Genomic DNA, 72089 nt, shown 5'->3' on the forward strand with positions numbered 1-72089 from the left:
TGTGATAATTTCACCTCCAACTGCACAGCAAGAATCTCATTAACTGGATGAGCCACTTGAGAACTGAGTTCTCTCTATTTTGACTAACTATAGATGTGATTTTGCAGAAGCTACTACTGAAAATATTTTTCTATTCTCTGTTGACGTTGAAAATATAAATGTGAAAAGGAGAAAGTGTCAATGCCACAATCCGATTAATAATCTCTCCTCTGCTCTCCTAAAGGCTATGCACTATTGGGCAGCAAATTCCACAGACACCAGTTGCACTTCAACATCATGCTCGAGTGACTATTCTCCAAAATAAAAATAGTATTCGGTGAAAAGGTGAGTATAAGGTGATGCAATAGTCAAGACATCACAACTGAGCTTGAACCAACTCAGCCTCCTCTCTGTGCATGTCTTCCAAACTGGGATCACTGATAGAATGAAAGGCTTCCATTTGTGTAGCATCAAGACATCCAACCTGTTTTCCTATCAATCGAGTATTGCAGTAAACTAAGAAATGCAGAGGCCAATTTGTGTAAACCAAGCTCCCTTAAACACCAATATAATAACATCCTGGTAATCTCATTGAGTAATGTCATTATTGAGAGATAGCTATTGCTGAGTCTCCAGGATATCAACCTTGGGGGAGGAAGTAAGGATCTATTATCTTAACATGCATGATGCCCAAAATGAAAACTTTTGGCTTTGCATGTATATTCACCTTGCCCCCGTAATCTCCCACAATGGTGGGGTGAAGATTGCAGTGGGTGAGGGAGGATTAATTAGTGGGGCAGAGATTGGTGGAGGGAGGAGATTTGGGGGAAATGGTCAGAGAACTGGAATGGGCTGGGATAAAGATTGCAGAGCAAGGAGAAGATTGACTGGGGTCCGGTTGTGCAAGGTGATTTGGAGACAAGATAGAGGGGCTCGGTAGATCAAGGGATCTGAGAGAAAATCAAGGGGGCTGGGAGTAAGATTGTGGGAAGGGGATGGAGGGATGATTGATGGTGTGGAAGCAGGTAATAGATTGGGGATAGACCAGGAAGAGGCCAAGGAGGACACAAAATGGAGTGAAGCTCAATTATGGGGTTCAGTACTCACTAAAAGTGTTGAACAAGCAGAAACATTTTGGATAAACAGTCCCCATCCTAAAAGAATTTCCCCAACAGAGGCCCAGATAGGGACTGCCATTGAAGTTATGGTGCAGCAAATCTTATTTCTCTGGTTAAGACTTACATTTGCATGGAAGGATTCTGCAGTTCAAAATTCACATTTGCATACTTAGAAAATTGCACGTGACGTCTGTAATGCTTTATGCTGAATGAAGTTGGTGCATGTGCCTAACAACTTCTGTGCATATGTGTGTCCTGTTTATGGAGGGCAACATTACAACTTATGGAAATCTGTTATGCAGGCACAGGTTATCCAAAGCTGTTTAGTATTTCCAATAAAATTCTATTGAGTTGTGTGTAAAATCACTGTTCTCCACAATATCTGGACAGTAAAGACACCCACGTTAGACTATTGTTTATTGACTACAGCTCTGCCTTCAATACTATAATTCCAAGCAAAATCATCACTAAACTCCGAGACCTGGGACTCAACACCTCCCTCTGTAACTGGATCCTTGACTTTCTGACCAATGTACAGCAATCAGTGAGGATAGGTAGCAATACCTCCAGCATGATTATTCTCAACACTGATGCCCCACAAGGCTGCATCATCAGCCCTCTACTCTATTCCCTGTATACTCATGACTGTATGGCCAGATTCTGCTCTAACTCCATCTACAAGTTTGCAGATGATACCATCGTAGTGGACTGTATCTCAAATAACAATGAGTCAGAGTACAGGAATGAGCTAGGGAGCTTAGTGACATGGTGTCATGGCAACAATCTTTCCCTCAATGTCAGCAAAACAAAAGAGCTGGTCATTGACTTCAGGAAAGGGGACAGTGTACATGCACCTGTCTACATCAATGGTGCTGAGGTTGAGAGGGTTGAGAGCTTCAAGTTCCTAGGAGTGAACATCACCAATGGCCTGTCCTGGTCCAACCACATAGATGCTATGGCCAAGAAAGCTCAGTGCCTTTACTTCCTCAGGAGGTTAAAAAAATTTGGCATGTCACCTTTGACACTCACTAATCTTTATTGATGCACCATAGAAAGCATCCTATTTGGATGCATCATGGCTTGGTATGGCAACTGATGTGTCCAGGACCACAAGGAACTGCAGAGAGTTGTTGACACAGCCCAGCGCATCATAGAAAACAGCCTACCCTCCATGGACTCTGTCTATACATCTTGCTGCCTTGGTGAAGCAGCCAGCATAATCAAAGACACCACCCACCTGGGTTATTCTCTCTTCTCTCCTCTCCCATCAGGCGGAAGATTCAGGATCCTGAGGGTACATACCACCAGGCTCAAGGGCAGCTTCTATCCCACGGTGATAAGACTGTTGAACTGTTCCCTTATACGATGAGATGGACTCTTGATCTCACAATCTACCTTGTTTGACCTTGCAACTTATTGTCTACCTGCAATGCACTTCCCTGTAGCTGTGACACTTTACTCTGTATTCTGTTATTGTTTTTACCCTGTACTACCTCAATACACTCTATACCACCTCAATGCACTGTGTAGTGAATTGATCTGTACGAACGGTACGCAAGACAAGTTTTTCACTGTACCTCGGTACAAGTGACAATAATAAACCAATACCAATAGAACTTCTAAGTGGGCAGATTTGCTCTAAGTTTTGAATGAAAGACATTGATTAAGATGATGCTCTTCACATTCCTTCTGGGACATCCTCACATACTTCACAGCCTTGAGGTGTACATATTAATTTGGAAATGTGTCATTGGAAAATGGCACTTCTGACAGCAAGGCAATCCATCAGGACTGTAGTCGATGGCTTGTGGATGGTGTTCCAAAGTGCCTCCTAACTGATGGACTCAAAAGCTTTAGTGAGATCAAAGAAGGCTGTGGAAAGTGACTGGTGTTGGTCCCTGTATTTTTCTTTGAGTTCTATTTGACAGCTTTTGAACTCAGCCTCACACCAGGCCATGCTCCCTGGCTCCAACCACACACGTAACTAAGTTCCCAATCCCTGGCTGCAGCCACCTACCTAAGCACATTATTAGACCACAGCTCTGACTGCACATTTAACCACATTCCCACTCCCTTGACTCTGGTTACACATGTAACCGTGCTGGTCCCTGACTCACCCCATACATCAAACCACGCTGGTTTCTGACTCTGGCCACACACCTAATTACACTGGTCTCCGGGTCTGACCACAACCCACCAATACGTCTACCACAGAACCATTTTCAATGAAGATTCATATCAAACAAGGCTGCATCATTGCCCCAACACTTTTCTCAATCTTTCTTGCTGCAATGTTACAACTCACCTTTGACAGATTTCTCATGGGAGTGGAGCTAATCTTCAACACTAGTGGGAAACTGTTCAAACAAATTCCATTTTATTCCAGAACCAAGGTTGCCTAGACCTCAGTAGACAAACTGCAGTATGCAGATAATGCTTGCGAAGGTTACAAAGACTGGAAACCAAGATTGATTTGCCTCTTCTGTATCCCAGAGAAGCTCAGGCCACTGTGCCAATCCAAGGATCCTTCTGGATGAGACCTCTGTGTGATGTCTAAGCTTTGGAGCTTTCTGTCTGCATAATTCAGTGTTTTTGATTGATCAACACTCATCTTGAGGGTCTGGCATAGGCTAAATGCTTTAAACAACATATGACTGATGCCTATATTGTGCCCATAATAGTTCAAACTTCAGTTGCTGCCAAAATCTATGGTTGTGGGTAAAACACAACTGGAGATATAAGCTTATAGTGAACATGAAAGAAAAAGCTCATTCTTTCCATTCTCGGAAAAGATCTTTCTTCTAAGTTTAGAAGATAATGTTTGGAATGTATTGTTATCCTTCGAAACATTTTACCACATTGGCATTAAAAGGAAGAGGAAAATCAGTCTGGACCAATCCACTCGTATCCATGCTCACAGCATGCAGTCAACAATAACTCTTGCAACACTGCAGCACTGAACTTAGGTATTGTGCATACTAAATTAATGCAATCAAATTGTACTAATGGAATAGGGCAACACCAGATCTTCCTTTGTTGCTGGCATATTTCCTGGCCAGAATGAGGTAGTGGTTGAACAATAATTGATGGAAATCCAGATATTGCAGGAAGCTTGCCTGATGGAATCTTTGTGTGGATGCTAAAGTAAGCATCCCGTGCTCCTGCTGGAATTGGTGGGAATATCAGATCAATATGGAAATAGGGAAGCTCTGCTCCAACAGGGTCCCCCAACCAAATTTCAGAAGTATGCTTATTGCTGACTAGACACAGCCACTGTCCATGGATGTCACAAGCCTGGAAAGCATCATTCCATTTGTAATTTAAATAAATAATTGGAAAGATCTCTTTGCTGCTGGGATGGAGTAGGGGTTAATGTTTTCCTTTTAAGTGCAATCAGTAACCTGGATGCATACTGCATTCAAAATCATGCAAGTAAAATTGAAATTAAATTATAGGTCAGGATTTTGTTCATACTTATCTGCATAAGTATAATATTAAAACCATCCTTGAATCAGTGCAATTAGGCAGCATAATATTTCTTATCATGCACTAAAATTATTCCTTCATATCTAATACTGTTTATTTAATGCAGCTGAAAATGCTGTCCCAGAAATAGTAAACTATTTTAATGAGTGTTTAATTCATTATCTGTTACTAATAACTAAAAATCACAAAATATTATGCAGTGACATTTTCTGGATTCATTGTTGGTAAATTAAGATATTTTAATGATCAAAACCATTCATAAGGTGCTTACTAAAGTCATTATGCTCAAAAGAATGTAATATTAAGAAGATCCTCAAAGACCTGTAATGGGTACAATTAATCAAGACTCATATGATTATTTCGATTTGGGAGCTCTGGCAATTTTGTGGGTGTGGCCTGCTTCCAGTGAATTTTTTTAAATTGTGGAAACCTGATTTTCTCTAACTTGCATGTAAAGTTACGGGATCCTTTGGGTTGGTTGGCTGATTTTAGGCAAGTTACACTGCAGTACAACCCACAGGAAGTAGTGCCCTTGAGGCATGTGGATTACTGTGCCTGTTGCCATTGATGGAATAGCCTCTGCAGTTTAGTGCGCAGAGCTTGTGCACCTCACACCAACAGCTTTCAGAGCAGCAAAACATAAGGAGTTTTTCTCCACAGTTTTATTACTTCCTGTAGCAGAAGCCCATGCCACAGTACCTGCGGCAGAAAACTTGAAACTGCTCTCATGTTATTTTATGTGACATCATGCACACTAACTAGTCTGTGGCCAATATCTGCAGCACACACATTACCAAAGCACTGTTTTCAAAGCATTATGACTTCATCAAATTCCCTGTGGATATCTGTAAATAATAGTGAGCCCGTAAACGTTTTGCTAATGGGGGGGGGCAAAGTCAGCAGCATTGATAAAAAAATTTCCTCCAGATGTGTCTGATACTTTCAAAGAATAACCCAATGTCTATGGTTGAAAGAAGATATGATAAGGCCTATTCTTCCATTAGGCCCTCACTGAGTGAAAGGAGTGGGCTGCAGGTTCAAGGATCTGGCAGATCCAAACGGCTAATGTGGTACACTGCAGTATAATTCACAGAAGGTGTTCATACAACAATGCTGCAATGTCACACAAATGAAAAAATGCATCAACTTCCCAACCTTCCCCTCTCTGCACATGATCCATATCCTTCCATTCCCTGCATATTCATGTGCCTATCTGAAACCCTCTTGAAGGCCACTATCATATCTGTTTCCATCACTACCCCTGGAAGCGTGTTACAGGTACTTACCGCACTCTATGTAAACAACTTTACTACACATCTCCTTTAAACTTCCTCCTCCTCACCTTGGAGCTATGTGCATGAGTGTTGTAAGAAAGGTTCTTTAAGGTCTAAAAGGACAAGGACTCTGGACACAGTCTTTGTAATTTAAAAATGGTTTATTAACAAAGACAAACACGGGGAAAGAATGAATGGGAACAGATGCACACTTACACACTCTCAAGCAGGAGATTGCGAATGTGGAGGGAAATTGCAACGGGGGTGAGGTACACACACACACACACACACACACACACACACACACACACACACACACACACACACACACAATAACTGGGTACAAATGATCGAGGAATAAACAATACAATGTTTGGACACCCTGATTCTGGACAAACATTGGCTTTTTGGTCTTGGGAGTCCTTAACTAACTGCCCTGAAGTAGTGCACAGCTTACCTCAACATCCTCGGAGACTGAGAGAGAGAAAAACCAAACATGGAGCACTTTTATATTGCTGGGGGGGCTGGGTGGTCCAGCAAGGACAAAGGTGTTTTAAACAGGCCAATGGTAGGTGTGTCCAGGACAAAGGTGCTGGCACAGACCAATCCGAGTGGTCCAGCAAGGACAAAGGTGTTTACCTAGTGGGGTGGAGCCAAACCTTGATTGACAGTGGTGTCGCTTTCGGCCATGTGCTCAATGGTGTCATCCCAGCCAGAGGGGTCAGTGTTGTCACGGTCACACGACAGCCATGACCTTTTACACTACAGATGTATCCGTAACTAGGGTGCATAGTCCTAGTGTAAGGAGATACTCACTTATCTTGGACATCAGACCATGAGACCACACAGAGTAGGAAGAGGAGTAGCCCTTTCGGCTCCTCGAGCCTGCTCCCTCATTCAATAGGATCATGCTGATCTGAAGTTCCTCACATTCAAGCTCCTGCTCTTTTACCACAAGTCTTGATTCCCTTATGGTTAGAAATCTACCTCTCTCAGTTTTACATATACCTAAGGGCTCTGCTACCACACCTCTCTGTGGCTAGTAGTTCCAAAGACTTACATTTTCTCAGACAAGAAATTCTGCCAGATCCTATACTTAAATAGGTACTCCCTTTATTGTTCTCCCAAGTATGAGTCTTTGAAATTCTGTATACTACAGAGCTGTGGAGGCAGAGTAAATAAACATATACACGGCAGAGATTCACAGATATTTGTATACATGGGAGTCAAGGGATGTTGTGGAGAGTATGGGAAAGTGATATTGAGACCAAGATTGGATCAGCTATGATCTTATTGAATGGCAGAACAGGTTCAAGGCACTAACTGGCCTACTCCTGCTCCTGTTTCTTATGGTCTTGAGTAATACAAACACAAATTTCTTAAGTCCTTATGTTTTCAAAAGCGAGCTAATAATCATCCTGGTGAAATCCTCTGTGGCTATGTTCTATGCTTTCAACTGTTCCAGTGGTGCTTTGAAGTGTTTCTCCAAGGGCAGAAACCTTTTAAATGGAAGACTGCTGGGGATTAAAAGGGGTTTATGGAATGGCCATTATAACCTACAGGTTATCGCTATCTTGGTAGCTGCTGTAGCAATCAGTCCTAGATCACTTCCAGTACTAAACTGGCTATGCATTGACAGGCTAGCCAATGCCTACTACATCCACACACACTCTGTGCCATGAATCTAGCACCATTACCTCTCATAAGCCAGCAGCACATCACCTCCATTGCAGACTGCAGGAAGTCTATGGGATTTCTGAAAGCTTCTCCAAATATTATTTTAAGGCTGATCAATGTTGTTTGGTGTGGGTGTCTGTCTAACAGAGTTTGCTGAATCTTTGTGATAGTTAAGACTGGAGCTGTGAATGTCCACAACATTGCTGACGTGTCTTGCACATGATATTGATGAATTCCCCCCAAAAAAGGCCTTCTCATTCCACTTCTGCTGTGCATTTTTCCTGGACACTGATGGCCATGGAAAGGCCACCCCTTCCACAGAAACTTGCCAGATCAGCACTTCCCCACCATCATACACAAACCTTGGGTCCCTGCCCACAGTCATCTAACAAAGGAGATACTGTTTCAAAGCTGAGCTATAAAAAATCTGTTCCTCTCATTTGAAATGGTGTAGGCAACCTTTAAATCACAGGAACCCCACAAGATTTCCCATCTTCCAGCAGAGAAGCTGCCAATAAATGGTACTGACAGCTTGCCTTTGACATTAAAATGAGGCTGGCCCCAGAAAAATTATTCAGTCTTTTCCCCTGTTATCAGTAAGGTATTGCTGCTACTCCAACTGTTGCCCGCTCTTTATACGTGAAAAATTAGCACCTGATGTTTTAAAGATCTATTTTAATGCAAGGAAATCCTTTAGTATTATATTATGGAAATGTAGGAATTGTTTAGTAAAAAATATTTAAGAAAATAAACACAAAAATACATGCCTAGACATTCTTTGTTCACGCTTTCAATAGAGGCCTTAACTCATTTGAAACAAAAAGGTTAATGCCTGCATTAAAATGGAGGATAAATGAACGGAATACAGATGAGTTGAGTGCTTCTGCAATTGCAGCATTTGGTCTCAGTAGCTTGTAATTCAAGATTTAAACTTCTCAACCCCAAATATTTTAGTCTTTTTGATATCTAGGAAGTTATCAAGATGTGTCCTAAATAGTCCTTTCTGAAAGACTTTAAATTAATGAATCATACTGAACTACTTTTAATCAAAACTGACAGCTTTGATGCATTTATTTGCTGGCAGAAATGTGTGAAGACTATGAGGCTGTCCTCGCATCCCCACATTTTGATTGTAAAGATTGAAAGATCACCATATTTCATCTTCAGTTTTGACAATTCAATTCACGCTGCTCTCATTACTAAATGCTCATCCTCTCAAGATTCCAACCAGGGAGCAGAATGTCTGTGCAAGTTATTTACTTTCATCAAACATACAGCTGATATATAAAAAAATACAAAGATGTTAATCTTCCGCATCTGCTCAACAAATCCAGCCTGGGAACCTACCTATTTTGATATTGTCACTTGTAACGTTTGTTTTTTTCCTTTAGTATGTTACCTTCAGCTATGTTTTCAGTCTCCAGTCCCTACCATCACTTCAAATTGTAGCATCACATCAGTCCTTTGCTCAGAGCAGTGGAATAATTCAGCTTCAACCTTTTTAGCAATTATTAGTGCCTCTCCTTGGTTATGGGTTCCACTGTATGCAAAATTGTTTCTCACCCAACAGCTCAAAACTGATTCTGTGAGGATCAAAGGCAGAGAGAGATTCAAATCTGTGACATTCAAGAGGCAAAGGAAACCTCTTCCTGCTTCAGTGTGTGAGCTTCAATTTAATATATTGAAAGAGCAATCTAGATAATTGAACTTGATCTAAGTATTGGAGGGCAGTAAGATACAAAGTGAGTGAGAATTTAACTTAGCAATTGTATACCAGTTGACTTATATTTATGTGATGGGAAGAATGCTTAGTTATTTTATGTCATTCCATAGCAACTCAGAAGCAATGTTGACTGCTGAGGGCACATTTAGAAGTCTCACATTGTGCCTCACAGATCTACTGCTGTTTGCAAGGTGACCAATGGGTGAAGACCATCCTGTGGATGTAGTTTACCAGACTTTGTAAAGACATTTAACGTGATCAGAGGTGTAAGACCATAAAGCTGCATTAAATCTATAGACTTGTTAGCCGGTTCGATCAACAGATTTTTATTGGAAATACAAATCAGAAATGATAACAATAAAACTGTGTTGTCTGGGAGCACTGACAATTAATGTAAAGGAAGAAATATCAAACATTTGTTAAAGATATCTGGATGTTTCCAATATTTTGTTAACCATTTTATACTTGGTGTTGGTCTGTATCAACTTAGAATTGCTTTATATTAAGTAAGTTAAGTATTATTCCTATTGTGACCTTATAGGGCAGATATTTAATCAACAAGTTAAGAATTATTCACTCTTTTAGCTGTATTGGTCTGCTGTTATTTAAACAGATTATGAATTACTCTTAAGGTAAATGCTTAGAACTTGCACTTATTAAGGAAATAAATAATTTATTTTGTCATCTGTTCATTGTCCATTTCAAGAGAAGTGCTGTAGGTAATCAAATCAGTTCCCACAAAAATAGGACAAAATTTGCCAAATCTCTATTTTAGTTGATGACTGAAATAAATTTCCATGAGGTGGGAAGGGGCAGGGGGTGAAATTTGGCAAACTGATCCCTACTACATTCAATTTTAGGCTGGGAGGCCAGAGGTCTCTGTGTCTAAGATGCTGGGTTAGAACAGTTAGGGTAAAACTCCAATAATCCAGCATGCTCAGGACTTTGATTGTGTCAGATTGGCAGATTTTCTGAACAATTGGAAATTATTTTTATTAATACCTTCACACATATTTAATTCACATCTTTTAGATGGTACTATAATAAATTTTCCAGTGAACCCAGCACATGAGACCAGAGAGTTTAATGGGAGCATGGGAAACAGGGCCACAGCATGTTTAAAGGGAGTGCTGGAAACATCACCTGGTGAGCCAGATGCTGAACCATTGGAATTTCTGAATAACTAGATTATGAATTATTAGAATTTCTCTGTGGTACATCACTGAGATATGCTAATAGAGATCTACTATCTGTTTTGGAATTCCAAATTTATCAAAAAATGGATGCAACATGTGCCAAGTATACTCACAGCTTTTTTCTCTGGATAACATATCAATCTGCTGTATAAAAAGTAGCCATAAATTCTGTTTTTAACTTACCTTAATGGAGAGCAAAACGATCAGTATACCGCTGTCTACCTGCTTTCAGCCCCTTTCCATTTATGCCCATATCATTCTGCTCCTCTGGTATTACTTATATGATGGGTCTACATCAGAACTGGATAAACTGACAAGGGCCTTCACTGCAAACAGTATTGAGCTACCCAATAAGTATTCAAACTTTCTCAGAACTATACAGCATTTTTAAAATTCATTCTAATGGTTTGTGTCATTGCAAGGCCAGCATTTATTGCCCTTGTGCAATTATCTTTACAATGGTGATGGTGAACTTCCTCCTTGAACAGCGGCAATGAAGGGTCAGTGTTACATTTCTAAGTCAGTATAACTTGTGACTTGGAGGGGAACCTACAGGTGGAGGACCCATAGTAGATGAAGCCTCAAGCCAGTTTTCAGTAATCCTCAGGACTTCATTTTTAGGCCCATTTGCAGACATACTGTCCACCTTTTGCCAGATTTTGGAGAATAATTCCCAAGTGTTAGGATTACTTAGTTGATAGTATGCAAGCAAGTTTCAGCTGGAACTCCTGTCAGAATCAAATTTATTTTTTGTTGATGTTTTCATCATCTGGAAGTATTAAAAACAGTAGTACAGAAATGAGTTTAACTTCAAACCCTTTTTGATTGTTGCACACTGGATTCATGTCAATCTTACAGGAAACAATATGCCTAAAGATTACTCCAGTGGGTTCTAGAAATCAGCCAGCTCCTCAGTCCATGGAGAGAACTTCATGGAGTGGAATGAGAAAAAAAAACTTTTTTTAATGTGCTATCACACATTATTGTTGATCTCTTCTTCCTACACATGCTTATTGCAATCTGCTGTTTTAAAACTTTCCTAATATTGTTCAAAGAACCTTAGGGGAAAAAAGGAGAAGGTATGCTGTGGTACCAAAACAGTAACCATTAATGCAGAATTCCATAAGCTCAAGGGCTCTTGGACTGGTGATGTTTCTTTGTCTTTTTGTTGGCACAATGCTGTTATTTCCCTCTTCCATTTTGATGAGCACAGGATTCCTATTTTCTGTTGGATCATTGGACAAACGTGTGAATAAGCCAGTTGATGGAAAAACTGGTGTCAGTGCAGGACTAATAGATAGATCAACATATAGATAGGGTTGTGGATGAGCTAACTTTTCATTTGGAAGGAATGAAGATTAATATATGAGCACTAGTGCCCAACAGATAAGTGAGCCTTACAAGAGCAGTTTATATAATGAAGAGATAGATGGATTAAAGTATGAAAACACAAGTGAAAACATAGATGGGTCTCTGGATGATTGGACTATTCAGTGGATGAGCATTTGGATAGTTAGAGGAAAAGATCGGTAGATGCCTAAATATGAAGTAATTGGCTGAACAGATAGGTAGTTAAGATGACAGATTACTGCATGGGTGATAAATAAACACATAGAATAGAGGATGTGTAATGGATGGTTTTATGGGTCAACAAAATGATGATTCAGTAATTTGATACCCTGATTAACTGAACTAGAGAATGAATTAATTAGTGGAGCATTGGACTTGTGGATGTTTGGATGAACGGCAGGATGGATGAATGGAAGGTTCCATTGGTGGAATGGTAGAATGCTAGATTAATGGGCAATTGCTCTTTTATCCTGTGGATGGATACATGAAGGGGAAAAGCTATATTTTCACTTACTTTCCATACTTCTAATCATCTTATAGCACTGCTTTGGTTAATAGATTCTCATTTCTGTGGATGATTACAATAGTATCCACTATTTTATCAGCCACTGCTCCCATTGAAAGAGAAATCCTTCTTCTATTATGTCTAGCTGGTGAAGCATATTCTCAAACGCCCCGTGTGAATTACTAATCTGTCTGCTGATAACTGTTTAGCTTTCATACTGTGGTAGAGAGTGTTCCCAGAGGCACTGTGAGCTGGAGCTTCGTAATATTAAATTCTGATGAAGGTGCTTTTACTCAGAAACAATTAATATTAATCAGCAACTTCAAATTATTAAGTGTTGTCTGAATATAAATATAAAAACAAGTTAATTTTCTACTCTTGATTTACTGTCTCTCTGCAGCATGTGAATGCTCTGGAAAGATTTTTTTTACTGAGCATACATGTAAATTTGAAAAATATTGTTAGCTGTTCAGATGCCAAATACTTCAGTTCCCACCTGATATAAGCAGAAGGCCATATGACTGTATTATGCTTGAAAATGACTATCCTCACCATTGTTCACTGTGTCAGAGTGTAGTGTGAGCAGTCCCAGCCTTTGCCATAAACTGAATTGTCTGATGTTAGATAGCTTTAAGATCTCCCAGCAGTCAGTTGCAAAATGGTGCAAATTTAAACCGATGAGAACTTTTTGACTATTTAAAATTGCTGACACTTAGCTTTGTATTTGCATTGGATCATGGTAGAGGAGTACTATACTCTTTATCATGTGCCCATGTTGTAACCAAGTTGTGGTATGGCACCATTATCCCTGAGTTTAATGCTCATGTTTGCCCATAGCATAGGGACATAATCACTGTGCCTGATGTCCTACTTAGTTGCTGTGCCTGTTAGATCATTTGATCACTGCATGACTGTTGTCCTCTGATGGTGAAATCTGGGTGAACCATTGTATCACCTTAGGCAAGAACTTTTCAAAGCAACACATTTTCAGACCTACTTCAAATGCAGAAAGTTATCAATAACACATATTGCTCTTAGCAAGAATTTTTGCCTTGAGAACTGCAACAAATGCCTTACCATTAAATGAAGGTATTCCATGTTGGCTTAAAAATAATTCAAATAAAGTCTTGCTCCAATTCTACAGAGCTTTGGAGAGACCACATGTTCCGTACTATGAGTAGTCTGGTCACTGTATCTGAGAAAGCCTATTCTTGCCTTGGTGTCAGTGCAGTGTAGATTCACCCAGTTACATGCCGTTTCAACTCCCCTTCCCATTCCCACACTAACCTGTCCAACCTTGGCCATCTCCACTGTCAGGGTGAGACCAATGCAAACTAGAAGAACAACACCTCGTATTCTGCCTGCGTAGTCTACAAGTCAATGGCATGAGCATTGAATTTTCCAATTTCAGGTAACCTCCTGTGTTTTCCTCTCTCTCTTCTTACTATTCACCTCTGGTCCTCCCATTTTTGATTCCTTTCCCATAGTCCATCCCCTCCAGCCCCATCACTCATTTCTGTGTCCCCCTCACTGCCTCCCACCCCAGTTCCATCCACCTACAACCCACACACTTCATCCACTAGATCCCCTCGCTCATCCAATTCCATCTGCTTTTCATCTCTCCCTCAATGGTTCCCATTATCACCTTCCATACTTATCAGATTCCAGCACCTGTAGCCTTTGTTTCCCCACTTATCACCCCCCAGCCTCTGTCTCCACTTCATCCTCTCTTCCCATCTGGCTCCATCTGCCTTTCTTTTTCCTTGTCTGCTTCCATCTATCATCCATCTGCCCCTGTCTCCCAACTCCACTTTTCCCTTTTCCCAACCTGGCTCCTTCTGCTCACCATCACTCACCCCTCCTCGGTCCACCTATCACCTACCAGCCCCTTTCTCACCCCTCCCCCTCTCATCTTTATATCAGCTACCTGCCCTCTCTACTCTGTCTTGGCACTGTCTTGACCCAAAATGTAGACAATTCCTATCCCCCCACAGATGCTGCTTGACCCACTGCGTTTCTCCAGCAGATTGTTTTTTTGCTCCAGATTCCAGTATCTGCAGTGTCTTGTGTCTCTACTCCATTATCAGGAAGTTTCTTTGCATCTTTCCTAACTTCTGTCATAACTGGGAAGAGAAAATTTCAGATATGGGCAGGGAATCTTTCCATAACCATTCAGATTTTCAGACATCAATTCTAAGACATTTAAATAGATACTAAGAGAGAAATATCACATTTTACATTTCCCACTATTCAATATGGATACTGAAAATGCAAGAACAAAACATGAATTCAGAGGAATCCAGGGGTATAATGATGGCAAATATTTCAAGGGCACGGAGGCTTGGCAATTGATGAAGAGAAAGTAAAAACCGTGAGTTCCATGTCTTTTATGTTCAGTCTATTGGAATTTCTAATAATTTTCTTTCAGGTATCAACTTCCTGGAGTGTTTATTTACTCCTGTGGTAAGCTCTCAAGCAAATATCATTTGAAGTTCTCTAAAAATTAAATAAGTACTTTCAGAATCTGCTCATTAGCAGCAAAGGCAGGGAACTTGGGGCCAGCAGGTGGAAATCCTGTCCAACCATATCTCTGCAGATGATTGTGGCAGAAAGGAAAGTCTAAGCTTATCTCTCTTGGTTAGGAAGGAGAGATCAAAAATACTTTATCTTCTGAACACTGTCTGTCGAACAGCTGAAAGAGAGGTATGTGCTGATGTTGGGTTAGGATAGGATAGGATGGAGCCCACCTATTGTGATAACCTGAAGTCAATAGCTTGCTGATGTCTGCTGCTGTAACTTGTATTTGAAGACTTTCCATTCGGAAAATCTAATGGAAGAAACACAACTACTATGATTGCATTTTCAGCCTACAGGGGGTATACTGGAGCAAATGGACAATAAAAGGTGGAAGAGAAAGAAAATTATTAAAGACAACACAAGGATTATCACTGTCTGCTGCTTTGGGCTGTGTAGGCTGGGAAGCATTAACTAATGGTCATAGGCTGTGTTCTGCTAATGTCTGTAAAATTTACTAATCTTGCCCCATAAAACTGCAGTTCATAATAATTGTTTTACTGATTCAAAGTTCTTGGCAAACCAGAAGATTTTGGCATGAACAACTTGGATTTTTTAGGTGAAATTTGCTAATTCCCTTATAAATTGAATGTGCTGGTAACAAACAAATGTTTAATACAGCAGCTCCGGAAATGCTGTGGATTAATGTTCGAAGAATAATTACAAATATTCACATAGACAAACCAATGTCTGATCACAACATATATTAAACATACAGGTGGTCAAGTGTGCACAGACACATGGATGAAAATAAACAGAAAAAATATATTTATGTAGAATGTTACAAATTCTCAGGATTTTCCAAGCAGTTTACAGCCAATGAGTGGTCAATGTTATTAAGTAATCAAAGGTGAAACTATTTCACTGCAGATCCAGCAAACAGCATATAGAGGATACGATAATCTCGCTGTTTGAGATGAAAATATTGATTAAATCTCCAAAGGTTTAATGCCTTTTGGGGGAAATTTAACTTGCCAAATCAGCGTTACTGTGCCAGTAATGGTTGCTAAATGGGGTTGAGAGTTTTACTACCTTCTTGTTCTTCTCCTTTTCTTCTTTCTTTTTCTCAGTTTCCTTTTCCTTATGTTCTCAACTAGCACGTGGTGACAATAACTGGCCCTCATGATGGCAAGATTGACACTGAGTACACTTTACAGTGGCAAGAATGAATAAAATGGTACTATTCTGTCTCTAATCCACCTCTATATTACATGTCATATAACATTGACCATTCTTTGGAAGTAAACTCATTGGATGAGAACTGTTGGCTATAAATTGTGTGATGATGTGCCTTCATCGTCAATCTCTTCTTGGTCCAGACGTAGTTCAATGATTAATTCAACAAATCCAATAATGACCTGAATTCTGCCATATTAATTGGTCCAGATATGTTCACAATAATATTAGCTTTGCTCTGAGTCAGGTGCAGACCTTGGGTATCAATTTGATTGCCAAGGTATTCCACTGACCTTTGCAGGAATGCTCCAGCTTTTTGCAAAATCTGGTCCATGGTATCCCTAGTACTATTGAAATTCTGTAGGCAAGTGATAATATTTGTGTAGCATTTGTGGTTTTTCTGATTCTGGATCCAACACCAGCTGCTAATATATGTTGGATAAATCCATTTTACTGAACAAAACTCCTGCCAACAAAGGCAGAAAATAATGATGTTTTAGCTTTTATACAGCAATTTATCATGACTTTGTGGTTGCTTCACTCTTGCTTTAGTATGGCTACAATAGAGGCTGTCCAGTCATTCCTCTCTATATGTGACACAATGTCATGTCTCTCCAGACAATCCAGTTCATTCTCAGCCACCTTCTATGTACCTTCTATTCACTATGCATTGGGCACAGGTTGATGCTTATGGAAAATGGGTGTGGCTTCTGCTTCCATGTGGATATTCACTATGAAAGCTCTTATCTTCCCATAGCCTTCCCTAAACATAGAAGCATACCTATCAAACACCCTGCAGTGAATGTTGTGGAACATTTCCTTTGTTCTGGAAGCTGAGGATCTTTTCTCCAGTGCTTCAGTGGAACTTGAATCTCTCCCCAAAAAAGAATTCTGCTTCCTATGAAGAGGTGAATGTGTAATGGCAGCAAGTGACATCTCATAACCTTCTCTTTGGATATGCATTCGGGCACAATTGACTCACCTGGCCCAGCATCCAGCTGCATGCTCACAAATTTTCATTTCAGGTCCATCTTGTGGTAAGTTCTGTCTCCACTCCTTCGAATTGTGCAGACAGTTAATAACCTAAATTACTTTTCCTCAGGTTCAATGTTTTCTTTTGTGTTAATCACATACTGTGCATGAGCAGCACATTGTGCACTTTAGCATACTCTCTGTAAGAACTGATCTCCTTACAATTGTGCATCTTGCCTGATAAACTATTCAGGAAATTCCACCACAATGGTAACATGCTTGTTTGTGTTATATGGCAATTATTTGATTGTGCTTTCAAGAACCCAGTATTTGTTGATGAAATGGAGGGGGCTCTCTCTGTGTTTTGAAACTTGTGTTGCCTCTTGGTGCTGTGTAATCTCTTTAACAGCACTCCAGTTTGGTCAGAATGGTATGCTAATTCTTTGGCAATTTCAAAAGCCAGTGCACTATCACAGGCTGACTTAAAAGACAAATCCTCTTGTGACAATGGACGTTTGTGATAAGCTTTGCCTCGGAGTCCATGTACAAACTGATCTCAGGGGGCAGTATCTAGGGATGCACAGACAGCACAGGAACTTGCCAGACGTAATGATGTTGCCAGCAAGAGCTTTTCCCTCCTTCTCTGTGCTGACAATGAAATCTGAAACATTTTGCTGTGAGAATTGGCTTGGCTCTAAAATGCTTTGACAGTAAGTTCTGTATAAGACAAATTCATGCATTTCTTTGGTGCAACCAGATTTTTAGAAGTCCAAAATCTTTAGGGTGCAACATTGAAAGGAATAAATTTGCCTTTTTGTGAGATGGAATATAAGGACGTTAGTTCCAGTTTGTGGAAATTATTGTTGGTGATGGGAATGTAGCAATTTGAATAATGCCTGAGGTTAGTGGAAGAGTCTGTACAATATGGTGAATGCATGCATTCACTAATCTTGCACACAAATGTAATGTTATTAAACTTGTTGTGACACTGCATTCATGACCCTGGGCTAAACCCCAGGCATTGACTCCCTGGCTATCTGTTTCCACAGCCTTGACACCTTTATGTGAAGTATCTGTTAGCCCCTGTTAGCCTCTGTGGATATGAGACTATTATGTAGTTTTGTCACAAGTAGCTTATTCTTCTTTTTGATAAACTTCTCGCATTCTCTGGCCTCTTATTAAGTCATGTTATAAAAGATCTTTGAGTTACTTGCACGCTTTCAATGTGGTCACCCTCCATGTTGGTAATACATTCAGACTTCTAAATGTTTTAACTTACATTTGTGTAACCTTAAGGTGATACTGGATGTCGCCACATCAGCTCTGCAGGATATCACATCTTTCTACTTACTATCTTCCTCCACCAAAATCTGTGCAGCTCATACTGTCCCATGTACAGCAATTCTTTTGTCTTTCCCACGTCAGAGTCAGCTCACAAAGGACTCTTAGTTACAGTTCACCTCCCTTTATGCTGAGTCAGCAAGCCTTAAGCAATGCTGGCTTGATTTAAGTAGTGCTATGTAGATGGAAAGAATTCACATTGAGTCTGGGGTTCAGAACAAACTTTCTCTTTATTACAAGCTGATGTCAACAGGGGGGTCACTTGTTCTGAAACGAATGCTCCCCGATCCAAAGTTTTCATTATTCTTATATTATTTCTTATTTACTCCCCTCCAATATCTTTACCCTGCATGCGTTGTGTATACACAGAGTGAGGTAAGCCTTTTGCAGTGTCAAGCCTCAGTGCCTATGTGCTACGTGAGCTGTGAGTTGTTCCGCTTTTACCTTATAAGTACAATGGCATGTTTCTGTCCTGGCATTGTTAGCTGTAACCAAGCAGGAGTTTACTGTAGTTCACTTTAACCTACAGTTTCTGCCTCAGGCCGGTTACAAGACTTTCACTGCCTGGTACTAACCCTGTAGAGTCCCCCTTTATCTCGCTGCTACATGATCATCACCCTTTATCTCTCTGCTGCGCTACAGAGCCAAGAATTCACTATTCCCTACTATGAGTTTACTATCACCTACTACAGCTAGAAAGAGCTTATCTTGGGTCCTCTTGTGTTCAGCTGATCAACAGAGTGTTTAGAGTAGACGCCAAGCAGAATGAGAAGGCAGCACAAAGATACCATGTCATCTGGCTTATTTTCAATTGTCCCATGAGGAGGGCTCATTGTGAACCCAACACCTGAGTTCAGACCTATGCGTTGTAGCCTCTCACACTGTTAGTAAAGCAGAAGACACAGGAGAGAAAACTTTTACCTTATTTACTCCTCTGAGTCTCACAAGATAATTAGGGCTTCTGCCCCCTTGGTGTTCTCCTCAGCCTCACACACAAGACAGCAGGCAAGTAAAACAGAATTTCCAAGTAAAACTTCAGATGGGGCAGGTACACTTTGAACTGTTTGAAAGTTAATGTACAAAGGCTAGAAATTTGTCATCACCTGCAAAGACACATTATGCATTTGCAATGTGCTGGGTGCAAGAATGCCCTACTCATCACCACAAGGAGACTTAACGCAGAACTTGCAAAGAAAATCAAGTGATCTAGGGCTGGGGTTTATTGTGGAGGGAGGCCCAAGGATGGCAGGAGGGATGGGGATTTGATTGCTGAAGGTAGGGGTGAATGTCAATGATGGGAGTGGAGGAAGGTGTTGCACTTGGAATGAAACGCTAATTGAGTGGTGGCATTGTAAAACTGTCCAAATGAAGGGCCTTGACCTGAAATATGGAATGTCCATTTCCCTCCACAGATGCCACCTGACCTTTTGAGTTCACTCAGCGTTTTGTTTGTGGTGTAATCTTCAGTCAAGGAGGGTTGTCAAGTTAGAGTCTTCCTTTACTGATATTATGCTGATATACTAGTCCGTAGTCACTTGTTTTATCCCCTTGCCAATCTTCCAGTTCTTTTACATTGAACTGGAAGATGTTACATTCTGTCCCCTCAGCCAAATCATCAATATGGATTACAAATAATTGGATCCCAAATAGCAATCCCTACAGTACACAACCTTAGAAGAACCTTTTCATTCCTACTCATTGTCCAGCTAGGTGCCTGCATTAGGAGGGAAGTCAATAGTTGGTGGGGTATCATCAATGGTTGCAGTGGTGTCTCAGGTGTTGGGTTGAATACCAGGCTGCATCAGATGGGTTTTTGGGGTTTGGTCAAGTTCTGTACATTTGGAGGCTGGGTGGGTTTTGCTACTGTGATTTGGGGAGAGCTAAGTTAATAAGTTACATGAAGGGGATTTATCTGAATCTGGTTCTCTGTACTGGGCTGGGACCCTCTCAGGGTAGTTCCCTTTAAGTCATGTAGCAATAGGCTTCACAAGCATATATGAAAATGCTGGAAATAGCATTCACACGTGTCATTGAACTTCTCATGTCTAGGATTTTTGGACATTACGTGTCAGATGCATGGTGGACTCTGGAAGGAAAACCACAGATTTTATGGTCAATGCATAAAGTTCATGATTATTATTCATGCTTTACTTTTCATAGAAATTGTATTGAATATTTCTCAAAATCTTGATGCTATATAATTTCTATGCAAATGTATTGTGAACTCCACTCCCAATTGGTGAATTGGAGGCACAAATGGACAAAGATATTGGCTTAGGTTAGGGTCTGAGCTAAACATGCCCCGTTACTAATATTCAGAAGGGTTAAAATAAGGGAATAAAGGCAGGAATGGCAACGTTAATTAAATATTCCATGACAGTGCTGGATCTTAAGGGTGATATAAAGAGTGGGTGTAAAAGCTATTTATTTGGAGGTATGGAATAATAGCTATTCTATTGGGAGTATATAGGCTGCCGAATAATGAAAATGAGATAGAGCAAGAGATATGTGACCAAATTAAAGTAAACCCAGGAAGAAAAGAACTACAATGTGATGTGATTTTAATTATACACAGATAAACTACATACAAAGTAATATAAGTGCCAAAGTGAAGAAGTTTGCACATAGTACTACTGCTGTTTTCTTGATTCATTCTTCTTGCCTTTCTAATATCCTTCGCTGTGAAAGAAATGTAAGAGAACTGGAAGATTGCCAAGAGGATAAAACAAGTGACTACGGACTAGTATATCAGCATAATATCAGGAAAGGCAGAAAAAAACAGGAGGTCATAATGTAGGATATGATTAATACTCAGCAAGATAAATGAGTTAAGTGAAGGAAGCCAACACAGAGTTCTCTGAAGAAATACCAAACTATATTAAAGGAAATGCATTACATTTCATGTGCATGATTTTTCAAAAGTCATTTCCTAAGGTGCTAGATAGGAGGTGTATTTGTTAATTTTATGGGCACAGTGTTTCATTGTAGATAGTAGTTTGTGAAAGATTAAAAGGCAATAGTAGTAAATAAATGCTTTTTGGACCAGTGGCGAGTTAACTACAACTTGCTCAGGGCTAATGCTGGTGTCATTGCTCTTCACAATGCACAAACAGTTTGGGTGTTTCACAATATGCAGATGATATAAAAATAAAGATCACACGTGTTTGTGAAGAACTCAGAATGCAACTGCAATGTTTTGAACGAGGAGGCTATGAAGATAATGGATTGTCTGGTTATCATCTTCAAAAATTCTTTGGATTCTAGAATGGTTCCTGCAGGTTGGAGTGTAGCAAATGTGACCCCACTGTTTAAGTATGGAGGGGGACAAGAAACAAGTAACTACTGACCTGCTGACTTGACATTCGCAGTTGGGAAAACCCTGGAATCAATATCAAAGGGTGAACAGGACACTTAGAAAATAATAATATGATTGTGTACATTCAGTGTGGATTTATGAAAGGGAAATTGTGTCTGACTAACCTTTGAAGATGTATCTAGTAGGATAGATGAGCTGGAACCAACAGGTATCCAATTACAGGTGACCCCTGCATTACCAGGGGGACAGTTGCGTGTACCCACCCATTGTCCGAAAATGGTCTGTATTGTGACTTTTCAGAATGTGAAGCCAGGTCATCTGCACATATGTCAAGAAATTAAAATTGAAAAAAGAATTGTGTTTATTTACTTACTTCTTTCACATAAATTTCATGAGTGATTTTTTATTCCATATCCCAGATTTTTGGGAGTGGTTTGTGAGTTCCGTAAGAGCGAATTTCCATTACCCAAACTGCTAGAACATGGGGATCACCTATATTTGGATTTTCAGAAGATTAGAATAAATGGAATTGGGTATAATATGTTAGTGTAGATTGAGAACTGGTTAACAGATAGAAATTTGTAATGAGTAGGAATGAAAAGGTTCTTCTAAGTTTGGCAGGTTGTGTACTGTAGGGATTGCTGTTTGGGATCCAATTATTTGCAATCTATATTGATTATTTGGCTGAGGGCGCTAAATGTAACATTTTTAAGTCTACTGATGAAATGAAACAAAGTTGGGATATGAGTAGCTCTGAGGATGCAAAAAGATATAGACATGCTAAGTGAGTGGTCAACAATATGGCAGATGGAGCATCATGTAGAAAAACTATGGTTATCCACAAAAAAACAACCAGAAAAGTGGGGTATTTTTTAAAGGTGAGAGATTGAAGAAAGGTTGATGTTCAAGGTTCCTAGTTAGCCAAGTCCATAATTGCTTTTTGGGAACATTTTTTTCCTGGAGGGATGGGAGGCAGAGAGATTAAGTAGTATTAAGGGGCTACATGGACTGCTTTAATTCCCATGCTCCATGTGGTTGTTCTATCCAGCATAGAAGGGGCAAATGGAAATTGGGATTTTAGGCAAAGTATGCTTAGAAGTCTTGACCTGGTACCCATTTTATGCTATCTTTCAGCTAACCACTAGGGCTGCAGTGTTTTAAACCACTCTAAGTAGTCAGCTGGAAGATAGTGGGAAACTTTGTTCACTATTAGAATGGAGAGTAATGACATTGAAATCAGAAATCTGACTCACTGACTTCCACATGTAAAACACGAATTGGACCTCAGGCATATTCTGGGTTGATGAAGTCCCCTGAGAAGGGTGCAGCTGCTTATTTGGAACATCCATTAAAGATGAAACTGAATTTTTCAGTGTCTGGTTTCAGTTGTCCTGGTTCTCTTCTTCCTTGTCCATACTAAGGCAGGAATGCTGAGAGGCTTGAGTCTGAGGAAATCTATCTCCATCAATTATACCTCAGTTGGGAGGCAGGAACAGAACTTTTCTATGCTATGATCTCACCTGCAGAAAACTTCCACCATAAAGTGGCACTGCGAATAACAGTCAAGTTTCCCATAGCAGTGAACCTTTATTCCTCAGACCCATTTCCAGTTTCCATCAGACATCAGCCTTTTCAGGTAACTTACATTCTGTAAAATGCATCAAGTGAGTCCCTGCAATACTTTTCACATTAATAAATAACCCGTTCACTTTCATAATGTCATGGTTCCGAGTGCTGGTTCTCGATTCTGCCCCTTATCCTCATTGATGGTGCCTTGTTGTGCAGCACATGGTTTCCATGCACTACTACTTGCCTAATGACACACACCTGAGTTCCATCAGGAGACTAGTATAAGAACCCTGGTTTCACAAACACTGGTTGCCAGATTATTGATCTATCTCTGGATATACTTTGTCTCCCAGCTGCTTAGAGCCGTCAACTCTAGAGCAATCTGGTTTTGCTGTTTCTCCTAGAAAACCCTATTTCTGTGTCAGGACTCCTCCTCAGAGCCCCGAGGCAAGGTTCCTTCTGTTCGCCGTTCTGCGTTCGGTTCCGAGGAAGCATCCTGACTCCAGTCTCGGACCGGTGTTTCGCATTTGCGTTCTTTGCGATCTCGCTCTTTGTGTGACATTGTGACACATAATGAAATCCAACAGTTAAATTGGGCCCATTAAATTTTAGTTTCATTGGATTCTCCAAATTTCAGGTGTTTTCTGGTTAAACATGTGGGCATCCAGACTCTCCAAACAACAACACAACCCCATGAGCCACATTATTTAGTTCATGCAGTAACCAGATGAGCAATTACAGCAAAAAAAATTAAATAGATCACAACTAGTTTCATAGGCAGACATCATAATGGCCACATATCGAGCCAATTCCCTGTGCCCAAGCTGCTCATATGCAAAGGAAGATAGCAAGGATAGAGTTTAGAAGATCAAAACTACCTTTTTTCTACAAGTTTTACAAGATTTCTGCTTGTCCTAAGCCTTTCAAATTTTCCATATCTTCTAGTGTAATCAAGCAATTGATGGTGAGACCTCTATCTTTGACCTTCTTGGCAATATTTAAACGTGCAGATGTAGAATTAAGGACAGGGCCAGATATAGTCTGAGTGGGTGTACAAGTTTCCTGCTCTCCTTTATTCAGAGAAGTAGTTAGTCAGACCTGGAACTTTGAAGCCATTATTTTGGTTACAATAAGATTTCTCCAATTTTTCTCCATCAGACAATATGCATTCATGCTGAAATGTTAGAAATTTACATGCCCTTATACTGTTCCTTCTGGGAACACTTACAGACCTTTGACACAAATGTTTGCAATGTGCTGAAAATCTCCCACATTCAGTCTAGATTGCTAATTCCTTAAGGGTCCTCCACTCCCCTTCTGCAACATTCATTTGAAGTATATTTTGGCTGCTGTATTCTGATGCAATGCTGTGGTCTTATTTTTCAACTGGGTGATACTTTGCCTCCCTACTGGGTTGCCTGATCAGTACCTGCTGTCGGCTTCACTCTATCTCATTTCACTCATTGCCTCATTTAGGGGTAAGTGACTCCTAATTGTTGTATTTCAGATAGTATCTCACAGAGTCCTTGAGCCATAGAACTCATTTTTCCAATCAATAATAATTTTGTCATGCACAGGACAATAGTTGGAAAGCTCAACACAGAGTATAAGCCTGATCTAATATTTTCTGACATAATTTTTTTCTTGTCCTCTTTGAATGATATTAATTTCTTCAAACATTGCATTTCTAAAAGCCATGAGATGAAATTCAAATGCACTTTCACACACATAGCATAATTCTCATGGAGTTGAATTAGGCATATTACACCTTTTTAACATTTCTGTGTGTTTTTCTTATTTAGTTCCTCTCTCATATCTAATCCTGAAACAATTCCAAATCTTTGAAATCATCATATCCAGCATGCTAGTCTAAAAGATGTATGACATTAACCTTGCTTGGTGGGTGTTCTCTGTGTTGTGGAATCCTTTGACCTCTTTATGCATCTTGTCTACTTAAAACCTATCTCCTTGTAAACTTGTTCTCCATTTATATTTACTTTTCAAAGGATTCTTTTTACAAAGAAAAACCAATACCACCATGATGCTTTATGAATAGATTTATATGTCAGAAAATGTTATCTGCATATCTTCTAGAAACTTTCAAGCTTCCAGCTAGCTTCCAAGTAGGACACAAAATCATTACAATTGTTTGTGAATCTCAAGTGAGAACCCAGTTAGATTTGGTGGTGATGCATTCTGCTCCTGACGCACATCACTTAAGCACATCCAGAAATAATTAAGCTAAGAGGGTGACTCATGTATGTGATGCCAGCTAAGATGGTTCTGTCTGTGTGGAGTTTGTACAGTCTCCTTGTGACTGTGAGGGTTTCCTCTGGGTGCCCTGGCTTCTTCATACATCTCAAAAAAGTGTGGGTTGGTTGATTAATTGGCCATTGTAAATTGCCCCTTATGTGTAGGTGAGTGGTTGTAGTTGATGGAATGTCGGAGAATAAAATGGGTTAGGGTAGAATTAGTGTAAAAATGGGCACTTGATGGTTGGTGCAGACTCGGTGAAGGGCCTATTTCCATGCTGTATCTCTCTATTACTCCATGACACCAAAACTGGTAGTGGTTCCTGTGCAGCTCTGGCTTAATGCACCTTTCTTGACACTGAAGAATTTACAGCCCTAGGTCATTTGTCCCTACTTCTTTGATGAAAGTGCATTGTGAGAACTCTTTGTGAGGAGCTATATCAGATATATTTTGTATACTTAACTCCACAAGAGCAATCCAAATGTTGCTGTTGCTATGGTAATACAAAGTGAAAGGAGTCCGCAATATTTCAGGAATCAATGTTGCTATGGAGATAGAATCAATAGGGCTGTTGGATTGTGTTAGAAGTTTGAATCCGCCACAAACGCAGTGAGCCATGTCCCTTGACTTTCTATTTTGAGTCAATGCTACAGAAAATTTTCGCTAGAAACCAAAACCCTGATGTTTTGTTTCTGGTAGAAAACCACAATTGTAGATATAGATTGAAGATCATAATCTCACTTCCAGGGGAGCTGGCTAACATGTAAAAAATTAGCCCAGCATTGCCACTGGTTAGTACAAAAGTGAGGCACAAAGATCTTTGACCACAAAATAGAAAACAATTACTAACTATTTTTGGGATCAAAAGCATGATCTAAACTCCTTAAAAACTATGCAGGAACGGAAGGAAATTGATGAAAACATCTCTTGTAAATGAACAAATGGTCAACAACTCTGACAAACTATGAAGGTTCTCACCGTATGAACAATTTACACCTTGAACTCCATGCTGGTCTTCCCTCTGAAACTGCATTTTCTGAAGTCCTCAGCAGCCAGTCTGTGTGCTCTATTGTCAGTATCTTTTTGTTGATAAGTATTCTTTGCAACAATAGGTGTTTTATGTTGTTTTGTTGCAGTGTAAAATACATTCAAAATCAAACTTTGGGAAAAAATTGTTACTGGGCTTGGACCCCTTGAAGGGCAGCTGTACATAAAATTATAGAATTTAAGACTATTCAATCTATGGGCTAAATTTACTAAATCGTGCATCCAACAGTCCATATTGCCCTTCAAGAATAAATGCTGGAAACTATAGAAGCAGTCCATATAGTTTTCAGAAGAGAAAAGAGCTTGTAGATAATGGAATCTGGAACAGAATACAGAATGCTGGAAGAATTCATTGGGTCAAGCAGCATCTGTGGAGGCAAAAGGTGTAAGCTGATGAAGGGGGTGAGAGATAAAGGCTGGTAGGTGATAAGTGGAACCAGATGGTTAGAGGAATGATGGGCAGGTGGAACCAGGTGGAACAAGGTGGAGGAGGGGGTGGGAAAAGTGAACAAAAGGAAAAGAAAACTGGGTGGACAGATGAGTGTGTGTGGGAGAAGAACCGGGGGCGTTGGTTACCTGAAATTTAAAAATACACTGTTCAAACCATTGGGTTGTCAGATATCCAAACAGAATATGAGATGTTGTTCTTCTGACTTGCATTTGGTCTCATTTGCAGCAATGGAGAGCCAAAATAATTTTCATATTGGATAAATTATGAAGAGAAAATTGCTTAAAATTTCCTCTAACAAAGGGAAAATAGTTTTGTGAAATCAGGCACATTGTGTTAATTCATTGCAAGAATTTGTTATTATATCAATCCTCAAATGATGTCAACTGGAGAGTATCTTTTTGTAAAGACATAGCATACTTTGTCCAATTATATGTATGTTCATACTGTGATCCCGTTGCACACGATAATCATATGATGTGCCTGTTTTGTAACAATACTAACTGGAATAAGTAGCGTGTAGCAACTACCTGAAGATTCAAAGTGTGTATCGATTAAGTTCTGCTGTGTAAATAAATCACTACAGTCAAGAAGGGTCTTCAAGGAGATCAGGAAAAGCATGTTCCCACAAAGAAAAAGGATGACATGCTAAATCTTGGATGACAAGGTGCATAAGGCAATAAAGCAAAGCTTATACCAGATACTAACAGCTCAATGTTGCAGAAAGCCTAGAAAACTACAAAGTATAGGGGTGAAATTATGGCAAAATAAAAAGCAAAGACAGAACATGAAAAATTACTGGCAAGGAAAATCAAAGAAAATCTAAAGATGTTTTATAATTATATCAAGTGCAATTATATGAGAAACAGTAGGGCTGACTTGGGATCAAAACAGAAATCTATGTGTGGAGGCGGAGGATCTGGGTAAGGATTTCAGTGAAAACTTTGTGGTTATCTGCATAAAAAGAAAGTGAAACACCAACATTGTAAGGAGTAACAGTAGGAAAATCTGGATGGAAAACATATTAAGAGAGGAAAAATTAAGGGGTGTAGCATCTTTGGATAAATCAATAGCCCAGGACAAAATATATCTTAGGCAGTTAAAAGAAGAAATCGCAGATTTCTGACCATCATTTTTCAATCATTCCTTGCTCCAGGATTGGTGCTAAAAGAGAATGGAGGACTGCTAACATAATACCATTGTTTAACAAAGGAGGAAGAGATAATACTAAGTAATTTACTGGCTCATTAGTTTAACTTTGGTGATGGTCAAATTATTGCAATCAAATCTGGACTATTTACACTTTCACATAGCGAGGCACAGATTAATGAAGAAGAGTGAACATGGATTTATTAAGGGAAGGCTCTGTCTGACTAACTTAATCGATTTTTTTTGAGGAGGTGACAAGTTCAGGAGATAAGGGTGCTGTGTTTGAAGACATTTACATGGATCTTTCATGTAGTTTACAAGATCCCACATGGCAGGCTGGGCAAACAAGCAAAAGTCCATGGGATTCAATGGAAAGTGGCAAGTTGGCTCGGGGCAGAAAGGAAACTACACTGGTTGCTGAATGCTTTTGTGCCTGGAAAGCTGCTTCCATTGGGTTTTCCAGGGTCATTACTTGGTCTAGCCATTTGCACTTGCCATTCCTCTACCATCTGTTCTTGCCATTTCTCTACCCCTTTTTTCTCTCCCTTTTCCTTCTTTAATTTGTATGTTATGGCCTTCTCAGCATCACTCAGACTTCGCATTAGCAACACATTACACATACAAAGAGGCTTAACTGTCCATTCAATGGCTACATTATTTTAACCTGTTACAGACCATCACATTGTCCTCCCCCACCCTCTCTGCTACTTAGATTAACTTGTTTTTTTCCCTTTTTCAGTTCTTATGAAGGGTCTTCAACCTGAAACATTAACTGTTTCCCTTTCCACAGGTACTGCTTGACTTGTTGAGTTTTTCCACCATTTTTTGTTTTTATTTCATATTTCCAGCATCTGCAGTTTTTTTGATTTTCATTACTTAACCCCTTGCTAATTGTACCGTGTATTAATAGTCATAGAGTACTACAGCACATAAACAGGCCCTTAAGCCCATCTAGTTCATGGCGATCTTATCTTCTGCCTAGTTGCATCTACCTGCACCCAGACCATAACTCTCCAAACCCGTCCCATCCATGTACCTATCTAAACTTCTCTTAAATGTTACAACTGAACCTGCATCTACCACTTCTGCCGGCAGCTCGTTCCACACTTGTTCTACCTTCTGAGTGAAGAAGTTTTCCCAAAAATCCCTTTATATATTTCACCTTTCACCCTAAACCCATGTCCTCTAGTTCTAGTCTCACCCAACCTTAGGGGAAAAAGCCTGAGTGCATTCACCCTGTCTATACCCCTCATAATTTTGTATACCTCCATAAGATCTCCCCTCATTCTCCTATGCTCCAGGGAATAGTCCTAACCTATTGAACCTTTCCCTACTACTCAAGTCCTCAAGTCCCGGCAACATCCTTGTAAACTTTCTCTGCACCCTTTTAAACTTATTGATATCTTTCCTGTGTGTAGGTCACTAGAATTGCACACAATACTCGAAATTCGGCCTCAGCAACGTCTTGTGCAACTTCAACATAACATCCCAGCTCCTGTATTCAATGCCCTGATTTATGAAGGCCAAAGTTCAAAAGCTCTCTTTACAACCCTTCCTACCTGTGATGCCACTTGCAAGGAATTATGGATCTGGATTCCCAGGTCCCTCTGTTCTACCGCACATTTCAGAGACCTACCATTCACTGTGTAAGTCCTACCCTGATTTGTCCTCCCAAAGTGCAACACCTCACACTTGTCTGCATTAAATTCCATCAGACATTTTTCGCCCATTTAATGATTTATGCACAAATGTTGGGAGCATGATAAAGAAGATTGCAGATGATACCAAAATTGTTTGTGTGGTTGACAGTGAAGAGGTAAGTTTTATACTGCAGAGAATATTGATGGATGGCTAAATTTGGCAGAAAAATCACCAATGGAATTCAATCTGGAATAAGTTAGAAGTAATGTATCGGAGGAAGGGCGACAAGGCGAGGGAATTCTTGATAAATGAAAGGATGTTGAATGTGCAGGAATAGATGGATATTGGAGTGTAAATCCAGTAACATATGGTGGTTAAAAATACATACAGGATAGTCTTCTATGTTAGCTGAGTTGTAAAATATTTGAGCAGGAAGGACACAGCTTAAGTACTGTGTATAGCTCTGGTCAGCACTTTTCAGGAAAGACGTGATTACATGGGGAGGGTGAAAAGCAAGCTTATCAGAATGTTTTCAGGACTGGAAAAAATAGCAATCAGGAAATATTGGATAGACTGAGGCTGGTATCTTTGGAAAAGAGGAAACCGAGGGACAATAGGGAGGACCTGTTTCACTTAATGGAAGGGTCAAAACCGAAGGGTGCAGACTTAAAGTTTTTGATAAAAGGGTCTGAAGGGAGATGAGGAATATATTTATCAGCCAGATGGTGTTCGGAGTCTGGAACTGGATGAAAAGATGGCTGAGGCAAAAACCATCATCACATTTAAAAAGCAGTTGGATGTGCACTTGAAGCAATAAGGGCCTTCACCTTGTGTTGGAGGGTGGGATTAGCCTCAGTGGTTCTTTTTGAACTGGCATGGCCATAACAGGCTAAATTGTTCCCTTCATTGTCATATATTATGATACTGTGATTCTCTTTTGATCTATATGTACAATACTTCAGCACATTTGTAAAGACTTTGCAAATTGGTGATAACGATGGAATCTCAGGTATCTTTCCTTCAGCATTATTGAATGACAGTGATGCATCTTCCACTTGCATGGCATCTCATTGTCTAAGGCCTTCTTGTGAATGGATGAAAGTGTGTAGCCCAGCAAGGCATAGTGGCAAGGGATAGATAGCAGTGTTTATCCATCACATGCACATGTCACTGCTGGCCAGGATGTAGGGCAACATGGTATCTCTAGCCTGGTATATTGGGAACATTGGCATATATGAATCGGTTCAAGAATCATTCCAAACAATATAATGGAGGGGAAAAAGAAGATAATATTGAGAAAATGTAAAATAATGTGGCATGCAGTATATACAAGCAATACATGATGAAGTTGCATATCTTCTCACATAACCAAAGGTGAAAGATATACAGAAATCACAAGATTACATTTATCTGAAGCTGCTAGAACTAGCTGAAAACTTTTAGTTGTAAGGCATATAAGTTATTAGGACAAGGAGCCAGAAACAAGTTGAGATAGTTAGTGAGTGCATTGCTTCATTTAAGAATTTATCCCTGCATTACAATTTTGTTGCCTTTCTAGATTGCACCTTAGGCAGTAGGTTTGTGTATGGACTGGAAGATGAATGAATTTAGTCAAAGCTATTAGTTACACAAAATCTGACATTCAAACCTACATGTTTAATTTCTATGTCAATGGAACCGCATCAAAGAATGCTAGAAAATTTTGTTCACTGCTGGTATGGTTGCAGATTCATTGAGAGATCCAAAGAAAAGTTGAAGGCTACCAAACTGTGTCTGAGGTCTAGCAGTGAGACCATTTCAGTCAGTTGCTATCACTATAACGGCCATTACTCTCCATAATCTGATCAATTTAGAATAGTCAAGTGTTTCAGTTCCCAAAAAAGAGACGCATTTTGACAGGTTCCATTGACTCTATCTCCGCCCCTCATGATTTTATACACCTCCATAAGATCGCCCCTCATGATTTTATACACCTCCATAAGACCACCCCTCATTCTCCTATGCTCCAATGAAAAAAGTCCCAACCTGCTCAACCTCTCTCCATAACTCAGTCCCTCAAGTTCCAGCAACATCCTTGTAAATCTCCTTTGCATTCTTTCCAGCTTAAAGGCATCTTTCCAATAGCAGGGTGACCAAAACTGAACACAATATTCTAAATGCAGACTCACAAATGTCTTGTACAACTGCAACATAACATCCCAACTTCTATACCCAGTGCCCTGACTGATGAAGGCCAGTGTGCCAAAAGCATTCCTCACCACCCTGTCAACCAGCGATGCCACTTTCAGGGAACCATGTACTTGTACTTTAAGGTTTCTCTGTTCTACAACACTACCCAGGGCCCTACCGTTGACTGTGAATGTCCTACACTGATTTGTCTTACCAAAATGCAACACCTCGCACTTATCCAAATTAAACTCCATTTACCATTCCTTGGCTCAGTTACCCAGCTAATCAAGATCCCACTGTAAATCCTGATAACCATCTTCACTGTCAATTATACCACCTATTTTAGTGCCCTCTGCAAACTTACTAAACAGGCCTTGTAAATTCTCATCCAAGTCATTGATATAGATGACAAATAACACTGACCCTTGGGGAATGCCGCTAGTTATGGACCTCCAGTCCAAGAAACAACCTTCCACCATCGCCCTCTTCTTCCTACCATCAAGCCAATTTTGTGTCCAATTAGCAAGGTCTCCTTGGATCCCATGCGATATAACTTTCCGTAGCAGCCTACCAATGCAGAACCTTATCAAAGCCCTTACTGAAGTCCATATAGACCATGTCTACTGCCCTTCCATCATTGACCTTCTTGGTTGCTTCTTCAAAAAAACTCATTCAAATTCGGGAGACATGATCTACCATGCACAAAGGCCTGCTGCCTATCCCTAATCAACCCATCCTTCCAAATGCATGTATATCTTATCCCTCAGAATACCCTCTAGTAACTCACCTACCACAGATGTTAGGCTTACTTGTCTGTAGTTCCTAGGTTTCAGAAAAACAACAGTCCAGATGAAGGTTCTTGACTTGAAACATTGACTGTCCATTACTCTCCATTGATGCTGCCTGACCTGCTGAGTTCCTCCAGCGCTTTGTGTGTTGCTTAAGGTACAAATGGACTAGGCTTTAGAGGCACATTACATTTGAGAATTAAGGTATCTGGCACCACTGGATATACCAAAAGGGTCCCTCTGTCTCAAATTTATGCATAGGACCATGGGAAGTGCTAGATAAGCTACCTGAACACCAGCATCACCAAAAATGGTCAGGGTCACATGTGATGGGCTGTCAGTCACCTTCACTCCTTGTCATTGTATCAAAAATGTAGAAAACATAATCTATTTTGATTTCCAAGGAGAGTCTCATTCCTGATCTCCCCTGCATGTATGCTTGTATTTAGATTGAATGAAGGCTCACTGCATCATCTGCTCCAATCTCTGACTGGTTCTTCATCCATAACAGTACAGTATCTATATAATAAACAGTAATGGCACCCTTCAAGTAAAAGTGTTGATTAATATCCAGTGCATTGACATGTGAACTGATACTTTTGCAGACTGTTCAGTAACTGTTCGATAGACTGCACAGCTTTGTGGGCCAAAGGGCCTGAATTGTGCTGTAGTTTTTTTCTATGAGTCATGATGCTCTTGCAAGTTCAGATAGATACTGTTGATGAAAAATAGCATTAGAATGTAAACCTGCTCTACCTGCATAGATGCAATTAATGGCACATTACTGTCAAGGAAATTTGGACTGTTGATGAAAAATCAAGACATTGTTCAACTGATTATTGCTTAGCACAGGAAAAGTGTTGGTGACTCCAACAGCAAACATAGACTTTCAACATCAGTGATGATTTGGCAAATTTGGGTTTGTACCCATGTGAATGGGGCCAGAACTTGGAATGTAATGTGGTTAAACTAGATGTCTACATTTTTCCATTAGAAGCAGAAGAGCAGGAGAACAATTCATGCCTTTGATTCTTTTATACAAACATCAATAAAGGAATTGGGATTGACAATGTGGCCAAGCATCTCCTCAGAAAGGGAGCTGGGAACCAGAGGAAAATTAACCAAGATGCCCTTAGACATGTATAATATCTAAATCCACAAAAGCAGCTGGGCTAGACATTCAGTCTGAGCTTACATGTAGTGATAATATAGCCATCATTTTGTGATTGAATATTTAACATAAATATTAGTCCATGGAAGGAGAAACAATAGAGAGGCAGACTAAATAGACCCTTGGTTTCCATCCCTCTCCCCCCACCCCCCACCACCTCATTTGGAGGGTTGCATTTAAAGCTCCCCCCAAGCTCATTATTCTTTGAAGTTACTAGTAACGGTCCTCCCACCTCACCATCCAATTAGTCAAGCCAAGAGGAGTTTCTGGAAGCTCACAGCAGAGATATAATTACCCACCTCATCATCAAGCCAGATCATCAATAATTCTGCCCTGGTAGTCAGCAGTGAAGAACCTCGATGACAGTCAATGAAGCCAGCGAAGATTACAGCCATTGAGGGATTGAGGGCTCCAACCAAGGGAGCAAAGATAGCACTGGCACTGGCACTGGCACCACCTGAGTAAGAAGATCAACCTTTGTGAACAGCAGAGAACTCTGGGAGCCTAGCGAAAGCATCAGAGGAAGGAATAAGAGTTGTGAGTTTCTGGAGAACTGGCAGTTCTCATTCTTTTACCTGTGTGCAGATTGCAGACCACCTCAGAATGGACGCCTCCGGAGACCACCTCAATGTGATCTACATCTCTTGAAGCGAACTGAAACAAATCTAGTAGTATAAGAGATTTTCTTCAAAAGAAGGATATTTTCAGGATGGAATGCAGCAAAAGTTAAGATTGTGACAAGTTGCAAAATGGAGGTGTTGAGTATGAGCCTTCATTGATATTTCAAGGTAAGTGTGGAGAGGTCTATGGTAAAGTGGGAATTAGTGAAAAAGGTGTTATTTGTTGACCCTTCCTGATCTCCTCTTCCCTGTGCAATGCTTTGCTTTGGGAATGTCCCAAAAAATTCACAGCCTTATGACATCTTATGGCACCATGAGTGGCAGGAACAATCAGACAGACCACAACCATTTCAAGAGGTTTGCATCCTAATTTTTATCATGGAAGTTAAGATGGACAATCAGTGTTGGCCTTGCCAGCAAAACTTTGAACATTTTGTTTGAAGCTGGGAAAATATAAACTCAAGACTGGGGCTTTACATGGATATGAGGTCACGTAAAGCACTCGTCTGATGGAATATCATATTGAAAGCACAAGTCCCCTCAAATGGAAGGATGTAGAACAACATAGAAGAATGCAGCACAGGAACAGGCCCTTTGGCCCATTGGTGTCTGTGCCGATAATGATGCCAAATTAAACTCCCATCTGCCTGCACATGGTCTATATCTCTCCATTCCCTGCCTATTTATGCTCCTGTCTAAATGTCTCTTAAATATTGCTATTGCATCTGATTCTACAACCTCCCTTGGTAGCATGTTCCATGCACCTATCACTCTCTGGGTAAAAAACTTTCCTCATATATCTCCCTTAAACTGTCCCCGTCTCACCTTAAAGCTATGCCCTCAAGTATTTGACATTTCTACCCTGGCAAAAAGACCATGACTATCTACCTTATCAATGACCCTCCTAATTTTATATTCCTCTATCAAGATGCCCCTCAGCCTCTGACACTCCAAAGAAAACAGTTCAAGTTTCTCCAACTTCTTTTAGCTAATACTCTCTAATTCAGACAACATCCTGGTGAACCTTTTTTGCACCTCTCCAAAGCCTCTACACTTTTTCTGTATTGTGGCGACCAGAACTGCATGTAATACTCCTAAAGTGGCCTAACCAAAGTTTTATACAGCTGCAACATGACTTGTCAACTTTAATACTCAATGCCCTGACCAATTAAGGTAACATGCCACACCCTTCCTTTTACACCCTATCCACTTGTGTTGCCACTTTGGAAGCTATAGACTCGCACCCTAAGATTCCTCTGTACATCAATGGCCCCAAGGGTTCTGTCATTTACTGTACACTTTCCTCTTCCAAATGATCTCCCAAAATGCAACACTTCACACATGTCCAGATTAAACTCCAGCCATTTCTCTGCCCATAATTCAAACTGATTTATATCCTGCTGTATCCTTTGACCTTCCTCACTATCCACAACTCTGCTCATTTTTGTATCATTGCAAACTTACTAATCAACTCACCTACTTTGTATCTTTCCATTAGGAACATAATTCAATGTCCGGTCATTCCTGCACTTTTAGAAAATATATACCATAAAACAAAATCTCTCTGGATTTCTACAATATGCAGAAGATATCCAATCTGAAAGTGAAGTAAAATCCATAAGAAATAATTTTTTGAATTATTTTACCCTTGTGATTTCTTCTTCATGGCCAGAAAATTGGCTGCTCAATAAAATGAGAGTTGGCTACAGGAAGGCACGAGTGACGATTTTCTGACACCTGCCTTTTTAATGTCCATCAGTGTTATATGGTTCACTGTAAATCTAATAAATGGTGGAAGATTTGATTGACTTGGTGTTCATGTTCACTCAGAGTGTCAATAACCACAACCTTCCATTTGTCTAACAGGATATTGAAAAGCTAAATGAATGGATGAGGACATGGCAGATGGAGTATCGTGTGTAAAACTGAGGTAATTCACTTTGATAATTACAAAAGAGAAGCAAATGTTTTTTTTAAGCGTATGTTGATGTTGAAACTGCTGCTTTGAGGGACCTATTTGTGCTTCACATATCACTGAAAGTTAATGTATAAAGTTAAAGCAAACAATTAGGAAGTCAAATAGTATGTTGGTTTTTATTGCAAGAATAAAGTGGAATTACAGGTGACAGAGGTGTTATGGCTGTTTGGGTTACGAAAATTCACCCTTACAAATCACGACCCAAAATCTGAGATACGGAATAAAATTTACTCTAATGGAATTCATGTGGGACAAAATTAAGTAAATAAAATGCAAAAGAAGCAATAAATGTATTTTTTCAACTAACATTACTTGATGCATAGACAGATAATGTGTCATTTATTTTAGCATGGTAGGTTCATTTTGCTGTATAGCAATTTTTTTCAAGAGTTTTCCATATTATTTACTGTTATTTGTTGTGAGTTATATCATTAAACTATTTTACTTATGTTTGAAGTGCATTTAAAAGTGCATGCCTCCATTCAAACTGAAGGCTGGAAGGTGATAAGCAGAGACACAAGAGGCTGCCACCACCTTCAACATCCCTTCACTGCCTGGCTCCATCTGCATTTCTGTTTCTCTCTCCTTATCTCTCTCTACCTGTCACTGTCACCTTCCAGGAAACCAACAAAGCAATCTCGTAAGTGCCCTGATCCTTTCTTCCCTTCTCAATATTGAATGGCAGATCCTCGTTAGAGTATCAAAGACCAGAGATCATAGTCCCAAAATGAAGAGCCATCCAATCAGCTGAGAAGACATTTCTTCGCCCAGAGAATAATGAAGCTTTGAAATTCTCCATCCAAGCAGGCTGTGGAGTTGTTGAATGTATTCAAGACAGAAATGGATAGATTTTTGGATCTTAAAGAAATCAAGTGAAATGTGGCAAGTACAAAAAAGTGATGCTGAGGTAATAGATCAGCAATAATCTCATTGAATTGTGGAGGAGGGACCAAATGGCCTACTCCTATTCTATTTCTTATTTCCTTATATTAACAGACAAAAATAGAATAAGTTAAGTGAATAAGAGTAAGCACATGGGGCATGGTGACTCCATACTACATTCATAGGTTGTCTTGTGACAAGCCCCTGCTCGTCAGGCTGAATGCTGGCAGTGGACTAAGCTAGTGAACCATTATACTGGGAACTCATGTGTAACAGAGGGGAAAATATAACTCCAGAATTTTATGTTTTTATTTCAGTTTTCAACATCAACAGTTTTAATTTGATTTTTCACTCATATTGTGTCATTTGATCAATGGAAAACAGCTTAGCAATGCTGCATTGGTATCTGAAGTAGCTGCCTTTCTGGAAAGGTTTTTAGTCACTGTTCCTACTGAACTCCAAGATGAGCAGAAGTCTTGCCCTGTGTCTCAAGACCAGCCGAGGAAGCAGCAAAGAGTTAATATGATTAGATGGACAGAGATGAGGGGCAGATGGCTGCTTGCAGAAATGCTTGGTGCACTTTTTAAAGGAACTATTTTAGTTAAGAAACAGGTTTTTGTTGTGAATATTTTATGGCTTCCACAATTGTGTAAAAGGCTCATGAAAAATACATTGAGGACCCATTAAAGAACTAAAGAAAGATGGGATATTTCATGCTAGTGTTGAAATAGCACTCTGTTCACACAGGGATGGGGTTACCATCTACTCACAACCCTTGTTTCATGCAGCATATAAGATAATATGCTTCTAGATCATTTGCCCCAGTTCAACAATTTGACTCCAGCTAATGGGAGGCAAATAAAGCTCTCTACCCAACCAGGGAGAGAGGAGTGTCAAAAACATTAATTCACAGTAAGGTATTGGGCATTTAATTATTAATCTAATTGGTATTACAAGCTGCTTTGAGGCATTGACCAAACTGAGGCATAGAACAGACAATGGTACTGTTCCAGTGGAAGCAAAGGAGAATTTGATGTGCAAGCCTAGTAAGGGCTATAGGACAGATGATACCAGTGTCTCAGCTATTGCAAATAAGATGGCTCTTTCACTGGCTTGACATCTAATTTAGGACTCTGTAATCTGCTGTCCCAGCCAAGGTTCCAGGACAATTCAAGCCACTCACCAGAGTATTCACCTGTCTCTACTAACATATTTTGTAGCGGTTAGTGTAACACTATTACAGCGGCAGAGACCCGGGTTCAATTCTGGCTGCTGTCTGTAAGGAATTTGTGTGTTCTCCCCATTTCTGCATGGGTTTCCTCCGGGTGCTCCAGTTTCCTTCTACATTCCAAAGACGTACAGGTTAGGAAGTTGTGGGCATGCTATGTGGCGCCGGAAGTGTGGCGACACTTGTGGGCTGCCCCCAGAACATTCTATGCAAAAAACATGTATTTCACTGTGTGTTTCAATGTACATGTGACTAATAAAGATATCTAAAACAGATATCTAATAAGCAGTTGCTCAGCCTATGTATGTGCTCCTGTATTGCTCCAAACCTTCCGGAAAATCTGGGAGAGATTAGTGACCAATCTCTGTCCATTTTCTTTTTTTTAAACAATACTTAATTATAGATTGGACTTTTATATCTGTCAGGGTATTGGGTAAAGAAATTCCTTCCATACAGCCCAAACCTGTCACCAATTCCTGTTATTAGAATCCACTGACCCCCCTTCAAGCAGTCTCACAACACTTTTTGATAGATTGCCATTTTTCACTTTCTATCCATCTATCTCTGTTAGATTTTTACGCCCCGACTGCTGTATGTATCTATCTGTTTTACTTTTGTCTCTGTCTCTTTTCCTCCCAGATCTATACTGGTTTTCTGCAGGTTTCTGTGTGCTTAAATATGTCCATTTTTTGTTTATTTTGTACTCTGTCTAACTTCCAGTATCTCACCATTTCCCTTTATCCTGCTATACTTTCCCTTGCATTTTGTTTTTGATTTTTTACTTTCTTATCTCTATGTCGATGTCCCTCACTTCCTTTCCCATCTCATTTTTGTGTCTCTTGATCTATGTGCGCATGCATAACTATCTGATTTTTTCCCCCTTTTTGAACAGCTTGGTGTCTTCCCCATGCACTGATCATCAATATCTGTTTGTGTCTTTTGGTGTCTGTACCTTTTCCTGTTTATAAGACATGAGTACGTCTACATTCAGGTGTAGGTGTGTGTGTGTGTGTGTGCATGTGCATGTGTGTGTGCATGTACTTGCTTATGCATGTTCATGCATGCTTTTGCACTAATGTGCATTCAATTTTCAACGTTTTAATTTGTAGGACAAATTGCCCCATTAACCCCACCTTCACTTACAGCGGGTGGGAATTGAAGTATTACCAGCTGTCTGATCCAGGGATATAATAAATCAGAATATCTTATTCCGTGTTGATTTATTTCTTTACTTGAGCTGAGAGATTGCGGTGGCTTAATGGAATGGCCGACATTATCCCCTCTCTCTAAGCTATGAGCTCACAGTACAAACCTGTGGTTAATTTGTGTGTCAATCCACCAATGATCTAGTGATGCATGTCTTTTAGTGATTGGCCAGGCCACCCCTTCATGACTACACTGGCCTTCTCAATTGAGAGTTTGCTCCTTTAAAGCCAATCTTTATTGGTTGTTAACAGCTGTCTCTCCAACCTCCCCTTCTCCAGACTTGTTGGAGCAAAGGTTTTCAGCTCCTTCAGCATTTGCTTCATCACACAGCCTGATCTTTAAAAGTTCATCACAGATCCTACTGATTGCTCATGGAATGTGATATGTGTGAAGGCCTTTACACTACAGCTGCCTGGTCCCTTAATGTAATTAAATGCATTCTTGCTATGTGTTTGGAATCACTTTACTTTCTCAGTTGTTTCTCTCAATCTCTTTGACCTAGAAATTGTGTAATACATGGTCATTTTCAAGGTGACCATTTTTATTGTTGGTTCATTGCAGACAAGTTCAGCAGCAAGGGTATCAAATTCAACTACAAGGCCCTTGCACATTTTCCTTGTGCATATTTTCCGTGGGTGGGGTGGCAGTGGGGTGGGGGGTGGTGGTGGGGATGGGTGGCGATGATGGTATGCTGGTTTGAGAAGATGCAGGTGGGAGAAGGCTCATGGATGGGGGTCAGAGGTCTGATTAGAACTTTTGTAAGCACTAGAAACTACAGGTGCTGGAATCTGGAGGAAAAGATAAACTGATAGAAGAACTCAGCAGGTCAAGCAGCATCTGTGGAGGCGAAGGGATGGTCAACATTTCCAGTCGAGACCCCTGTATCAGGGCTGAACTAGAACTTTTGAAGTTCAGTCATGATCTGAGATTATTGGGGTGGGGGAGTGTGTTGGTAGGTTTTCGAGAAGCCAATGTAAACCTGGGGAAGTGAGTCATTGGGAAAAGGGAAAAGAGGGACATTGGAATTTGGTTGGGTCAGAAGTCTGATTGGGGCTGGGTAGAGTGAGGTTTGTTGATCAGGACCTGGGGCTTGAGAGAGGTTGCAGACTAGGCTCTGAAGATGGGTGGGTGGCAAAAGACTTCAAGTTTGCCATCGACAGATGAGTTATCCAAGGATCCTCATGCTTGGGCTGTTGTGGACATCGGACAGTCCCATGAGAGCCAGAAAATGACTAACTTAAAAGAATCTACCTTACTCAGGTTCCCAGCATCGGTCAAGGAGCTGATCAGTAGAGCAGACTTTAAATACTGCTACTATTAGAAGCCTAAAGAACTAATTGTTCTGGAAGGGTTTCAATTTCCTGGGCAACACTAAAAGAATGCTGCATGGAGAATCATATTATTCTGTGGGTATCTGGCTTGGAAATCATGTCTTTGCTGCTAGTATGACTTGCAACCAGAAATGCCTGGTTAGGTTTTTGGAACAGTGAAATATTCATCATTTTGTTCCACTTCTGAAAAAATGGTGTTTCATTCACGTAAATTCCCTATAAAATAATTATACTATGCACGTGAATTCCCAGGCCACAAAGTTCCCATCCTCTTCTTATTATTGCCACTTACTGCTCTTTGGCTATAGAATTTGGTTTTGCACTAACCTTTGTTTGGGTGCTCATGGTCCTTTTTTTTTACTCCCAAATCAATATTCCATGTTCACCATATTGGGAAGGGTAGTACTGTGTCTCAGAAGTATGTGGAACAGCAAGATCATGACATCAATCAGTGTGTAAGGCTCATCTGATGTCAGATTGAAACTCAACAATGCAGTTAACACCACATGTTCTGCTCACACAGAGAATTCAGTGTTCAACAACAGGAAAAACCTCCTCTCAATATCTCCACCCACCCCTTACTTCATGCCCCACAACACTCACCTACTCCACATCAACCCGTGCTGTTTAAAGGGATCTTCAGTTACTTGAAGAATTTCTGCTGATTGATTTATGGAGTGTTAATTAGAATAAGTTAGGTGTTAGCCTTTCTCTAGACTTTCTGGCAGCTCCAATGACTACATTGACTAGTTTTACAGATAAAAGTGAACAGTAGAATGCTATTGCTCGCAGATAAGGTTGCCCTGGTGACAATTCCCCCCGGAGTGCACCATTATAGGAGGTTGAAGAAAGGGCACATGGAATACCAAGAGGATTAAGAGAAGGGCTCACAACACAAAACTGTGCCCAAGAGTACTTGTAGGGACATCTTCTAAGGGCACTGTTTCAAGGTTCCAGTGCTTCACTTGAGATGCTTACATGTGTTGAAGCAATAATTCTTGTTGGAGAGTAGAGCCAGAACCACATGTTAGTGGTGGGAAAAAGTCAATGCAACTTCTATTTCCTTGTTACTGGATCTTTCAGAGGACATAACTTTGCAGCACACCACTGTATTAGGGAAGCCACAGAAACACTCAAATGCAAAGGGACATTAATCTCCTTCTCCCTTAGCATGTAGCAAAAGCACACAGATTCAGCAGGAGCATGGGCTTCCTGAAGGTGCAGGGTGTCACTGATTCTACTCATGCAACACTGAGACACCAGATTTGGATGCTGAGGTGCTCCCAACAGCAAGAAATCTATTTCAATTTACAGCTGGTATGAGATCATACCAAGAATATCATGAAGATCATTGCCTAATACTGAAGGAGTAGTCATGATGCCTTTATTTTGCAACAGCCCACTGTGCTCTCCATCCTTCAGGCACCTTCTCAGACCAAGCTGTGGCTATTGGAAGACCACCTGGCTCCACTTGGTTCCTTGCTACTTGGCTCTTGACTCCACTGTGAAACCTACTCACAAGAACAGAACAACTCTGGAAGAGCCTTGTGTTGCACAGAAGAGTTGGTCTCCATATCTGTGGATATCAGTATTGCTCCACAAACTTGCCTTAGCCAGGAATGAAGCAGCAGGAAGTATTGGAATAGGAGGAATGGTGGAGGAGAAGAAAGAGACAAAGTCAGGAGGTGGTCTCCTGCTGGGCTGTTTCTGACCGACTAATCATTCTGTGGTCTCACAGAAAGGAAGCTGAAAATATATGAGATCTGAAACTATATTCATTGATCGCTCATGTGGGGAGATTAAACTTCTTGTGTCATGCATCTTAGTTTTGATGATGGATATTTCCTCTTACTACTGCCATAGCCATTGCCTGGATAACTTCGGGCATCTAGAGGTAGAGGAGTTCCCTCCTCCTCTCCATCTCCTGCAGAGGTCTATAGTGCTGGAACAGGCTGTTCCTGTGCCCATCCTCAACCATGTTCAGTCATCACTTACAGAAAGCTGCTTGGATCTTCAAAATAACTTTCCCTACTGGTTCCCTTACATCTCTCCATTTAAAAGGTCTGGCTTTAATCAGTGCTAGCTTGAACTCTTGCTAGCTGTTAACAAAGCTGTTGATGCACTAAGGCAATAAATAACAGGGTTCATGCTGGGTGCTCTCTGGCATCACGATACCGACCAGCCAACATAAATTTTGTACTGGTCAAACCGATGCAGGATTAATCATATACTGTGATCTGAGCACATGCTTTCAATCCCCTTTCTGTATTTGACTCCATAAGATTCAAATTCCTCTTTTTTTTTATTAATTCACCCCAAATGTTGCATTCCTTATTTACTGTCTCTCTGTATCTGCTCTGCATCAATTATTGTTTTCTACCTGCCCTACCTCTGGAGCATCTATCTCTTTCTTTATCATTCTGGTTTTCCATTATCCCCTGTGTCTGGTTTTCCATTATCCCCTGTTAGAGCTGATTGTTTTGTTCCACTGTGCCTTTGTTGAAGATGTATTTCCTTCCCCCTCCATTTTTGTTTCTCTTTCTGTCAATGTTGTTCCTTTGTTTGAGAAGGGCAACAGGGATAAACCAGGAAAATATAGGCCAGTGAGCCTTACGTCAGTGGTAGGGAAATTACTGGAGAAGATTCTTATGGACAGGATTTACTTGCATTTGGAAAAACACTGACATTAGAGAAAGTCAGCATGGCTTTGTGCAGGGAGGTCCTGTCTCACAAATTTGATTGAGTTTTTTGATGAAGATGATTGATGAGGGTAGAGCAGTGGATATTGTCTACATGGACTTTAGCAAAGCACTTGACAAGGTCTCTCATAGAAGCATAGAAAAACTACAGCACAATTCAGGCCCTTTGACCCACAAAGCTGTGCCGAACATGTCCCTACCTTAGACATTACTAGGCTTACCCATAGCCCTCTATTTTTCTAAGCTCCATGTACCTATCCAACAGTCTCTTAAAAGACCCTATCGTATCCGCCTCCACCACCGTTGCCGGCAGCCCATTCCACTCATTCACCACTCTCTGAGTAAAAAACTTACCCCTGACATCTCCCCTATACCTACTCCCCAGCACCTTAAACCTATGTCCTCTTGTGGCCACCATTTCAGCCCTGGGGTAAAGCCTCTGACTATCTATCCGATCAATACCTCTCATCATCTTATATACCTCTATCACGTCCCCCGTCATCTTCCGTCACTCCAAAGAGAAAAGGCCGAGTTCCCTCAACCTACTTCATAAGGCATGCTCCACATTCCAGGCAGCATCCTAGTAAATCTCTGCACCCTTTCTATGGCTTCCACATCCTTCCTGTAGTGAGGCGACCAGAACTGAGCACAGTACTCCAAGTGGGGTCTGACCGGGGACCTATATAGCTGCAACAATACCTCTTGGCTCCTAAATTCAATTCCCCAACTGACAAAGGACAATACACCATATGCCTTCTTAACCACAGAGTTAACCTGTGCAGCCGCTTTGAGCGTCCTATGGACTCGGACCCCAAGATCCCTCTGATCCTCCACACTGCCAAGAGTCCTACCATTAAGACTATATTCTGCCATCATATTTGACCTACCAAAATGAACCACTTCACACTTATCTGGGTTGAACTGCATCTGCCACTTCTCAGCCCAACTTTGTATCCTATCTATGTCCCTCTGTAACCTCTGACAGCCTTCCAAACTATCCACAACACCACCAACCTTTGTGTCATCCGCAAACTTACTAACCCACCCCTCCACTTCCTCATCCAGGTCATTTATAAAAATCACAAAGAGCAAGGGTCCCAGTACAGATCCCTGAGATACACCACTGGTCACTGACCTCCACGCAGAATATGACCCTTCAACAACCACTCTTTGCCTTCTGTGGGCCAGTCAGTTCTGAATCCACACTGCAATGCCCCCTTGGATCCCATGCCTCCTTACTTTCTCAATAAGCCTTGCATGGGGTACCTTATCAAACACCTTGCTGAAATCCATATACACCACATCTACTGCTCTCCCTTCATCGATGTGTTTAGTCACATCCTCAAAAAATTCAATCAGGCTCGTAAGGCAGGACCTGCCCTTGACAAAGCCATGCTGACTATTCCTAATCATATACCTCTCCAAATGTTCATAAATCCTGCCACTCAGTATCTTTTCCATCAGCTTACCAACCACTGAGGTGAGACTCACCGGTCTATAATTCCCTGGGCTATCCCTACTCCCTTTCTTGAATAAGGGAACAACATCTGCAACCCTCCAATCTTCCGGAACCTCTCCTGTCTCCATCGACGATGGAAAAATCATCGTCAGAGGCTCCGCAATCTCTTCCCTCGCCTCCCACAGCAGCCTGGGGTACATCTCATCCGGTCCTGGCAACTTATCCAACTTGACGCTTTCCAAAGGTTTCAGCACCTCCTCTCTCCTAATACCTACATGCTCAAGCTTTTCAGCCCCCTGCAAGTCCCCACTACAATCCCCCAGATCTTTTTCTGTAGTGAATACTGACGTAAAGTATTCATTAAGTACCTCCATCATTTCTTCTGGATCCATACACACTTTCCCACTACTGCACTGGATAGGCCCTATTCTTTCGCATCTTATCCTCTTGCTCTTCACATACCTGTAAAATGCCTTGGGGTTTTCCTTAATCCTGCCCGCCAAGGCCTTCTCATGTCCCTTTCTGGCTCTCCTAATCTCCTTCTTAAGCTCCTTCCTATTAACCTTATACCCTTCAAGATCTCTAACATTACCTAGCTCTCTGTACCTTTTGTATGCTTTTCTTTTCCTTTTGACTAGATTTATTATAGCCTTTGTACACCACGGTTCCTGTATCCTCTCGTGACTCCCCTGTCTCATTGGAACATGCCTATGCAGAACTCCACACAAATATCCCCTGAATATTTGCAACATTTCTTCCGTACTTTTCCCAGAGAACATCTGTTCCCAATCTAATCTTCCAATTTCCTGCCTGAGAGGCTCATAATTCCCTTTACTCCAACTAAACGCCTTTCTAGTCTGTCTGTTCCTATCTCTCTCCAGTGCTAACGTAAATGAGATAGAATTGTGATCACTATCACCAAAATGTTCACCCACTGAGAGATCTGACACCTGAACAGGTTCATTTCCCAATACCAAGTCAAGCACAGCCTCTCCTCTTGTAGGCTTATCTACATATTGTGTCAAGAATCCTTCCTGAACACACTTAACAAACTCCTCCCCATCTAAACCCCTCACTATCTGGAGATGCCAATCGATGTTTGGGAAATTAAAATCTCCCATCACAACAACTCTGTTATTCTCACACCTTTCTAGGATCTGCTTCCCTCTCTGCTCCTCAATATCCCTGTTACTATTGGGCGGCCTATAAAAACCACTCAGTAAAGTAATTGACCCCTTCCTGTTCCTAACCTCCACCCACAGAGATTCCGTAGACAGTCCCTCCACAACGTCCACCTTTTCCGCAGCTGTGACACTATCTCTGATCAACAGTACCACTCCCCCACCTCTTTTACCTCCCTCCTTTTCCTTTCTGAAACATCTAAAACCCGGCACTTGAAGCAACCATTCCAGTCCCTGAGCCGTCCAAGTCTCTGTAATGGCCATCACATCATAGCTCCAAGTATTGATCCAAGCTCTAAGCTCATCTGCCTGGTTCACAACACTCCTTGCATTAAAATAGACACATCTCAAACCTGTCTGATCATGTCCCTTCTCTATCACCTGCCTATCATACCTACTACTAGCTTTCTCTATTTGAGAGCCAAACACCTCTTCCCCAGTCTCTCCAGTTCAGATCCCATCCCCCAACAATTCTAGTTTAAACCCTCCCCAGTAGCCTTAGCATACCTCCCCGCCAGGATATTGGTCCCCCTGGGAGTCAAGTGCAACCCGTCCTCTTTGAACAGGTCATACCTGCCCCAAAAGAGGCCCCAGTGATCCAGAAATCTGAATCCCTGCTCCTTACTCCAATCCCTCAGCCACGCATTTAACCTCCTCCTCATTCTGTTCCTATACGCACTGTCACTTAGCACAGGCAGTAACCCAGAAATGACTACCTTTGAGGTCCTGCTTCTCAACTTCCTTCCTAATTCTCTATAGTCTTTTTTCAGGACCTCATTCCTTTCCCTACCTATGTCGTTGGTACTAATATGTACCACGAGCTCTGGCTGTTCTCCTTCCCCTTTCAGGATATCTTGGACGCGATCTGAAACATCCCGGACCCTGGATGCTGGACTCATGGTAGGCTGGTCCAGAAGATTAAGTCACATGGAGTCCACAGTGAGTTGGTAAATTGGATATAAAATTGGCTTGGTCATAGATGACAGAAGGTAGTAGTGGAGGGGAGTTTCTCTGACTGGAGGTCTGTGACCAGTGGTGTTCTGCAAGGATCAATGCTGGCACCTCTGTTGTTTGTGGTATATATACTGTATTTTGTATATATAAATAGGCTGAAGGGCCTGTTCCTGTGCTGTACTGTTCTATGTTCTATGTCTCCCTGTATGTTTTTCTTTCTCTCTATCTCTGTTTTTTCTTCCCTGTTTCGATATGGAGGTGCCTAGTTTTTACTGATGGTCTGCCTGACAGGATATGCTGCCTGCAAATGTGAAACAAATCAATCAAGCAACACAGCTTTTTAGGAAGTAATGGAGTAACTGGCTTTACAGAGGGAGAAGGCTTACTATCAGTAATAGTTGCACTCTCTGCATTTCAGGTAATATCCCACCTCATCACTGGTATGTGTATACATCAAAGAAATTAGAGATATTATTTAAGTGTGAGGTACAATAACAAGAATATAAAAGAAAGAACTGATTGACCATTTTATTTGCAGTAAGTAGGTATCGTGTAGCATTTCAGCACTGGCTGCTTATTACAGTATCAATCAGATGGTATCAAGCATGTTATTAAAGTATCACACACTGACATGTTTAGCACTTTACATGAATACATTCATGGTTTGTGCCACAGAAATATTCATAGTAACTCCTAAAGATATATAATGCTGAACAGACTGAGCTTGGTTTTGCTAGATTGTGAACAAAGCAGGACACTATCTGCATTCAATTCTATCCAGGAATTTAGACCTATTTGCCTTACATAAAAGATGGTTAAGATATGGAATCAGAATTAGTATTGACATAAATTATAATAAACTACTAAATAATATGGCTGCAGAAAGGGAAGATAGTTTCTGACCAAGATGATTTTTTTAAGGGCATTACCATTCTAACTGGTGATACATGATGTGGTTACCTAATCTTCCAAAAAAAATCTGACAAGTTTCATCAGAAAATGCCATTGTATTATGTACAATAATGGAATTAAAAACAAATTATAGAAACAGACAAGTTACATGCTGAAAATAGGGAAGCAATGAACAACTGCAAGGAGAATGATGTTGAAATGTATGTGATGTTACTTTGACTGCTACAGTGATCGCTATTCTCAATTTTTTTAAAGTTTCAGTGCAGAAACTTAATGTAATTTGGTTTGAATTAGAGTTATTAGCAAGGTGGATGCTGAAATTTGTGTGAGGAAACAACCTATGATCTACTATAAGGATTAAATAAAATCTACAAATAGGCAGAAAAAGAGAAAATTTAATAAAAATAGAATGAAGTGTATCACAATGAAAGCAAAACAGACGTACATTCACAAATGACACAGAAATAGCTAAAGGTGAAGTTGAAAGATTCAACGCGATTAGGGAGTGATAACAAGTTCAGTCCTCAGGATTTTCCAATGAATATTGCATGCTTTAGGGCAGTGATCAGGAGATCTGAGACAACAGCTGGGTTAGGGAGTGACCTGCTGCCATTACATTCGGTGGACAGCAAAGCACCAACTCAATATTAAAGCTGTGATATCTTACATCCAAATTTTTCTGTCATTTCTGCTGTACATGCAGCAATTATGCACATATAAAATAGCTGCTAACATTGCTAAGCACTGCAGAAAAGAAGGAAGTGAATAAAAGGAAGAGCAGTATTTCTTAAGGACTGACTAGAAGCTTATTTCCTAAGTGCCTTGAGTTTATTTTTACTCCTGACATTTGTTTTAGTTTGGTACCTTTTGCTGTGGGGCTGCCATTTAACCCTGCTGTCCCAATTCTCAACGGTTGGAACTCCTCACATTTGCAACTGAGATTCCTAATGTCAGGTAATATTAAACTGTCAATACCCATGGCAATTTCTTCCCCTATTAGCCATGTAGTACAGTTCATAGAAAATTGGAAACCACTTCCCATTAGCTCACTGCCACTGGAGGAAGGGAACTACATCACAAGTGCATGGATCCACCTGTATCTTGCTTGTGATTGGGTCTTCATATCAGGCATGACAGCAAGGTTGCATTGAGTCTGGTTTAGCTTCAGACATTGGCACGGAAAATGATCGATTAGATTGCTCAGGAATGGAGTCAGTAGTGCGATGACTTTGTTCTCCTCAATATTCCATTGGAGAAAATTTTTGCTCATACAGTGCTAAATGTCAGTCTACATTTTCAAAATTTTTGTCAGTTAAGTCAACAGCACCAATTGTTATCTGATGAACACAGTCTTCACATACTAGGATTTAGTTGCAAAGTGAATCCTTTTCCTTTTGCACTGGAATGAATTTTGATTCAATTCAACTCACACAGCAAGGCTAATCACTGATTAAGCAGAGACCATCTCTGCTTCTCTGGTTCTGCTAAATAGATTATAAGGAGCTGAATGATCAGCACAGGCTAAATCTATAGCTTACATCTGGATAACAGTGATGTGTAAGACTGATGAATCAGGCAGGTTTTAGTTCTGGTAAGAATGTCTGTTGATCTATATTCACTTAAAAACTCTTTCGATTTCCTGAAAGGGAAGTAAAAAAACTGCACAAATAAAATAATATTTTTTTGTTATTGCCTTAACCATTAACAACAGAAGTGTATTTCACAACTGTTTGTAAAGACACATCACCAACTCTCTGTTTTATATTTCTTAGTATATGTTGTTATTGATTCTCAGACTCTCATCTTTTCACAAGTTTTAATAACTCTCTTATACCTTCCTATATTTCAGAATAATCTTAATAAATAAAACGGTTTTAAATCTTTTTTTTCATTGGAATTGGTTAGTGTAATGCTACTATGGCGCCAGCGACCTGCATTCAATTCCAGCCGCTGTCTGTAAGGAGTTTGTACGTTCTCCCCGTGTCTGCGTGGGTTTTATCCGGGTGATCTGGTTTCCTCCCACATTCCAAAGACGTATGGGTTAGGAAGTTGTGGGCGTCCTATGTTGGCGCCAGAAGCATGGTGACACTTGCGGGCTGCCCCCAGAACACTCTACGTAAAGATGTATCTCACTGTGTGTTTCGATGTACATGTGACCAATAAAGATCTTATCTTATCTTCTTTGAAGCTTCAATATTCTTGTAGAGGACAAGGTTGCACACAAGAACCTTACCTTACAATGTTTTATGTTTATATGCAGACTCATCATTACCTTGTGGTTTACTTGCACAAACTATTGCCTAGATTATCTCATGTGTGGCACAATGAATATAAGAGGGTGCAGATTTTTAGGTTAATGAGAGATTCTGCAGCAATTGAAACCCCTGTTTGGTAGCAGAGAAAGTGGATGTGAGGCTACATGTGCAAGGGCCTCCCACCAAGAAGCTCTTATCCAACATCAGGAAAAGATGTTGAGCAGAAGGTGGCAGTCAGGCTCAATGTTGCTTTTATGATGTATATGGCTTGGGAACAAATATGGAAGAAAATAGAACAACCAATACATGCCAAATGTGTGACGGCTGAAGCTCTGTTTCTGAATTTTGGGTTGAAATCTACCTGGTTGCACATCATGTAGGATGATTCAGCCCAATGGCTGTTATCAATATGATCAGAATTAGTTTGAAAATTCCTCCATTGCTTTTCACTATCTACTGAAAATAATCAGCATAACACTAGCAGAACACTACTTCATTTTTTAGGTATATTAACACCATTGAATGGAAGACAAGATTTTCCACATGTATCAGAAGTATAATCAGGAAATTACACCCCTGAGGTCATCATATTCTACCCATTAATTTTTCAAATGGAGGAACACTCTTCTTCACTGTATTGTTTAACAATACTGAAATGTCAAACATCAAACCAAATGGAATGTTAATCCTATCAGAGTGAGGATGTGATAATAGTACATTGATCAACATGGGTTATGTTATAATGGATCGTGGTGGATGAAGTTAGCATGATGCAATTAGAAAAACCTTGTAGTAAGATGGTGGTAATAATATGATGTAGATGGGATGTTCAGAATGAAATCAATTTAATAGGTGATATAATTAAGCAGTAGAAGTCTCTGTGATATAATAGTAATGATCAGTAAGAGATAGCAAGGATGCTCTGTCAGATAGAGGCAAGACTGTGCAGTAAACATTTGGAAACTGGTAAAATCATAAACAAATTAAAAGTCATGGACAAGAGGACAAGTAAAAGTCAAATCTTGAGATGATAAAAATGTCAACTGGAATTTTGTTGGTGTTGGAACCTTGGATAAAGATCTTGTTGTAAGTTGTAAAGGAAGTCATGTTAGAAATAAAATACATGAAATGTGGGAGGGAATTGCAGTTGAGGGTCATGAAATTTTCAGTGGCTGTGAAGCTCCTGAATTAGGCTCCACTGGAAACCAAAGGTCAGTCTAAGTTTGAATCCATAAGTGCTGTTTTACAAAGAGTGAACCAAACAAAATTTTGTCTCTAACATTTATTAATGTTGGTAGACAGATAAAATGTAAGAAGTAGAGCAGTAAAACTGGGTGTCAGTTTAATACTTTTCTCATAGTTTGTTCTAGGTATGTTGAGACACTTTGAGGGAAAACTGTCCATTCCACGACTTTCTGTCATACCTACTTGATGGAAACCGAACCAGACTCATAGTATATATGTTATGATTGATTTACAATGACAGTTGGTATTGGTAAAATAGACCAAGGTGTGCAAGGCTTGCTATCATTTGCTGTGCATTCAATTGATGTTGATATTTTTTGTAATGTTCCTTAATATGAGAGATGACAGTTCTATCAAATGAAAGATTTTCTGCGGCTTTATTTAGTGGCAGCCGTGGTATCTAATCAGAGCCGTAGCCTCAGAGACCAGACTGACACTTCTCTTTTAGACAACTTCACTTCTGATTGTTGCCAAACTCAGGGAGATACATAAGGGGTAAAATTTGACTTTAACAGCTGTGCAAAACAGGCCGCAGAGAATAGGTTGATATGTTTACACTCTGCCAAATCTTCCTTCAATGAAATGAAAATCAAGAGAGCAGTAAAATGGGTTGTTATGGCCTGTTTTGTACAACTGCTGAAATTGAATTTCACTCCTGTTCAGTACAGAATAACTTGATTCAATGGTTTGCAACGACCTCAAACCCCAACAATGCATTTTATAGCAGCCTTCACACTGAAGAATGTGTCAAAGAAACTTACAAGCCGAAGTAAGAAAGGTTAACATATTCCTCCTCAGCAGCTCTCCTGCTGTCAGTATGATGGATCAAAAATTTCACCTGCTTGACAATCATGCCACTAACCCTCAGTATATTTATCTCAGTTATCCTAATTCAAGTATTTTTAATACTTTTGCTCCCAGTAGAGTTTTTCACTGCACTTTTGAGGGACTGTGACATTATTGGACATACGAAGGATTAAATTGAATATCATTTCAAATATATTACGAGAATGGGATGCATGATTGACCCATGCCCTTTCGAAACAGTGCAGGACAAATGTAAAATTTATGCTTCTTCCTGACTGTTATCATAGCATTTAGTTGGTGCAAACTCTTTGGCTGTGTAGCTTATGGCCTTTCCTCAGAGCCCAATTTTGCAAGGGCTACAACCAGTTAAAGCTGACTGCTGCTGATTGATGACATGCTTGCACTGCATTGAAGCCCATTTCTTACAACTGCTGCTGGAAGTCATTGGAAAGATTTGGGAAAGCTGATAGATGCTGTGATGGGGTACAAGGCAAGTGTCACTTGCTTAATTTTCCATCAGACCTCTGGATAACTTCATGAATGAGGTGAAACAGAGACGAGAACCCTTCTAACTGGAGGGACACAGGAAACCATTCAGTTCATCTCTGCAAAAGTGAAAACCCCATCTTTTCTATTTGCAGTGACTTTAATGCAAGGAATGAACTTTCAATTATTTCATACCCCAAGGCATCTGAAGTGCTTCATAAGCAGTGAAATACTTTTTGACGTGTTGTGACTGTTGTAATATACAGAAACACAGCAATCAATTTTCACTTGACGAGGTCCACAAAATAAAATGTGAGAAATAAGAGCTTGTCTGTTTGGTAAGGCACAACTAATATCTTAGAAATGTGCAGCAGACCAGGCTGCACCTGTAAAGCAAGAAACCATCTTCATTTTTCAATCAATTACTTTTCATCAGAATTGAATCAGAATGGTGGCAACTTTTGTGACATCCACCTGAAAAGAAGAGCATGCGAGCATAAGCACTCATTTTATTGATAAAGAAAATTTCCTGGGCTATTGATGCACCAGTAATATGCTGAAAAGTGCAGAAATGTTGTCCAAGATTCCCTCAAGTTTTGCTTGTCAGACAGTTCAAAATAAGAGTTGTAGCTTGTGCAGATTGGTGGCTGGGTAACCACCAATCTTTGCTGGCATCCTAAAGTGTCCAGAACCTTATCTGATCCCCAGCTTCCTTAAGCAATGCCAAGCAAGCTGTGAGGTGGGCCTGGATCATGGGCTTGTTACAGTGGGGAGACTGTCAACATTTTCCAACTTTACTTTGTAAATCTGATCACCAACTATACACTCAGAGTTAAAGGGTGGTATCCGGAAACAGCTGTTACTAATTTCCTGCTCCACCACAGTGTGCATTGTTGAAGCCTTCTCAGATAAAATGACTACCTTGTTGTGAACTTCAACTAATAACACACTACTTTTAATAAAAATGTTAAACCTTGCTTAATCAGTAGTAGCTAAGTTCTCACTGCTGTACCAAGCTGTAATAACGCCTGAACAACCTCACTGGGGCATGGTAGTGGTTCTGCTGGTCTTTGATTTAGATATAGTAATCGAGTCTAAATGTAGCCTGTAATCTGTCATGATTTCTGGATTAGAGTGTCAATTGATCCAATGACTTAAAGCTTAGAGTGAGTCTTGTGAATTTTAATTTATTTATTCATGGATGTGAACAATTGTTGGCATGGTCATCAAGATAGTCTGTCATAATTGCAACACACCCCATTTTTGTATGGTTAGGGCTAAAACAATAGCTACACAATTGAATTTCTAAGTTTGGATTTTGAAAATAATTAAAAATTAAAAACTTAGCATAAGCAAACATTGAATAAATTTGAAACAGGCTGAGTAAAAAATAGGGGCACCAATCATAAATTACTGAGATTCTTTGGAAATGGGAATTATAACATCAACGACCAGCCTTTGTGTGGTGACTCTAATGAAGTAAAACATCCTAAGCTGATTCATAGGAAAGCCAGCAAAAGAATTTGATACTGAGTGACATGAGGAGATAATAGAACCAGTGACCAGAAGCTTGGTTAAAGAGGTAAGTTCTATAAATAAATGATTGAACTGTAGCAAATGCTGCAAACATGTTGACGAAGAGGGAAAGGGACAAGGCACAAATTATGGGCCAGTTAGTCTTACATTGGTTGAGACAAGCTTCAAGAATCCATAATATTTACTGAAACTAGTGACTGCTTAAAAAGGCATGGGTTAATCAGGGAGAGTCAGAATGGATTTGCAAAAGAAAGATTGTGCCTGACCAATTTAATTGAAATTTTTGAGGAAATCTATAATGTGTGACTAAATGGAATACAAAATATACTGCATGACTGAATTTTCAGAAGGAATTTGTTAAGGTGTCATATAAACGATATTCCTAAAATGTTTGTAAACTGTATTGAAGGGAATGTAGCTACATGGATAGAGAAGTAACAATGACAGAAAACAGAGAGTAAGTAAATGATTTTTTCATATTGATGGGATATGCATAGCAATATGCCCCACAATTCTGCAGTCTTTTATTTTCCACTTATTTTAATGACTGATGCTACCAAATTATGAGTTATCGGGAAAGTGAAAGGATGGAATACTTACAGAATTATCTGATGGCTGGCAGGTGCATTGAGATGTATAATAAAGAAAGAACTTGCTTTTACTAAGTGCCTCTGTGAATCACCGCAGGGCCTTTTGTTACGAGGAACACAAGTGGATGTTATCAGTATTACATTTTTACACTAATGTGAATCACTTCTTTAACTACAAATGCCTTGTAAAATATTGTTCATTTATTAAGAGATCAGCCCTCCCATTGCGGAGTAATCCTTCATACCAATAAATCAGATGATCTGGGTTTGCACCCACCATCCCTGTTCAACCCACTGCTGTCTTTAAAATCCAAGCCATTGTTGCACTACTGATTGGCAAAATGATATCCTATTGTTCAATGGATACAAAGGCAAAATAATTTAAGTTGGTGGTTTTGGGAGTACCAGGTTGTACTCAGAGTTTGGTTGTAGATTCCCCTGTAGAAGGAAGATGGGCAGCACCCTGAACAATCATTGCTCTCTTGTAATCTATAGAAATATTCTGCAAGGCCGGTAGATTCATTGAGGGGTATAATGTTAGATAAGTGCCTTTCATCTGCCAACATATCTCGGTTCCTGGTATTGACTTGTTTTCACTCTTCTCCTATTGCATCCAATCAGCAAAAGAAAAATCACAAATTTTCTGTAACTCTCTATCTTCCATCCCAGTCTCCTCAAACTGAAAAGTTTGCTATCCGTATCTTATTTCAAACCTGGCATCACAGGCACCTAAGGCATCTGTAAACATGTAAGAGAATAGCAGTATAAGGATTGGGGCTAATACACAGCCCTGCTTAACTCCATTGGTAACTTGGAATTGTACAGACGACTTGTCTGTTGTCCACGACATGAGCTAGCCTGTCAAATCAATGGCTTTCTTCAAATTCTGCTATGATCTTCTATGGCCCCTCAAATGCTTTTGTCAAGCCAATGAAAGTCATCGAAAGTTTTCTGAAGCTGAGGCAGTGCAACCACCATGTCCTTTCTTGATGCCATACTGACTCTTGGGCTGTAATCCTGTTTAATGTATTGCACATGGAGTAATTCAGCAGAATTCTGGCTAGGATGTTTCTGGCTTGGATGTTTCTGGCTATGTGCACTTAGGAGATGACCTAATATTTGTTGCAGGATTTTTATTGCCTTTTGGCTTGCATAATTTGGTAACAACTGTACCATTTTAGTCTTGGGGATAATCTACAATGACTGGAAGAGTTTAGCCTGTTTCAGAGTCATTGATAGTCTTTGGGCTTGTAGAGTTTTGCTGTTGTTACAGCAGCTCCAAGTGCTTTGAGACTTGACAGAATGTCAGCTGCTTTCTGTTTCACTCAGTGTTGGAGGATTAAAATCATGGGGAGTATTAGTTTATGCCTCCTCAACTACTTTATTGCTCAGCCAAGAGTTTTGCACCTCTCTGAGTTTGCATTGACAGTCCTTCTGATGTTATTGTAGGCTGCCTTCTTAGATGATGGTGCTGACTTCTAAACAGGCCTTATTATTTATTTAGTAGTCTCACTATGTCAGCACAGGCTGTTCCTGGCTTATGTAAGGGATCCATTTCTGAGAACTGCTGATAAGCTGATTTCTCTGTAAGTCAGTAATGTCCATCTTCTATATTTACCCATATGGTATCGCTCTACATACACTTGCTATAATTCTTTCATTTCATTGACTATTCATCCTAACACTACCCATAGTTAAACTAATGGAATATATACTATATCCACAAATGTTTTATTATTATTATTATTATTATTATTATTACTATCTTGAAAAATAATTTAAACATATATGGGAGAATTTGCATAAAGTTGCATTTCCGTAAGTCAGGTCATCTGTACCCAGCATAGGAACAGGACCTTCGGCCCATGTTGTCTATGCTGAGCATGAGGCCAAATTCAACTAACCCCTTCTGCCTGCACATGATCCATACCCCTCCATTCCCAGCATATTCACGTGCCTATCTAAACGTTTCTGAATGCTGTTATCCTATCTGCTTCCACTGCCACCCCTGGCAGCACATTTCGGGCACCTACCACTCTCCCTGTAAAAAAACTTGCCCCACAAAACTCCTTTAAACTCTCTCCTGCTCATCTTAAAGACATGCCCTCTAGTATTTGACATTTCTACCATGGGAAAAAGATTCTGGCTGTCTACCCTATTTATGCCTCTCATAATTCTATAAACTTCTCTCAGGTCTCCCCTCAGCCTCTGATGCTCCAGAGAAAACAATCCAAGTTTGTTCAATCTCTCCTCATAGCTAATACTGTCTAATCCAGGCACCATCCTGGTAAACCTGCTCTGCACCCTTTCCAAACTCTCCACATTGTTTGTGTAATGGGGCAACCAGAACTTGATGCACTACTCCAAGTGCGGCCTAACCGCACGGCTGCCGGAGATGGTGGTGGAGGTTGATATGATAGGGTCTTTCAAGAGACTGTTAGATCGGTATATGGAGCTGAGTAAAATAGAGGGCTATGGGTAAGCCTAGTAATTTCTAGGGTAGGGACATGTTCGGCACAGCTTTGTGGGCCGAATGGCCTGAATTGTGCTGTAATTGTTCTATGTTCTATGTTCTAACCAAAGTTTTATACAACTGCATCATGTCTGACTTTTATACTCCTAGCGATGAAGGCAAGTATGCCATATGCCTTCTTTTCCACTCCGTCTGCTTTCAGGGATCTACTTGCCTGGATGAAACTCCATCTGCCATTTCTCCTCCCGTAACTGTATTTGATCTATATCCTGCTGAATCCTTTGATAACCTTCTTTACTGTCTGCAAATCCACCAATTTTTGTGTTATCTGCAAACTTACTAACCAACACATCTACATTTTCATTCATTTATATATTGTATATCACAAATAACAGAGGTCCCAGCACAGATCCCTGCAGAACAGCACTGGTCACGGATCTCCAGCCAGAATAACACCCTTCCACCACTTCCCTCTGTCTTCTATGGGCAAGCCAATTCTGAATCCAAAATATCAAGTCCCCGTGGATAGCATGTATCTTAAGCTTCCTGATCAACCTACCATGAGGGACCTTGTCAAACACCTTACCAAAGTCCATGTAGACAATATCCATTGCCCTGCCCTCATCAATCACCTTGGTCACCTCCTCAAAAACTCAATCAAGTTTGTAAGACATGACTTGCCCTGCACAAAACCATGCTGACTGTCCCTAATTAGCCCATGTTCTTCCAAATGTGAATGACTCTTATCCCTAAGAATCCTCTCCAATAGCTTCCCTATCACTGATGTGAGGCTCACTGGCCTATAATTTCCTGGATTATCCCTATTTCCCTCTGAAACAAAAGACCAACATTGGCTACTTTCCAGTCCTCCGGGACCTCGCCTGTGGCTAGAGAGGATATAAAGATTTTCATCAAAGCTCCAGCAATCGCCTCCCTCAATAACCTGGGATAGATCCCATCAGGCACTAGGGATTTATCTACCTTAATGCTCTTCAAGAGACCCAACACATCCCTTTCTTGATCTCAAAATGCCCTTGCATATTAGAATACCACACACTGATCTCACTATTCTCCATGTCCTTCTCCTTAGTGAATACCAATGCAAAGTACTCGTTTAGTACTTCGCTGACATCCTTTGACTCCAAACATAAATTCCCTCCTTTATCCTTGAGCTGTCCTACCCTTTCCCAAGTCACCCTTTAGTTTTTAATGTACGTAAAAATTGCCTTGGGATTCTCTTTACTCCTACTTGCCAAGGACATTTTATGTCCCCTTTTGTCCCTCCTAATTCCTTGCTTGAGTTCTTTCCAGCTTTCTTTATATTCTCAAATGACCTGTCTGATTTCAGCTTCCTAAACCTTATATATGCTTCCTTTTTTCTTTTTGACAACCTCTCTCGTCATCCAAGGTTCCCTTACCTTACCATCTTTGTCCTTCCTCCTTAACAGAACATGGCTGTCCTGAACTCTGGTCAGCTGGTCTTTAAATGCCTCTCAAATTTCAGATGTGGATTTACCCAATAACAACTGCTTTCAATTTACTCTCCCAAGCTCCTGCCTAATAATGCTGTAGTTTGCCCTTCCCCAATTTAATACTTTGCCTCTAGGTCTGGACTTGTCCTTATCTATCTTAAATTTTGTTTCCAATATGCTCTCCCACTGAAACGTCAGTCACCCGGCCAGGCTCGTTTCCCAATACCAGGTCCAGTATGGCCCTTCCTCCAGTTGGGCTATCCACATACTGTTTCAAGAAACCCTCTTGAGTATACCTAATAAATTCTGCCCCGTCTAGGGCTCTTGCACTGAGGAAGTCCCAGTCAATATTGAGGAAGCTAAAATCACCCACTACAACAACTTTGTTGCCTTTAGACCTTTCTCTAATCTGCCTATATATCTGTTCCTCTATCTCCTGTTGGCTATTGGGAGACCTATAGCATAATGCCATCAGAGTGATTGCACCTTTCCTATTTTTGAGTTCTACCCATATTGCCTCAGTGGATGAGCCCTCCAGTATGTCCTCTCTGAGTGCATCTGCGACATTCTCCCTGATCAGTAATGCAACTCCTCCACATCTTTTACCCCTCTCTCTATCATGTCTGAAACATCGAAATCCTGGAAAGTTGAGCTGCTAGTCCTCTTGCAACCATATCTTTGTAATGGCCACAATGTCATACTTCCATTTCTTAGATCCAGGTTCTAAGTTCATCTGCCATACCTCTAGTACTCCTTGCATTGAAATAAATACACTTCAGCCCATCAGTCCCACCATGTTCCTTAATCTGACCCTGCCTGCCCTTCCCTTCAGACTTACTTGTCATAACCTCCACCTTCCCATTAATCCCTCTACCTTCTGACCTCCTGGTTCCCACCTCCCTTTCACTCTAGTTTAAACCCTCCCGAGTAACACTAGTGAACCTCCCTGTGAGGATATTGGTTCCGCTCCAGCTTAGGTGCATCCTGTCTACAGGTCCCACCTGTCCTGGAAGAGATGATCTATATATCTGAAGCCCTGCCTCTTGCACCAGCTCCTTAGCCACATATTGAACCACACTATCTTCCTATTTCTTGGCTCGCTATGCTTCACACATGTACCTTTTAAAGGTGACAACACTTCAGATACTCTCTTAACTTTCAAAGTTCTCTTGATTTGGGAACTAATACTTTGAATCAGAAAACTCCACATGCCATTTTACTATTTCTGAAAAATAAAAGAGGGAAACCACTCTCTGTGGAACTGTTAGCCTAAAATATGTTGTTGGGAATTTAAGGTGGAATTATTGAAAACTTTGAACATTTTCAGCTGATCAGAGAGCCAGGATGGATTTGTAAAGGACTTGGCATGGACAGGGAAATCATTTCATGTTATGAAAAAGTAACCAAAGTACTTGAAAGGGGATTTTCTATGGATGTTATTAATATGTACTTCCAGAAGGCATTTAATCAAATTTCTCAGAAGAGATTGCTAGCTAATTGAAATTGAAGGCAGATGTTTGACCCGGATTTGTTTGGCTGTATGATAGAAGACAGGTACACCTGATATTTCTGTGAATTACATTCTATTTGCTATATTTCTGCCCAATTGACCAAATAATCTATAACTCCCTGCAGTCTAAAGTTTTTTCTGCTCTTTGTCAATCACACAGAAAATTTTTTGATCATATGCAAACAATCTTTATCAAGCTCCCTAATTTACATGATAGAAAGCAAGGAAATGAGTATGGAAACCTGTGGAACTTCACTGGTTTTCCATTCACGACAATGCCCATCAACCACTACTTGGCCACTGAGCCTAGGATTCAATTTGCCATCTCCCTTGGATCCCACAGGCTTTTAGTTTTTGTACAGCCTGCCTTGTGGGATCTTATAAATTACAGGTAAAATCCATGTAAATTGCATCAAATGACTCTCCACGTTATGTCCTCAAAAAATTCAATTGTCAGTCAGGCAAAAGCTCACTTTAACAAACCCATGCTGACTGTTCCTGTGCTTTTGCAAATAAACATTCCTTTTAATGGATTCCTATAATTTGCCCACAACCAAAGATAAATTAACTGCACTGTAATTACTTGATTTACCTCTTCCTCCCTTTTCAAGCATTGGTACAACATTGGCAGGCCTCCAAACCTGTGACACCTGTAAACAGGGAAGATTGAAAAATTGTAATCAGAACTTCTGTAATTTCTTCTCTTGTTTTTATGAAGCTGGGATATATTTCAGCTGGGTTTTACAAGTTTTGCACTTTCAAAGATGTTACATATTGTAATTCTTCCTATTTTATTGTCCTATCCAATATTTCACAACTGTTCATCTGAACTACAACAGCAACATCAATCTCCTCTTCTCTGAAGTCAGTGACAAAATACCCAGTAAGAACCTTATGTGTATCTACACCTGGATACCATTTTGATTCCTTACAGGTCCAACTAGTTGTCCCCTTCCCTTCAAGTACAGATAAATTATCTTTTGATTTTCTTTGATTTTCCTTGGCAATATTTTTGCCAAGACACTATCTTTGTTTTCCTAATTTGAATCCTATAATTTCTATGCTCTTTTAGTCTTTCCACTGTATTAAAATCTCAGTGTCTGACATAAACTTCTTTATTTTGTCTTAGTCTATTTCCCAGGGCTCTCTGGATACTGCAGTCTTACACATTTTTTGTGGGAGCACATTTATCGTGGATTCTTTGTATTTGTTTTTTAAATGTTTTCCATTTACCTTTAAGTAGCTAAATAATGGAATCTAGTCCTTATAAACAGAGGAAAAGAATACCAAATGTTCAAACTTATGTTATGGCTTTGTGGTTCCCATTATCTTAGGAATGGCCTAATGGAGAACAACAGATTTTACTGGACTCCTGGAATTAGGTTAAGAGGATAGATTAGACAAATGTTTTCCCTGAAATCATTCAGATTAAGAAGTGATGTAAGCAAATTTTTCAAGTTGTTAAGAGAATCTGTTTAGGTACATGAACAGAAACTATTTCTGCTCATTGGAAATTCAAGAATTATAGTATAAGGGCAAAAGATAAGGCCAGGCTTTTGAGGAATGAAGTTACAAAACACTTAGAAAACCATAGAAAACCATAGAACCATACAGGACAAAACAGGCCCTTCGGCCCACCGTGTCGTGCCGTCCATCAGACCACCCTCACACCACCTAACCCCTTCCTCCCGCATATCCCTCTATCTCATGTTCCTCCATATGCCTATCCAACAAGCTCTTGAACCTGTTCAATGTATCTGCCTCCACCACCACCCCAGGCAGTGCATTCCATGCACCAACCACTCTCTGGGTGAAAAACCTCCCTCTGACATCTCCCCTGAACCTCCCACCCATAACCTTAAAGCCATGACCTCTCGTCTTGAGCATTGGTGCCCTGGGAAGGAGGCGCTGACTGTCTACTCTATCTATTCCTCTCAATATTTTATATACCTCTATCATGTCTCCTCTCATCCTCCTCCTTTCCAGTGAATAAAGCCCTAGCACCTTAAGCCTCTCCTCATATTCAATACCCTCCAATCCAGGCAGCATCCTGGTAAATCTCCTCTGCACCCTCTCCAACGCCTCCACATCCTTTCTATAATGAGGCGACCAGAACTGAACACAGTACTCTAAATGTGGCCTAACTAGAGTTTTGTAAAGCTGCATCATAACCTCGCGGCTCTTAAACTCAATCCCGCGACTTATGAAAGCCAACATCCGATTGGCCTTCTTAACTGTTCTTTCCACCTGTGAGGCAACTTTCAACGAACTGTGAATATGAACCCCCAGATCCCTCTGCTCCTCCACACTGCCAAGTACCTTGCTGTTTACCCTGTACTCTGCCCTGGAGTTTGTCCTTCCAAAGTGTACCACCTCACACTTCTCCAGATTGAACTCCATCTGCCACTTGTCAGCCCAGCTCTGCATCCTATCAATATCCCTCTGTAAGCTCCGACAGCCCTCCACACTATCCACAACACCGCCTATCTTAGTGTCGTCCGCAAACTTACTAACCCAGCCCTCCACCCCCTCATCTAAGTCATCTATAAATATCACAAAAAGTAGAGGTCCCAGAACTGATCCCTGCGGGACACCACTAGTCACTGCCCTCCAATCCGAGGGCACTCCTTCCACCACAACCCTCTGCTTTCTACCTGCAAGCCAATTCCTAATCCACACAGCCAAGCTTCCTTGGATCCCTCGGCCTCTGACCTTCTGAAGAAGCCTACCATGAGGAACCTTATCAAATGCCTTACTAAAATCCATGTAAACCACATCCACCCCACTGCCCTCATCAATCTTCCTGGTCACCTCCTCAAAGAACTCTATCAGGCTTGTGAGGCAAGATCTTCCCTTCACAAAGCCATGCTGGCTGTCCCTAATCAGTCCATGATTCTTTAGGTGTTCATAAATCCTATCCCTTAGAATCCTTTCTAACAGTTTACCCACCACAGATGTGAGACTCACCGGTCTATAATTCCCTGGCCTATCCCTATTACCTTTTTTGAACAAGGGGACCACATTCGCAATCCTCCAATCCTCCGGCACCACCCCCGTAGACAACGAGGACTCAAAGATCCTTACCAGCGGTTCAGCAATCTCCTCCCTAGCCTCTTGAAGCAGCCTGGGGAAAATCCCGTCAGGCCCCGGATATTTATCTGTCTTAATATTATTTAACAACTTCAACACATCCTCTCTCTTGATATCAACAACCTCGAGAACATTACCCCTACCAGCACTCCCTTCCGCATCATCAAGACCCCTCTCCCTGGTGAATACCGAAGAGAAGTACTCATTCAGAACTTCTCCCACTTCCGCCGCCTCCAGGCAAATTCTCCCACAAATGTCCTTAATCGGACCTACCTTCACCCTAGCCATCCTCCTACCCTTCACGTACTTGAAAAAGGCCTTGGGATTTTCCTTAACCCTACTAGCCAAAGCCTTTTCATGTCCCCTTCTAGCTCTCCTCAGCCCTTTCTTAAGTTCCTTCCTCGCTACCTTATATTCCTCACGGGCCCTGTCTGAACCTTGCTGCTTATACCTCACGTATGCTACCTTCTTCTCCCTAACAAGTCATTCCACCTCTCTCGTCACCCACGGTTCCTTCACCCCGCCATTCCTTCTCTGCCTCACCGGGACATATTTATCCCTAACATCCTGCATAAGATCCCTGAATATCGACCACATCCCCATGGTACATTTTCCTTCAAAAAGGACATCCCAATTTACACTCCCAAGTTCTCTCCTTATAGCCTCGTAGTTAGCCCTTCCCCAATTGAAAAACCTCTTGTCCTCTCTGCACCTGTCCCTGTCCATGACAATTTTAAAGGTTATGGAGCAATGGTCACTGTCCCCCAAATGCTCATCCACCAATAGATCCTTCACCTGTCCCGGTTCATTTCCTAAAACTAGATCTAACATGGCATTCCCTCTAGTCGGCCCGTCAACATACTGCGTCAGGAATCCCTCCTGGACACATTTAACAAATTCTGTCCCATCTAAACCTTTGGCACTAAGCAGGTTCCAGTCTATATTTGGGAAGTTGAAGTCTCCCATTATAACAACCCTGTTATTTCTGCTTCTCTCCAAACACTGCCTGCCAATCTGCTCCTCTATATCTCTACTGCTACCGGGGGGCCTATAGAATACTTCCACACTCAAGGATTGATAAAAGTTTGCAACACTCTTTCATAAACCACAGTTTACACTAGTGGTTTATGAAAGGGTTTTAGGCTATGAAAAAAATGAACTTGCATTTCCACAATGATCGAAAGATGAAAGATGTAGAGTCCAAGGTTGGAGTTATCACTTATGTTTCCAGTGGTTTACTTTGAATGAAAGAACATAATAAATAGGAGCAGCAGTAAACCATCTGGCTCTTCAGGCCTGCTCTGCTAGTCATCAAAATCATGACTGATCTTCTACCTTAACATCATTTTCTTGTACTTACCCAATATCCCTTGATTCCATTAATATGTTGATCTGTGTTTTGAATGAACTCAATAACTGAACTCCCACAACCTCCAGAATGGAGAATTTCAAAGATTCATGATTCTCTCCATACGGATTTTTTTTTTCTCATCTCAGTCCTCAGTGGCTACCCCTTATTCTGAGGCTTTGATGCCCAATTGTAGATTCTTCAACTGGAAGAAACACCCTCCTCTCATTCTTCTAAACTAGAGAATATATGCCTAGTCTATTCAACCTCTCCTCACATGTCAAACCCAGCATCTCTGGAGTTGTCTTTTGAATCTTCTCCGCACTCTCTCTCCCATGTCGATTCCTTTTTTGGGCAGGACACCACAGCTGTACCCAGTACTCTAAATGCAGTCTGACAAAGCCCTTGTGCATTTGTAATAAGGCAACTTTACCCCTGTGCTCAAATTCTTTCATAATAAAGGTTGATATATCATTTTGTTTCCTAATCACTTGTTACACCTGCATGTTGGCCTTCAGGGACATGCATACACTTAAGTCCCCTTGAATAGCAATGTTACAGAATCTCACACTGTTTTAAAAATACTCTGCTTTTCTGTTTTATGTACCAAAATGAATAACTTCACATTTTTTCTGTTGGTTATTCCCACTTTGTTTTCTGTTTCATGACACCTCACCTCTGTGGCATATGTGCTGGGTGTCACCTCATATGAGCAACTGCTTTTACCTGTCCTCTTCTAATAGGCTCACGCCTTGTTGGCTGCTGAAGCTTTTTTCATTCAAATGAAATAGGAAATTAACAAGCAGACTGAGGTTAATCAAAAACTAAGAGAAGGAAGTATTCGAGAAGCTAAGAGATAGAAGCAGGAGTAAGCTATTGAATCTTAGTCTTTTGATAAGATTGTAACTGATCCTTTACTTCAAGACCATTTTCTCACAACTACAAGCTGAAAATTCTCTTGGAAATTCAAATAACACAAAAATCCATCATCCATTTAGTTGCAACTATTTGTCTCTTTAAATATTGCGTCAGTGATTCTTTGAGACTAATCCAAATAGATTTTACTAACTAAGGTGAGCACTGAGTAGGATTCTGTGCTCTAAGGCACAGAATGTTGGCACAACATTGTGGGCCAAAGGGCCTGTACTGTGCTGTAGTGTTCTATGTTCTATTTCTAAGGCAAAAGTAGCATTGGGCACCTGGTGCAATTTTAGGACCGCAGTCTGCAGACTTTCAGAAAGTTCCTGCCTCAGCTGACTTGGAAAATTGTATAGTAAAGGTGGCGGTAGGTGGGAGAGGAGGTGTATTCTATCAGTAATTTAGTTCCTCACCTGTCTCATTCCCATAAGGCATAGTAACTAACATCACATTACCATTTCTCATTTCCTACTTCAGTTATCCTGGAGTCTCTTTAAATGGAATTGCCACTTTGGGTCTGGGAACAACATATATGCTAAACAAAAAAACTTGGAAAGGCTGACAGTTTGCAAAAAGCTGACAGCTCAAAAAATTACAAACAGCTGAAAAGTGACCCTGAATACAAACTATGGGCCATGACCATTCCTTCAAGATGACTGAATAAACAAGCTCCCTTTTCAATTTCAGAATCTTTCTCCAGAGATTACAATTTGCAATGACATTCTGCATTTCAGTTTGTTTTCCTGTGAAAACTGAAATGAAACCCAATGGCTTTAAGATGTACAATGAAAGCAACAGTTACAACAGGGGCCATGAGCAGCAGCTATACCAATATTCATTCAGATCTATTGCAGTAACAGACAGCTTTAAGGTGACCTGTGTGCTCTGAAATTGCCAGGATTGGTCCCGTACAGCAGGAGACCAAATCAACCCAAGGCAAGTTCAAATGTTGGGTCAGTAAGGTTGGGAAGATTTCAGAAATGTGGAAAGTGATCCTGAGACTGCTGCAGACCAAACTATTTTTTTTGTGGCATCCAGAAATGCAAACCTGAGTCATCTAACCTCATAAAATTAAGTTTCTTTCTTGCTTTAGAGAGCCTCAGCTTCTGATGCTGCTACAGCTTCTAGGATAAAAATGGTTTTGGCTCATATCTATACAATGATTTCATCTGGTTCCAATCACAGTTGGGTCAAGGAAGCTTTTAAGTGAGTTATGTGGTGGAAAGAAGAGTTGTAATTGGACTGCCTTGATCTTGAATTCTGTAGTATCCATTTTTGATTGGGTAGAGGGAAGAAGGAAGTGGGTCTGAGGTTCCAGCCCACCAAGTCCAGGGAAGCATTCTGTCATGGATTTAATTGACTTTCAAGGTGAGAAACCAAAGGTGTTATACTGTTATTTCTTGATTTCTACTGCTATTTCTTTCCCCGTTACACAGAGGAAAATCAATTTTTGTCCAGAATGAAACACAATAGTCATCATTTCGAGATCATTTCAAGTCAATCCAGAAATCCAACCTTACAGGTCCTAGAGTAATTCAGACTTCTGCACCCAACTCAATTTTTATATTAGCTGTGAATTTGATGAAGATATTAGTAAGTATTACAAGGGTTTGGAATGGAGCTGCAAGTGTAGAAATGTGGAAAGTGCAATTTGCCTAGCTGAGTTCAAATACCCGCCCTTCAAAGGCTGGGTGACTTGCATGGATGGAGTGAATATGCTTTGCTTGAAAGGGTTCATCTGAAACACCCACTGTGAACAGTTGATAGGGATGTCACATCAACTCCATGCCACTCTGAAGAAACTTCAGATCTTCACCTCCTAGTGGAGCAAATTAGCCGCTATGGGAATATTATCAAACCTTCAGGTCTGGACCCCTGTTAAAGGTATGGGTCCTACTTGACCTTATTGGGACAAGTCACCTCTCAGCTAGCATGAGTTCTGTTCTTGTCCAATTCTGCTTATTAGAAGTCTGATTAAGACCTTTCCCCTTAAATTGAGATGGACTCAGCTGTGCTTTTGTGGCTGAGTAAAGATGCAGCACACTGAATGCAGCTAATTAGAGACAGAGTTGGTAGGTATGATTGGCATTCTGTGTAGTAGAGTGATCACAGTGGGTCATCATCTGTTGAAATACAAACACAGAACTCACTGGCAATTACTGCTGTCTTTAAGGGCCTTGTGGAACATAAATAAATCTTATACATTTTATTGCCAAAGGCAGATTGAAGTTCCTTTCATAAGCCATAATATTCTTGTTTTAAGCTGCTTTATAATTGAAGATTGAATAAAGTTCTCTATAATTGAAATTTATAATTACATTAAGACCATAAGGAAAAGCAAGGAAATAATAGGGCCTATTAGCAATCAAAAAGGTGATCCACCTGTGGAGGCAGAGGGCGTGGGTAAAGTTATTCATGAACATTTGGGATGGCTTCACTAAAGAGGGGGTGATACCAATGTTGCAGTTAAAGAGGATGAGTATGAAATATTGCATAGGGTAAATATAGTTAAAGGAGGAGAATTAACCATTTTTAGCATCCTTGGAGATAAGCCCTCAGGTCTAGATAGAATATATACTAGGCTGTTAAAAGAAGCAAAGGAGGAAATTGTGGAGCCTTGACAATCAGTTTTAATCTTCCCTTGCTATGGGAGTCGTGGCTGAGGATTGGAGGACTGCTGATGTTTGCACAATTGTTAAGAAATGATGAAGGTCTAAACTAAATATTTACCGGCCAGTTGGTTTAACTTCAGTGGTAGGCATATAATTGGAATCAATTCTAAGGGTCCAAATAAATCTCCATTTGGAAAGATGGAGATGAATCAAGAACAGTCTGCCTGGGTTATTAAGGAATGGTCCTGTATGATTAACTTGATTTAATTTTTCAAGGAAGCAATAGGGTGATTAAAGCAGTGAATTTTCTGTTACTTACATGGATTCGGCAAGACTTGTAACTGGATCCCACGTGACAAGCTGGCCAAAATTATAAAAGTCTATAGCATTCAAGAAAGAATGGAAAAGAGGATCTTAAACACAACAGGAATTGCTAGTGAGTTCTGTGTTGTACTTCAATAGACAGTGACTCGCTGCAATCACTCTACACATAGAATGCCAACACACCTACTAACTCTGTCTCAAATTAGCTGCATTCAGTGGCAGGTTGATGGGTGCTTTCATGACTGGAGAGCTGTTTCCAGTGGTGTTCCCAAGTGCTCATGATTCAGTCTCTTGCTCTTTCTTTCCTTGGTGCTTTAATGGAAATGCCAATATTTATGGTCCATCCCTAATTGCCCTTGACAAAGTAGTGATGAACTACAGTCTTGAATTGCTGCAGTCTTTCTGGTCAATTCACACCCAACATTCTGTTGAATAGAAAGTTCCAGGATTTAGACCCAGTGACAATGGGATGCAGAGAGATGATGAGGAAGCAGTGGAATGGCAGTGATTGTAACAGCAAGTAAATAGTGAAGGAGAAACAAAAACTATGGCATATGCATCTTTAAACATGACTAAAATTATCAAGATCTAGTTATGTGTGGAGTAGATGAAACATGCTTATGTATGTGGTCCATGGAGTGGTCTTGATTGTAAATTTGCCCTCCATGCAAATGTGTTATACACCAGTGATACAGATGGTCTGCTCAGTTGGGCAGAAATATGATAAATAGAACGCAATCTAGAGACGTGCATTGTAATACATTTGTGGATGTAATACAAGGCAAAGGAATATGCAATGAATGGGAGGATATTGAGTGGTGTGAAGGAATAATGGGTCAATCAGGTAGTTAAGCATGAATGCAGGTTGCTTTCCTTTATTAGCTCAGGTACAGAAAGTAAAATCAGGAAGATTATGTGTGACAAAAAACAAACTGCTGGAGAAATTCAGCAGGTCAGACAGCACCTGTGGAGGGAAATGGGCAATCAACATTTTGGGTCGAGACCCTTCATCATCTGTTTGTCCATTTCCCGCCACAGATGCTGCCTGACCCACTGAGTTCTTCCGGCAGTTTGTTTTTTTGCTGCAGATTCCAGCCTCTGCAGTCGCTGGTGTTGCAAGATTATGTGTGAACTGTGTACAACACTAATTAGACCATAGCTCGCATATCGTGCACAGTTCTGTCATCACACTACAAGAACAATGAGCTTGCACTGAAGAGGGTGCAGGAGGGATTTATAAGGATGCTAGCAAAACCAGAAAATTGCAGGCATGAGGAAAGATTGATAAACTGGGGTTATTTTCTTTGGAGCAGATGAAACTGAGGAGAAAAAATTGAGATGCACAAAATTCTGAGGGGCACAGAAAGGATAAATAGGAAGGATCTATCTCTCTTAAGAGACAAATCAAAAACCAGTGGGTATGGATTTAAAAGTGAGATAGGGGAATATTTTTTATCCACAGGATGGTAGGGATCTGGAACTCTCTGCTGAAAAGGTAGCAGAGGCAGGAACCCTTATTATATTTAAATGTAATTGAATGCGTACTTGCAGAACCATGACTTGCAGGGATATACAGCTAGTGCTGGAAGGTATGAACAAGAGGGGTGGCTCTTTTTCATCTGCCATGGATATAATGGGCTTAATAGCCTCCTACATTGTTGTAAATTTTCTTTGAATTTTGTGATGCTACCTCAATCTTCATTGGCCTGGGGAAAAGAAATTGATTTGGATATGTGGTTCATTGTCAAACACTTTTAAGGATACCTCTTTGAGATAAATACCCTAATTGGTTTGGTTTAAATGGGCTTAAATTGGTTTATTATTATAGTCACATGAACTGAGGTACAGTGGAAAACTTGTTCTTGCATACCGTGCGTACAGATCAATTCATTACAACAGTGCATTGAGGTAGTACAAGGTAAAACAATAACAGAGTGCAGAATAAAGTGTTACAGTTACAGAGAAAGTGCAGTGCAGGTAGACAAAAAGGTGCAAGGTCAGGTCGAGGTAGATTATGAGGTCGAGAGTCCATCTTAACATACTGGGAATCGTTCAATAGTCTTATAGCAACGGGATAGAAGCTGTCCTTGAGCCTGGTGGTACGTGCTTTCAGACTTTTTTATGTTCTGCCCAGGAGGGGGGAGAAAAGAGAATGTCCGGGGTGGGTGGGGTCTTTGATTATACTGGCTGCTTTACCGATGCAGAGAGAAGTGTAGACAGAGTCCACGGAGGGGAGGCTGGTTTCGGTGATGTGTTGAGTTGTTTCCACATCTCTCTACAGTTTCTTGTGGTCATGGTCAGAACAGTTGCCATACCAAGCCATGATGCATCTGGATAGGGACGGCACGGTAGCGTAGCAGTTAGCATGACGCTATTACAGCGCCAGTGGTCAGGGTTCAATTCCCGTCACTGTCTGTAAGGAGTTTGTACATTCTCCCCATGTCTGCATGGGTTTCCTCCGGGTGTTCTGGTTTCCTCCCACATTCCAAATACGTACAGGGAGGTTAACATGGGTTTAAATGGGTGGCGTGGACTCATTGGACTGGAAGGGCCTATTACTGTACTGTAAATAAAGTTTAAAAAATGTTTAAGTTTAGGATGCTTTCTATGGTGCACCAATAACATTTGGGGAGGGTCAAAGGGGATATGCCAAAGTTCTTTAGCCTCCTGAGGAAGTAGAGGTGCTGGCAAGCTTTCTTGGCCATGCCATCAATATGATTGGACCAGGACAGGTTATTGGTGATGTTCATTCCTGGGAACTTGAAGCTCTCAACCTTCTTGACCTCAGCACTATTGATGTAAACAGGAACATGTGCATTGTCCCCTTTCCTGAAATCAATGATCAGCTCTTTTGCTGACATTGAGGGAAAGGTTGTTGTCATGACTCTCTGTCTCCTTTCTGTACACTGACTCATCGTTATTTGACGGCCCACTATGGTGGTGTCATCTGCAAACTTGCAGTTGGAATTAGAGCAGGATCTGGCCATGCAGTCGGGTGTGTATAGGGAGTAGAGAAGGGGGCTGTGGATGCAGCCTTGTTGAGTTGAGAAT

Source organism: Pristis pectinata, chromosome 8 (genome assembly GCF_009764475.1).
Source record: "Pristis pectinata isolate sPriPec2 chromosome 8, sPriPec2.1.pri, whole genome shotgun sequence".
Taxonomy (NCBI): domain Eukaryota; kingdom Metazoa; phylum Chordata; class Chondrichthyes; order Rhinopristiformes; family Pristidae; genus Pristis; species Pristis pectinata.